This window comes from Apium graveolens, chromosome 10, assembly GCF_009905375.1.
Source record: "Apium graveolens cultivar Ventura chromosome 10, ASM990537v1, whole genome shotgun sequence".
Taxonomy (NCBI): domain Eukaryota; kingdom Viridiplantae; phylum Streptophyta; class Magnoliopsida; order Apiales; family Apiaceae; genus Apium; species Apium graveolens.
Genome location: NC_133656.1, coordinates 136,111,226 through 136,183,314, shown reverse-complemented (window position 1 = coordinate 136,183,314; position 72,089 = coordinate 136,111,226). Strand labels below are relative to the sequence as shown.

The 72,089-nt window shown below is 34.6% G+C and overlaps 4 protein-coding genes and 1 long non-coding RNA gene across 5 annotated transcripts; 3 read left to right on the top strand and 2 right to left on the bottom strand.

Annotated features, from left to right (window-relative positions):
• Positions 1–41,759: 41,759 nt before the first annotated feature.
• LOC141690238 (uncharacterized) lies at positions 41,760–42,203 on the bottom strand. Its single transcript, XR_012562696.1, has 3 exons — positions 42,115–42,203; positions 41,926–42,012; positions 41,760–41,834 (listed from the first exon to the last, which is right to left on the bottom strand). It is a non-coding gene; the product is annotated as an uncharacterized LOC141690238 (long non-coding RNA).
• A 3,768-nt stretch (positions 42,204–45,971) lies between these two features.
• Positions 45,972–52,981, bottom strand: LOC141692818 (E3 ubiquitin-protein ligase PRT1-like). The gene is made up of 7 exons (XM_074497762.1): positions 52,676–52,981; positions 48,937–48,965; positions 48,680–48,859; positions 48,185–48,580; positions 47,865–48,062; positions 47,085–47,206; positions 45,972–46,655 (listed from the first exon to the last, which is right to left on the bottom strand). The coding sequence occupies exons 1-7, from the start codon at positions 52,747–52,749 to the stop codon at positions 46,284–46,286; spliced, it is 1,371 nt and encodes a 456-aa protein (XP_074353863.1). The 5' UTR covers positions 52,750–52,981; the 3' UTR covers positions 45,972–46,283.
• Positions 52,982–53,415: 434 nt separating this feature from the next.
• On the top strand, positions 53,416–54,917 carry LOC141693643 (trans-anol O-methyltransferase 1-like). The gene is made up of 4 exons (XM_074498798.1): positions 53,416–53,810; positions 53,904–54,217; positions 54,311–54,375; positions 54,461–54,917. The coding sequence occupies exons 1-4, from the start codon at positions 53,416–53,418 to the stop codon at positions 54,761–54,763; spliced, it is 1,077 nt and encodes a 358-aa protein (XP_074354899.1). The 3' UTR covers positions 54,764–54,917.
• A 799-nt stretch (positions 54,918–55,716) lies between these two features.
• On the top strand, positions 55,717–57,306 carry LOC141693201 (trans-anol O-methyltransferase 1-like). The gene is made up of 4 exons (XM_074498223.1): positions 55,717–56,150; positions 56,250–56,563; positions 56,661–56,725; positions 56,809–57,306. The coding sequence occupies exons 1-4, from the start codon at positions 55,759–55,761 to the stop codon at positions 57,109–57,111; spliced, it is 1,074 nt and encodes a 357-aa protein (XP_074354324.1). The 5' UTR covers positions 55,717–55,758; the 3' UTR covers positions 57,112–57,306.
• Positions 57,307–59,053: 1,747 nt separating this feature from the next.
• On the top strand, positions 59,054–59,936 carry LOC141691039 (uncharacterized). The gene is made up of 2 exons (XM_074495785.1): positions 59,054–59,355; positions 59,471–59,936. Exons 1-2 carry the CDS (start codon positions 59,054–59,056, stop codon positions 59,934–59,936), a joined length of 768 nt encoding a protein of 255 aa, XP_074351886.1.
• Positions 59,937–72,089: the final 12,153 nt, after the last annotated feature.

Here is a 72,089-nt window from a genome sequence, read left to right as displayed (position 1 = left end):
GTTTCTGGGAAGAGGCTGTCAACACTGCATGTTATACTCAGAACAGATATCTCATTAACAAGGCACATGGCAAGTCACCCTACTCAATCATGTCCAAGAAAAAGCCTACTGTAAAGAATCTTCATATGTTTGGAAGCAAGTGTTACATTTTGAAAGATAATTCTGAATATGTGGGAAAATTTGACTCAAAGGTCTTTGAAGTAATTTTTCTGGGATATTCACTGGAAAGAACAGCCTACAAAGTGTATGTGACTAATCAAAAGAAGATTATGGAAAGCACATATGTGATCTTTGTTGCTGACAAGTGTTCATGCTTTAAATGCCTTGATAATAAAGAAGTTGAAGCCCTTATATTTGAAAACCTCAACATTGATAGTGATTCTGATGGAGAAGATGAAGTTAATGCACAACAAATAATGAATGAAGAGTCTACTGAACAGGAAAATCATGGTAATGGAAGCTCATCTCAAACACCTGATCTTGATGGCACAAACTCAGGGGGAGAAAGAGAAGAAGGATCTACCAGTCATACTAATAATGAAGAAAATAATGAAGACACAAGTCAACAAACTCACACTAGGAAATGGGATAGAAGTCACACCAGAGAAGAAATTATTGGTGATCCTACTACTGGTGTGAGGACTAGAAGTGCAACTGCTAATGAGTGCCTACATGCATGTTTTATGTCTCAAGCAAATCCTAAGAAAATTAATGAAGCTTTGCTGGATTCTGACTGGATATCTGCCATATAGGAAGAGCTGAATCAGTTTGAAAGAAGCAAAGTCTGGAAATTAGTTCCTGCACCAAAGTACAGAAGCATTATTGGAACAAAATGGGTGTTCAGGAACAAAATGGATGAAAATGGTATAGTCACCAAAAATAAAGCAAGGTTGGTTGTAAAAGGCTACTCACAAGAAGAAGGGATTGATTATGATGAAACTTTTGCTCGTGTTACAAGACTTGAAGCTATAAGAATATTTCTAGCATTTGCTGCACATTCAAATTTTAATGTGTATCAAATGGATGTCAAAAGTGCCTTTCTGAATGGTGAGCTAGAAGAAGAAGTTTATGTACAACAACCTCCTGGCTTTGAGGATCCGAAATTTCCGAACTTTGTGTATAAGTTACTCAAGGCTCAATATGGACTAAAACAGGCACCTAGAGCTTGGTATGACACATTATCATATTTTCTATTGAAGCATGGTTTTACTAGAGGAACCATAGACAAGACTCTCTTCTACAAGAAACATGATGAAGATATGATCCTAGTTAAGATCTATGTAGATGATATTATCTTTGGTTCTACTAATGAGAAGTTGTGCCAAAGATTCTCCAAGCTTATGAAAGTGAATATGAAATGAGTATGATGGGGGAACTGAGTTACTTCCTTGGACTTCAAGTCAGCCAAAGAAGTGATGGTATCTTCATCATCCAAACTAAATATGTCAAGGATCTTTTGAAAAAGTTTGGAATGGTTGATTGTTCACCTGCATCTACACTTATGTCTACTGTAACAAGGTTGGATGAAGATAAAAAGGGCAAGAGTGTAGATATCTCAAGCTACAGAGGGATGATTGGATCATTGCTTTACTTGACAATAAGTAGACCAGATATCATGTTTGTTGAATTTTTAACGCAGCGGGGGCATGGCAAAATACTTTTACACATTCAAAATCCAAATAAAAGCATACAGATCATGAATAAAAATTCGAGGGATCGAATCTAACCTTTTAAAATAATTCGAAGACAACGATCAGAGATCCTTAGCAGTTGCTCCTCAAGTGTGAAGCACTCCACCGGTATCCACCAAGAAAACGATGTTAAGGAGGAGGAAGGAGGTGGAGAGAATTGGGTTTTCCAAACTTTTTGGGTTTTCGGGTTCGATGGGGTTGGAATAAAATTAGGGTCTATAATAGTGTATTTATAGGCAAAATTTTCAGCTGAAATTTTCCCATAAATATTATTATTATTATCCCATTTATTATTCTTATTAATAATTAAAACACCTTTTAATTATTAATCCTTTTTCTAAACACTTTAGAAATAATTCTCTCTCTTGATTTAATTTCCAAAAATTAAATCCATTAATTAATAATATTAAGAACTTTTCTTAATTAATTTATAATCAATTAAATCTCATTTAATTAATTATTAAATGTGCCAATTAATTATTTATTTCATAAATAAATAATTATCAGCCATTATTAATTAATTCCTCCACCATTAAATCATTCTCTTTTTATGGTGTGACCCTGTAGGTTCAATATTAAGCCGGTAGTAGAAATAAATAATAATAAAACTATTTTATTATTATTTATATAAATTCTCTAATTTATTAAATATGATTAATTAATTAATCACATTTATTCTACATCGTGAGGGATGCTTCTCAACATATCGCGACTATCCGGATAATATGAATTCACTGCTTAGAATACCAAGAACCTGTCAGTGAATAGTTACCGTACAATAAACTCCTTCTACCCTATAATGTCCCGATTAAATACAAGGCATGGATCTCGTGTCAAGCCTATCTAATTCAATCACTTTGCTTACCATTTACTATGCGTAGTTCTATGCAAATTAAAAACTCCTTTCTAATTTCATTTACTCTAGCCAGAGATTCCTGAACTAGCATAAGTGGATCAGCCTTGAACATTCGCTTCCTTCACTGGAAGGGGTAGATCCTTTATTGATCATACACTATCTTCGTGTACAAATTCCTATACCCAGAAGAGCCCTAATAATTGTCCCTGGAGACTAAGAACTAAACCAAAGCATAGTTCAGTGTACACAAGATGACTATGATGACCTCAAGTCTAAGGATACTTGTACAACTATCACTATGTGAACAACTGCTGACACGTGAGTGAACTCCATCAGTTGTTCAGCTGTGCGAGTCATGTTCAGTGAACTTATTCCATAATAAGCACCTACATACTAGCTATAGTGTCACCACACAAATGTCTATGAGAACAGACATCCTTCATAATGAAGCAAGCATAGTATATACCGATCTTTGTGGATTATTAATTACCAGTTAGTAATCCTATGACCAGGAACTATTTAAGTTTAGAGTTATCATCTTTTTAGGTCTCACTATTATGATCTCATCATAATCCATAAAAAGCTTTACTCTAAACTATGGTATATCTTATTTAAACACTTAAATAGATAAAGCCCGTAATAAAAACAAAACAAGTCTTTATTAATATCAATGAAATCAAAACAAATTACATAAAAGTTATGCCTAAATCCTAATACATGATTGGACTTAGGACATATTCCTTTCAATCTCCCACTTGTACTAAAGCCAATCACTCTGGTATCTAATACCCATCTTGTCTTTATGACGATCAAAGTGACTTTCATAAAGTAGCTTTGTGAGTGGGTCTGCTATGTTGTTATGTGTGTCAACTGTATTTCAATACAATACAAGAAATGTTACCGCGCTCCCACTAACCCTTTTGTAGACGCATGGTTCATCTTCATTTTTGATAAAACCAAACTCTTTGATTGTCTCATCAAAATGCATGTTCTATCTTTCGAGAAGCTTGCTTTAAACCACATATGGTTCGCAGCAGCTTACACATTAGGTTTTCATTTCCCTTGGAAAGAAAACCATCTGGCCATCTGTCAGATTTCATAGTCGTAGTAAGCAGCATTCGCAAGCAAAATCCGAACTGATTTTAACAGGGCTACAGGTAAAAGGTTTCATCAAAGTCAATCCATTGCCTTTGTTTGAACCCTTTTCCCAAAAGCTTGGCCTTAAGGTCTCCACCTGGCCATCTGCTCTAATCAATCTTTCGTATACCGTATACATAGATTCCATTCCGGATTTCATGGCACTATGCCATTTCTCTGAGTCAACACTACTCATAGCCTCATTATAGGTCACAGGGTCGTCATCATCAATGATCGACAACTCATTGTCATTCTCAATGACAAGGTCATATTACCTCTCAGGTTGGCGAGACACTCTCCCTGATCTATGAATGGGCTGTTCCATAAAAAGTTGTTCAGTCAGAACAGGTGTTTCCACTTGATTCATAGCAGTTTGTGCTTCTTGAACTTCATCAAGTTCAATTTTGCTCCCACTGTTTCCTTCAAGGATAAACTCCTTTTCCAAGAGGGTAGCATGTCTGGATACAAACACCCGATGATCGGTGTAAAAGTAATACCCTAAAGTCTCTTTAGGATATCCCACAAAACTACATTTTACAGATCGATATTCCAGCTTATCTGGGTCAACTTACTTGACATAAGCTTGGACATCCCCAAATCTTAACGTGTTTAAGATTCGGTTTCCTTTCTTTCCATATCTCATACGAAGTTTGAGGAACAGATTTTGGAAGGCTCCATATCCAGTAAATATGCTGAGGTTTCCAATGCATAACCCCATAGGAATACTGGAAGATTTGCTTAGCTCATCATGGACCGAACTATGTCTAACAAAGTTCGATTTCTCCTTTCAGATACCAATCTGGAGGAGTCCACTGGGAGACTATACCATTTACTTTGAGATAATCTAGAAACACTCCATTAAAGTATTCACCACCTCGATCTGATCGAAGAGTTATAATACTATGTTTGGTTTGTTTCTCCACTTCATACTTATATTCTTTGAACTTTTCAAAGGCCTCAGACTTGTGTTTCATCAAACACATATCCGAATCTAGATCTATCATCTATGAAAGTAATGAAGTATGAAAATCCACCCATGGCTTGCTTAGACATTGGTCCACATACATCTGTGTGTACCATTCCTAGCAAATTTGCAGTCCTCTCTCCATGTCTACTAAATGGAGACTGCAGTGCCACAATGAAGTAAGATTTTCATCATCCCTTTTCTTTTATTAGTTTGTTCAATCTGAAGTAAATTATGTCACATTTATACAGACCATTATTTAAAGTACCACGTCCATAAAGAATATTATCTCTAAGAATAGAACATTCATTATTCTCAATAATAAATGAAAATCCAGCCAAGTCTAACATGGGAATAATATTCCTCACAATCGAGGGAACAAAATAACAATTATTTAAAACATTAGTCTAGCCTATAGGCATATGTAAATGAAATGATTCTACATCTTCAGCAGCAACTCTTGCTCCATTTCCCATCAGTAGAATCACCTCCTCTTCCTCAAGAGTCCTACTTCTCCTTGGTCCCTGCAACAAATTGCAGATTTGAGAACCACAGGCGGTATCTAATACCCAAGTAGAAATTTGATTTAATGACATATTCACTTCTACCATGAACATACCTGAATCAGAAGCGGTAGTCTCACTACCCTTCTTCTTCTTCAATTCTGCAAGGTAAACCTTGCAGTTCCTCTTCCAGTGCCCCATCTTGTTACATTGAAAGCAAACAACTTTGCTTTTAGGGTCTTCAGCTTTTGGTGGAACCGGCTTTTCTTCACCTATTTTCTTCTTCTTGGAAGAGTTCCTCTTCCTTTTCTTAGGATTGGAACCTTCACCAATTAGAAGAACAGAACTCTTCTTAGGGGAAAATTCGATTCCGCAGTCTTCAACATATTGTGGAGTTCAGGCAGGCTGACATCCAACTTATTCATGTGAAAGTTCACAACAAACTGCGAGAACGAACTCGGAAGCGATTGCAAGACCAAGTCTTGGCTCAGCTCCCCATCCATGGCAAAACCAAGTTGTCTAAGACGTTCAATCAAATTGATCATCTTAAGTACATGGTCATTCACAGATGATCCCTCAGACATCCTACAACCGAACAGCTCCTTCGATATCTCATATCGAGCTGTCCTCCCTGCCACATCATACAACTCTTGTAGATGCATGAGGATAGTGTGAGCATCCATATGCTCATGTTGCTTCTGTAGCTCAATGTTCATAGAAGCTAGCATGATGCATTGAGCAACATTTGCATCATCTATCCACTTACGATACACAACATGTTCATCATTATATGCATCACTAGCAGGTTCAGTAGGCTTAGGTGAGTCAATCACGTATTCCAGCTTCTCAATCCTGAGAATAATTCTCAAGTTTTGAAGCCAGTCAGCATAATTAGGACCAGTCAATTTGTGAGCATCTAGTATGCTCCTGAGTGATTATGCAGAAGACATAACGTACAAAGTAAATCTGTAAATGATAAACACATAACAACACTTAGCAAATATTCGATTTTATTTCAAAACACTATATGAATCGGGTCTTTATTCATAAGTGGCTCCCACCAGTTTACCTAATTTATTCAACCCCCTACGTGAAAAATTAAGCATTCATAATGCTAGTGGGAATAGGGATCCTACATTCCATTACACGACCCGGCTGTAGCACGAACCGCTATGTAATGTTCAATAGGCAGACAACTCTTGTCAATTACATCTCATGTTATTCCCTAATCAAACTTTAGCCTCTTGAATAATTGAGTCTCGGCTGTAGCACGACAAACTCAATATTCTAAGTCAAGTCTAACCCAACATTCCGTACAGTTGAATCAGTCCCCAAAGGCCCACGGCTGTAGCACGTACCGACCTTTAGATTCTTTTTCAATGTACACATCTCTATGTAATAGACAAGTATTTCTTATTTCGAAATCAAAGCCCTCGGCTGTAGCACGAACCGACAATGATTCAAAAATAAGAACTACTTTTCTATCATGTTGGAAGGCTATGACCGACACAAGCCCGTTGTGTCATTGGCCAATTACTACTTGATATTATTTAATTTTAGAGGGATTATATTACGTTACAATCATAATCATATTATAAAGAAATTCTTCCTATTAAATTAAATATTTCAAATCAATAATCAATAATCAGATGATTCCCAGATCGGGTGGAGCATTGTCAAGAGGCGTCACTTAATAACCCTTTCTTACATATAGAAATCTGTTGTTGACAGAATCATCCTTTCTCTCATATCGAAAATTCATATTCAACTACATGTTTCATAAACACAAGAATCTCATGATTGTATTCATAATATTATTATTAAGGTTATGAAATAATTTCATTATACTAGGTTGTCTAACAAACGCCTTATGTTCATTTAAGTTCACCTAAATCTATCATCGCATGATAAACTAAGCATATATCACATATATAAACGTTAATAAACATCAAGGTAGGCATGTTACATCATCTAGCATATTGGTCTAAGCATTATACATCTCTATGTATCACATGAAGCATTTAAAATCAATTCAAACGATCAAAAACAGCTTTAAAACACTTCATGGAATATAAACATTTCAAAACTTTTATATAAACTAAAATTGATCACTCCATTAGATCCATCTCGAAAAAATGAATCCAACGGTATATTGCACGCCTAAAACGGAGTTACGAAACTCCCAGAAAATCAATTTTAAAATCAACAGAGGGGCTGTAACGCATTACAGGAACGCGTTACAAGCCCTGTAACGCATTCCGATGATGTGTTACAGCCCTTTTAAGCCATTAAAAGGTGTAACGCATTACGTGAATGCACCACAGGTGTGTAACGCATTCCCGGAATGCGTTACACCCTTTTTTTTTCTTTTTTTTTTTGTTTTTTCAGCAGCCGACAGCTTTTGTCTCGGACTCCGCGCCTGACAGTGCCTGACTTTTTTCTCTTTCTATCCGTGCAATCGGTAACAGTAGAAGACAAGCAGCACAGCAGATACAGATATATACATACATACAATACATATATATATATATAAGATTTATTTAATTATGAATTTTAATTACAAGAACTTCAAAAATTCATAATAAAAAATCTATACATCTTAAAAATTATGAAAAATACCCAGACGATCTACAACACTTGTAGAACCCAGATCAACATTCAAAATTATTCTGAGAAACGATTTCTCTCAGACAAAATTAATCCATAATATAACTTGTAAAAATCATAATTAATTCATACAAGCACATAAAATTCTGAAATTTTTACCACAGATCTATATGCATACAACCTATGCTCTGATACCATTGTTGGATTTTTAACGCAGCGAGGGCATGGCAAAACACTTTTACACATACAAAATCTAAATAAAAGCATACAGATCATGAATAAAAATTCGAGGGATCGAATCTAACCTTTTAAAATAATTCGGAGACAACGATCAGAGATCCTTAGCAGTTGCTCCTCAAGTGTGAAGCACTCCACCGGTATTCACCAAGAAAACGATGTTAAGGAGGAGGAAGGAGGTGGAGAGAATTGAGTTTTCTAAACTTTTTGGGTTTTCGGGTTCGATGGGGTTGGAATAAAATTAGGGTCTATAATAGTGTATTTATAGGCAAAATTTTTAGCTGAAATTTTCCCATAAATATTATTATTATTATCCCATTTATTATTCTTATTAATAATTAAAACACCTTTTAATTATTAATCCTTTTTCTAAACACTTTAGAAATAATTCTCTCTCTTGATTTAATTTCCAAAAATTAAATCCTTTAATTAATAATATTAAGAACTTTTCTTAATTAATTTATAATCAATTAAATCTCATTTAATTAATTATTAAATTTGCCAATTAATTATTTATTTCATAAATAAATAATTATCAGCCATTATTAATTAATTCCTCCACCATTAAATCATTCTCTTTTTATGGTGTGACCCTGTAGGTTCAATATTAAGCCGGTAGTAGAAATATAATAATAAAACAATTTTATCATTATTTATATAAATTCTCTAATTTATTAAATATGATTAATTAATTAATCACATTTATTCTACATCGTGAGGGATGCTTCTCAACATATCGCGACTATCCGGATAATATGAATTCAGTGCTTAGAATACCAAGAACCTGTCAGTGAATAGTTACCGTACAATAAACTCCTTCTACCCTACAATGTCCCGATTAAATACAAGGCATGGATCTCGTGTCAAGCCTATCTAATTCAATCACTTTGCTTACCATTTACTATGCGTAGTTCTATACAAATTAGAAACTCCTTTCTAATTTCATTTACTCTGGCCAGAGATTCCTGAACTAGCATAAGTGGATCAGCCTTGAACATTCGCTTCCTTCACTGGAAGGGGTAGATCCTTTATTGATCATACACTATCTTCGTGTACAAATTCCTATACCCAGAAGAGCCCTAATAATTGTCCCTGGAGACTAAGAACTAAACCAAAGCATAGTTCAGTGTACACAAGATGACTATGATGACCTCAAGTCTAAGGATACTTGTACAACTATCACTATGTGAACAACTGCTGACACGTGAGTGAACTCCATCAGTTGTTCAGCTGTGCGAGTCATGTTCAGTGAACTTATTCCATAATAAGCACCTACATACTAGCTATAGTGTCACCACACAAATGTCTATGAGAACAGACATCCTTCATAATGAAGCAAGCATAGTATGTACCGATCTTTGCGGATTATTAATTACCAGTTAGTAATCCTATGACCAGGAACTATTTAAGTTTAGAGTTATCATCTTTTTAGGTCTCACTATTATGATCTCATCATAATCCATAAAAAGCTTTACTCTAAATTATGGTATATCTTATTTAAACACTTAAATAGATAAAGCCCGTAATAAAAACAAAACAAGTCTTTATTAATATCAATGAAATCAAAACAGATTACATAAAAGTTATTCCTAAATCCTAATACATGATTGGACTTAGGACATATTCCTTTCAATGTTTGCAACATGTCTATGTGCAAGATTTCAAGCCAATCCAAAAGAATCACATTTGATGGCCGTAAAGAGTATTTTTAGATATTTGAAGGGAACTCCTAACTTGGGATTATGGTATCCTAAGGGAACTGGTTTTGAAGCTGTTGGATACACAGATGCAGATTTTGCTGGATGCAGGGTTGACAGAAAGAGTACCAGTGGAAGCTGTCAATTTATTGGACAAAGACTTGTATCTTGGTACAGCAAGAAACAATAATCTGTATCAACTTCTACAGCTGAAGCTGAATACATAGCTGCAGGGAGTTGTTGTGCTCAAGTGCTTTGGATTAGAAATCAGCTAATGGATTATGGCCTATTGTTACACAAAATTCCTATCATGTGTGACAATACTAGTGCTATATCTATAGTAGCTAATCCAGTTAATTATTCTAGGACAAAGCACATTGATGTGAGGTACCATTTCATTAGAGAACATGCTACTAATGGTACCATTGAGCTTATTTTTGTACCAACAGAAAAATAACTAGCTGACATATTTACTAAACATTTGGATGAAGCAACTTTCACTAGACTTGTAGGTGAAATTAGAATGCTCAATTCTTCATCCTAAGGCAAGAACTCAGCAAATGTTGTGCAACAGATTAATCTCTAGTAAATTAAAATTAATTTGATTAAATTGGAAATTAACTGAAATATGAATTATAAATATTTCAGAAATCTCTGTATATTTGTATTTCAAATTTAATTTACTTGGAATCTTTCAAATTCTGATTGAACTGCTTAGTTGTTAATTTGCATCCTTAATATGTAAAATTAACTTAAGGCAGAATTACAACAACCAAAAGTATCTAGAGAACTGAGTTCTCGATAAGTATAAAGTGACTTCTCGACAAGTCATTTTAGGACTTCTCGAGTGAGTCTTCGATAAGTCAACTTACTGACTTCTCGAGTGACTTCTCGATAGGTTCAAAATGACTTATCGATAAGTCCTTATAGAGTTCTCTAGTAGTATTCATTCACAGAGTTCTCTATAAGTACAAACTTTAACTCATCACTAACTCAGAACTGAGATAATTTAAATTTATTAAATTATTTTAGTAAAATACTTTTGGAAAATGCATTCTAATGTTATTTTGAATTTATTCAAGTAAAAGTTAGAATTAATTCAGTCCACTTTTGGGGACAAACTGGGTATTTATTTGACATTTCGATAAGTAAAGTTTAAGTTCTCTATAAGAGTGATTTAAAATGACTTCTCAATATGTACTTCACTTCTCTAAATGACTTCTCGATAAACAAACTCCAAATGTCTATTTTTGAGTTCTCGAGAAGTCATCTTCTTTCACTATAAATACCCAGACTTCTCGATTAATTTGAACTTGGAATTTTTTTTAATTTTAAGAAAACTGAATATTTATTACTTCATATCCTCAGTATATGAAGTTAATAAATAACATATCAAAAGAAGCAAAAAGTATGAAAAACTGAACAAATTTAATTCATAAATTATGTTCAGAAAAATACTTTTGACATACTTTGTCTCAATTTTTTCTGACTTATTGACACATTTACATACTCTTGTGATTTCTTGTTTATGTGAAAATAGGTTAGTCTAATGTTGGTAGACTAGTACATTATTTATGTTATTTTGAGTATGCTGATAGTGGTTAAAATATTTGACTATATGCTGATAGGAGTAGTTATTTTTTTTATAGGGAGTACTTGTTTATTTGCATGGGGAACATTTATTCTAAATAGTGAACTAATATTCTTGAGTACTTGCATGGGGAATAGTAACTAGCCACTTCTAACTGTCAAATGTGCTTATGTGATTATTACTCTTATTATCCGGGCAACTCAATAGTCTATTGGTTTCAAACTCACCTCATGTTCATCTCTCTCTCTCTCTCTCTCTCTCTCTCTCTCTTTCTCTAATGGATGTTTCGGTCTTTTAAAGACTTAATCATGGAGCTTATCATCATGTTCATCATTTAGATGAAGATCAAATTTACTTTAATCCCTTCGGACTCCGTGTCCGTCTCAGGGGGTTGTTTGTAGCCCCTTTGATATTCCAAGAGAGATCATTGATGAACTCTCATGGGATGATCAACTCAGCATCATTTTCTTTGAGATGTAAGTCTCTCTCGAGCAGGAGAGACATGCAAGAGTAGCTGAGCAGCAATGCCTTGCTGCTCTGGAGTTGCAGGAGAGAATTATTTCTCTTGCACACTCCATGTCCAGAGCTTATCAGCACAGAGCAACACTCTATCAATTGGAGGTTCCCACTACAAGTGGAGGACAACACTCTATCATAACCACAGAGCAATCTGTGAGTCAAACTGTGACCCCAGTCACAGATGCTTATGCACTCACTATTCTGGTGAAATGAGTATAATTAGCCCTATATGGTTTTCCCCTAATCATATGATCACAAATTAACTCTTCTCAGTCACCTCTTATTTCTGTAGGACAAACAACAATTGAGCCTATCCTGTGAGAATGTGAGAAAAGATTGAGAGAATCACAGAAAATAAGAGAGGCAAGATCCTTCCTGGCACAAGGAGAGGTAGATGAGTGTCTGGATTTAGAAATCCTTGTGAGGTTACTCTGACTCTTAAAAGTCATGAGGATAGTGCAGTGAGAAGTAGTGAGGCTACTTATTCAAAAGAACAGAGAGCTTAGGATTTTCCTATTATATTCTACTTGATAAACTCATCACTACAGACTTCACTAAAACTTGAAGCTGTTGATAGTGTTCTAAATGAACATTAACAAATGCTTGAACAATGTGCATCTAGCTGGATCTTTCTTCCTGAAGATAATGTCAAAAAGGGGGAGAATATATCTAAATGCCAAAACAGCTAATGGATGTTGCCAGATAATAATATTCTTTTCTTGATAGGGGAGAAGGAAGAATAAATCTAAATGCAACTCACAAAAGAAGATCAGATGGGAAAATTGGGTTCTTGGGTTCTGCATTTAGATAAATTTTTGACATCATCAATCAGAACTTGTGCATAATTTCATAATGAACAAGTTGGGGGAGATTGTAATATATAATAGATGATGTCAAAGATTACTGGAGCTAACAATGTCATTAGCATATATGATATGAGTGGAAGATTAATGAATAGTTATTTTCAGTAATCAGTTAAGCTTGGGGCCAACCCTAAGTTAGTTGTATTGTTATCTAAATTTGTATACTGTACTTGTAACACTTAAAGTCTGTAAAAATGCAAAGGAGCAGATTGGAGTCTTTTTCCCTAAAACAGTATCAAGCCTAAGGATTCTATCTGGAAGAAGATCAAGAAGATCATGCCTCAGAAAAATTTTGAAGAAGCTTGGAGTTGAATAAATTTGTTTGGAGAAAAATGTTCTAAGTCAAGATCTCTACAAGTCACAGATTTAATGTTATAGAGAAGTCATTCGAGAACTCCGGAATGACTTATCGAGAAGTCATTCAAACTCTAGAGAGTACCGACCGATAAGTAGTATCTACTCGACGGATGAGCTATATATCCACTCGATGGATGAATAACATATAATCGACCGATGAGCAATATCTACTCGACGGATAAGCTATACATCTACTCGACGGATGAGCAATATCTACTCAACGGATAAGCAATATCCACCGGGAGTAGAGAAGTCAGGAAAGCTACTCGAGAACTCAAAAAGATATCGACAAGTCATTTTTTCACTAGAGAACTCAGAGTTATCGACAAGTCTATATCCATTCGAGAACTCAGAGATATCTACAAGTCAAGTGAAGTTATGAAGACTAGAGATCTCTGTGGCGCCCTCCAAACCCGGGTCAGAAGTTTGGGGTCCACACACACACATTATTCATAACCTGCTTATAACAATACTAAAGATAATAATAATATGCAATGACCCTACTTACCAACTACCAGGGATCGCAACAGGTTAAAGTATGCACACAAGCCAAACACACTAATATATTACATACCGATTAAATCCCAACCATTCAAACTCGAACTGAGTATTAAACATATTACAAACTTTTACAATTTACATTATTCCAAAAGAAGTCTACTAGCTCCGCTTCAACAGCCTAAATCCCTAGCTCTCGCACTGGACTGGGGATCTTTGCAACCAACTGGTTCCTTCTTAACTGGAAAGAGTATAAACAACATCGCACAAATGAGCTAACTAGCTCAGCAAGTCACAATGACAAAACCGAGAATAATGATCATCAAGTGAATATGGTTATGATATCAAGTGAACAATGCATTATGATTTAGAATTGGATACTATATTTTTATTTTAAAATCAAGGTTAGGCTGCTGATCAGTCACGCACTAACCCCGAGCAAAGCACACAGCATTGCTCTAACTACTGGATTAAAGGCACACATTGGCCTAACTTGACCATTATATGGTCTGACCACGAATCTGGTCCACAATTTTATAAAAATAATCCAATTCTAACATAATAACAAGATTAAACAATAATAAACAATAATCAGAATCATTAATAACAGTGAGTGTTTAACAATGAAAGGGTTTCAACCCTTGTGAATCAACAAGGTATTTTCAAGGCTTGGATGTTGGGTAATGAAAGAATTGGATAACAAAGGAACCAATATTTCATGGTTTCAAGAATTTGGTCTTTCAAAGCATAAGATACCATGGGTTGAGTATATAATAATTCAATTCAGTGTCTGGTATTTAGTTTGTACGTATTTGTGGAGTAGTATCGTAGATTTGTGGTTCGTGTTTGGGTATACAATAATCAATGGCTTAGAAAGAATATGGTTCATGGCTCAAGAACAATAACTGAAATCAGGGTTTAGGTTCCTGTGCTTCAAAGCACTTGCAATGTCAACAAGACTATCAAGTACTATAATATCTCGAGAAAGATCAGAACACTTGCCTGGTATTAGCTTACTATCCTGCACTCGCTTCCAATCACAATCGTTTTACTCCTCAACTACCTGTTTCCCTTTCCTATATCTTGCCTCTTCTGCTCACATAATATAAGCATCTATCAATCATTAACTCATAGGATTCTATTCAACACATACTTCTATCTACACTTCGTTTCACCCAAATCCGATTAACGGATTGAAAGTTATGCAATAACCAAGTAAACACCTAATATATAGACCGATAGTCAATCAACAAGTCACGTATAACACATAATACATCACGTAATCAATGACATATCATTTATAAAGAAGTCTCGGGTCATAAATATGCTTTCGGGTATTTAAAAATGATTTTTAAAGTATTTTTCAGAATTAATACGGGTCGTTGGATAAATTTTGGGTTAATAAACAGGGTTCGGTTGGCCAATTCTGGCTTCGAAACAATTTTATAATAATTATCGAGCCTTGAAAATAATTTAGAATAATATTTTAAAGCTCGAAACTATTTTTCAGAATTTTTAAATCATTTTTAAATAATTAAATCTAATTAAATAATTAATTAAAATCAATTAATAATTAATTAAATCAATTAATCAATTAATTTCCAAATTAATTTACCAATTAATTAATTAAAAATTAACTGAAATTAATTAACTAATTAATTCAGATTTATTTTTGAATTAAAAATAATTTTCGGAATTAAAATAATAATTTTTAGAATTTTCAGAAATTAACTGCTGATTTTGTAATTCTTGATTTCGAGGAGGATAAGAAGATTCCCATAATCTTGGGAAGGCCTTTCTTGGCAACTGGCCGAATCTTGATCGATGTGCAGAAGGGTGAGCTTACAATGCGAGTGCTGGATCAGGATGTTACTTTTAATGTGTTCAATGCTATGAAATTTCCTACTGATAATGAGGAGTGTTTAAAAGTGGAGTTGGTCGATTCGGTGGTCACATCGGAACTTGATCAATTGCTAAGGTCTGATGCCTTAGAAAAAGCCTTATTGGGGAATTCAGACAGTGAAGATGACGAAGATGAAGAGCAATTGCAGTATTTGAATGCTTCTCCCTGGAAAAGGAGTATATTTTCTTCCCAATGTCCACCATGTTGCACAATAATAGGTATATTTTCCATTCCTACAAACAAAATATAAATGTGCACATTTAGATTGCAAACAGAAAGTACTAATTATAAAAACAGAGTAAATTTAACAAGGCCATGTTACACAACTACATTCGCTAACGATTACTCAAAATTGTACAACCTACCAAGTTAATATACGATTCTTTTACAACTTTTTACTTGTTGACTATTTTTAAAGCACATCCTACGCAACTGTTTTCGCTCGTGATTACTCAAAATTCCGCAACCAACCAAACTAATATACAATTCTTTTACAACTGTTTACGCAACATCAACGTAACCAAATAAAATAAGCTTTTGTTGACTCCTTTTTAAAGCACATCATACGCAACTGCTTTCGCTCGTGATTACTCAAAATTCCAAAACCTACCAAACTAATATACGATTCTTTTGCAATAATTTACGCAAAGTCAACGTAACCAAATAAAATAAGCTTTTGTTGACTCCTTTTTAAAGCATATCATATGTAACTGCTATCGCTCCTGATTACACAAAATTTCGCAACCTATCAAACTAATATACGATTCAATTGCAACAGTTTACGCAACATCAATGTAACCAAATAGAATCAGCTTTTGTTGACTCCTTTTTCAAGCACAGGATACGCAACCGCTTTCGCTCATGATTACTCAAAATTCCGCAACCTACTAAGCTACTCTACCATTCATTTGCAACAGTTTATGCAACCTCAACGTAACAAAATACAATCAGCTTTTGTTGACTTCTTTTTTAAGCACACACTACGCAACTCTTTTCGCTTATTATTACTCATAATTCTGCAACCTACGAAGCTAGTATACCATTCATTTGCTACATTTTACGCAACCTCAACGTAATCAAATAGAACCAGTTATTGTTGATTTTTTTTTTCAAGCACATTCTGCGCAACTGCTTTTGCTTTTTTTTACTACAAATTTTGTAAGCTATCAATCTAAAATACCATTATTTTACAACAGTTTACGGAACCTCAACGTTATACAATAGAATCAGTTATTGTTTACATCTTTTTCAAGCATAAACTAAGCAACTATTGTGTTTAATTTTTTACTCAAACTAACACTGTAATATAGCTTTATTTGCCACAATATATGCAACCTCTACTTTTCCAAATTGAATTAGTTCTAAGTGATTGTTTTCAAATCATATCAATTTGAATTCAGATTGGAAAATATCATTATGTTTATATATATGTACATAATTCCAGTAACTTGCAATTCAACTAATTAAGCAACATACTTTAAAATTCGTAATTAAACTTTAATAAGACAAATCTAATAGATCTAGTGAATTATATGTAGTTACCTGAAATTTGATCTGAACCAAACTTGTAGCAGTACTTTAATCTTCGTGATTTGGATTGAAGAACAGATTAATCACGAATTATCAATTGATGTGTGAGTATTGAGTTTTGCGATGAAAGGAATTGAAGTTATGTAATCGATTTCGTTGATTTCGTTTGTTGCCGTTGTAGTTGTTGTTTTATGTGTTTCAGTTGTTGTAATTAATACCCAACTAAAACCGGTTTTGTAACAGTTAAACATAATTACGAAGGTATATTTGCAATTAATATGTCTGAGGTAGGTATAAATGCAATTAGTTTTAAAAACTACAATTAATTTTACAAAACTTGTCTTTTTTTGGTATATTTATGCAAAAACCCCTAAAATTAATTAGTCTCTATCTTTTTTATGTTTTAAAAAGTGACATTGTAATAAAACGTTAATAGTTTATTGATATACTGTATTGGATTCAAATTTAAATAAAAATTGGAAAATAAAATATTGCATCTGATCTATTAGTATGACGCTTGTTTATTTTCATGTATTTTGAAGATCTTTTTATTACATATTACAAGATAATTCTTTTAAAAGAAATATTAGAAAGCTAGCTGTTGGAGACAATTAGATATGATTAGCAAATAATTTTAATGAAAGTTCTTACATTTTCAAAAAGAACAAATATAATTATATATTCAAAATTATTGAAAACAAGGGAGAAAAATCAAATATCCTTGCAAAATAAGGGAGTCTAATTAGGGTGCATGTCATGACATCAATTAGCTACGCATACCTTTTCATGATTTGACATGCCTTTTTACTATTTTTTTATTTTTTAATAATTATTTTAATATTAGAAATATCCAAAAATAACAAATATAATTATAAAATATTTACATATATTTGAGTATCTAAAAAATTACTAATGTAAATAAGTATTATGATGGTATTCAGTTGTTACTATCAACTAACTTTAATTTTACATTCAAATTCACTGTATATTAGTATAATAAATATGTTTTAAATTTTATTATATTTAATTAATAAATAACATGTCATTTGTACATGCCTTTTGGCAAAAAACATGTCTATATACCAATAGGCGTGCCTTCGCCTAATCTAGGTACCCTAAATCTGATGGACCAACTCAACTATGGAGCTTGTGTCTGGGAACTCTGCTAAATCGATTAGGAGCTAAAAATAGCATCATTTCGTAAAAATTAACTCTTCAAACAGTGTAAAAATTAAAAACTCACCAATAAATTTGAATGAATTTTTGCAACAAAAGTGAAATTTGACAAATAAAAATACTATTCAGAAAATAAGTGTCGGAGATGGTTAGGCTAGAATTTTTGTTCTTTTAAATGTTTAAAGCTTAAAAGCCTCAAACTCTTTGGTCTACAATCTTTATCTACGTATGTATTATATAATATAAAATGTTACATGTATAATTTTTTTAATAAATGTTTTAAAAATATATAACTTGAATTATTTATACTTTTAATATATGTTTATGTTTATATATATCGTGATTCTAGTTCAATTTTTGCGGTTATTTAAAATGAAACCAATAGTTAATCCGTGAATATGTAATTTTTGTAAATTCAATTAGAAATGAACCGACATTTTGAAATTATGCGCAAAGAACGATTCGATTGAAAGAAGTGCGATCGACTAATGTGATTGAAAATATTTATGTAAATTAAGTAAGAAGAACTCTAAATTAACAAGCATGACCTTCTAAATTTGTGCGAAAAATAATATATTTTCAAGAAGAATTCCCACTGAAAAATATAATTAGGCAACATATAAAAAAATGTAAAACAATATATATCCCTTCCGTCTCATTAGTTTTCATACGAATGATTTGGACAACGAATTTAAGAAAAAAATGTAATTTAGTATGTCAAAATAAGGAAAGTGGGTAATGCGTCAGGACCAATTAATATTTAACGTATAAAATAAGTAAAATAAATGAGTGAATGTTAGTGAATATAATTAATTTTTATATTATAATATTTAATTATATTTAGTTAATTATAAAATGTAGAAAATTAAATGGGTAACAAAAAAATTGAATGGGAAATTTAAAAAAATAAAGTATATATAACTAAATTGGGCAGAGGTTAGGTATTAAAAAAAAGAAATTAGTGATTAAGAAATAAAAAAATCTTGTCATACGTAAATGTACAATTAAAATTTAACTTAACCGTTAGCGGTTGATGTTTACATAACGATAATTACGGTTCCTCAGATGTGAGAATAAAGTGACCAAAGTACAGACAAATCTAGAGCCTAGAGATGTATGACAACCATCAAAAGTAACAAAAATGACAAGATAAATTCTCTTTACCTGTACCAACACTAGTGCAAAATTGGAACAGATTAAGGATAAAATAAATTAACCAATGATATTGAGAAGCTGTGGCAAAGCACAAATGTAAATCATAGATTAAAGTGTTAATTGTACGGAAAGCCAGAAATTGAGGGGGACATTAGATTACAAAAAGGACGACGAGCATTCCAATGGGGTGAGCAGCAGCATAATTTACTGTTAGTAGCGATTATCATCATTAAATAACAAGTTTCAGTCTCAAAATCCCATGCAGTTTCACCTTTTCATCTCTCAGAAATGAGCATGCATGTGTGCAGTATATCCACCCTTCCCATCATTTCATGTTTTTCTTCCATATATGGGAATGTATATTTTTCATGTTTTTACCCTTAGATTCTCCCTATTCATTATAGCCGTTGTTCAACTAAACTCTCTAATCTAACTTTTACTTACGAAGAGTTACATACAAAAACACAAAAATATGGTATTGTATTTTTTATGCCATATGCTAAATTATCATACAATTATAAGGTTACAAGCAAGGGGACTGTATCATGGTACCTAACTGTTATCAACAATGTGTGTAAAAACAAATATACGTATAGGTGTGTGCGTGTAAAAGAGATAATCGAATAGGAAGTGTATGGTAAGGGATAGAAAAAACCGAGTCCAGTGCGGAACTGTCTTCTTAAAACTTATTAGCCCTCACCGTATTGTGCGAGCGAAAAACCTCTCAGGATAAAACAAATTACAGTGACGACGCCGAAGGTCGGCACTATGAGCGAGTTTGAAAGCGAGCAAGAAACTATCACGGGTTAGAGGGTAGGTGTTTAGGAACGGCCATGTATTTGTGTGTTTAACCGTAACGCCTTAAAGGTGTTTATATTGGGAGGAAAAACTTGTGCGGTACACAATTACCATAATTAATTAAAACACGTTAATTAATTAGGTCGGTAGGTCGGTGGTCAATCAATTATAATTAATTAATTAATTCGACCGACACAAAAATAAAAACGTAAGTCAATTTATTTGAGCTCAGACCCAGCAGAAAAATAAAAATCAGCAAAACTAGTCTGCCGTTATTCGGGCCAATTTTCTGCTACATTCGTGTCCGTGTTGGGGTTAAACCCAATAGGTAGTATGAGCTTGGTGATATAAATCATAATTGAGTTGGGTAATAATTGTATGTGTTGATAATTATTATTATAATGGGAATGGGTAATAATTATATGGGTAGACAATTATAATTGTAATCAGATTAGGTATGTCTTGTTGGCTAAGTTTGTGATGGCTTTATATACATGGTCATGTTATTGTTTTGATGTATGCTTGCGTATTGTTTGACTTAAGTATCGCTTGAGTGAATACCGTTTGGTGAGATTGATTGTATTATTGATAATTGTTTTGATTAATAATACAAGTTGGGAAATGGATTTTTCTGCTTCATATATTGAGTGTGTGTTTTGTATTGTTTATTTGGTTCTATACTTGTGTGTGTTCCCCCTAACAATTGGTATCAAGAGCCAATGTTCATGATGGAGAAGGTTGGGGGATTTGAGATTGAATTGTTTAATGGAAGAAACAATTTTACCTTGTGGCAAAGCACGGTAAAAGATCTGTTAATTCAACGAGGGTTATATGCGACTCTCGGAGGGAAGAAGCCTATTGAAGTTGATGATACAAAGTGGGGAGACATGAAGTTACGTGCGGATCAACGATCCAGTTGGCCCTTGCACCGAAAATCAAGTATGATGTTCTTGAAGATGACAATCCCAAGAATTTGTGGGAGAAGTTAATGAAGACTTATCACTCAAAGTCTTTGGCCAACAAGCTGTTTCTCAAGAAAGATTTGTTCGGGCTCAAGATGGAAGAAGACGGAGATTTAAGAGATCATCTAAATCGTTTTAATGGCTTAACCAACCAGCTGAATAATTTGGATGAAAAATTGAAGGATGAAGATAAAGTTGTTCTACTACTAGTGTCTCTACCGAAGAAGTATAATACTGTGATGACTTCTTTATTGGTTGGAAAAATGAAGTTAGATTTGGATGAGACTGTTGTTGTTCTTCTGGAGACCGAAAGATTGATGAAACAAGAATTGAGTGACACATCTGATGGAAGTGCATTTGTGGTACGTGCGCATGACACGGAAAAGAAGTATGTCAAGAAACATAACCCTAATATCAGGTGTTTTTATTGTGAGAAATTGGGTCATATACAATTTATGTGTCCAAAGGCAAGAGAAGACTTGAGAGAGTTGAAGAAAAATCGAGGGAGTAGTGTTTCGCTTGTAGAAACTGATGAAGATGTTCTTTTGGTTCAAGAAGAGAAGGGATCAAAAGAAGAATGGGTGCTTGACTCAGGATGTTCTCATCACATATGTGGTAGGAGGGAGTGGTTCTCGTCCTACAAAAAGTGTGAGGGAAAGATTGTAACTTTACCGAACGATAAAACGGTAAAGGTTGCTGGCATTGGTGAGGTAACAATGAAACGTCACAACGGTCGTGTTCAGAAGTTAACTCAAGTAAGATACATACCGGAGTTAAATCGAAATCTAATTTTGTTGGGTAAATTAGTTGATTTGGGATATACTGTTATGATGAAGAACAATATGTTGAAAGTCACTAAAGGAGATTTAGAGATACTCAAAGGTCGAAAAGATAAGAGAAATCTTTTTGTACTAGAAGGAGGGGTTATTGTTCAAGGGGAGGTATCGGCGGATCGACGTCGATGGCTCGACGGTGACCGTTAATTCGGTTGTGCATGAAATCATATTGGGTTGAAGGGGAGGATTGTTAGGGTTAAACCCAATAGGTAGTATGGGCTTGGTGATATAAATCATAATTGAGTTGGGTAATAATTGTATGTGTTGACAATTATTATTACAATGGGAATGGGTAATAATTGTATGGGTAGACAATTATAATTGTAATCAGAATAGGTATGTCTTGTTGGCTAAGTTTGTGATGGCTATATATACATAGTCATGCTATTGTTTTGATGTATGCTTGAGTATTGTTTGACTTAAGTATCGCTTGAGTGAGTACCGTTTGGTGAGATTGATTGTATTATTGATAATTGTTTTGATTAATAATACAAGTTGAGACGTGGGTTTTTCCGCGTCATATATTGAGTGTATATTTTATATTGTTTTTTTGGTTCTATACTTATGTGTGTTCCCCCTAACAGTCCGCATGTCGCACACTTAGAAAAGCTCGAAGGCTTCGCAAGCCTCGGATTGCCCCTCGAAAGCCCACAATTTGCACCCCCTGCGCACCCACGTAGGTGATGGAGCAACACATAGACAACATAAGTGAACACTACATATGTGTGTTGTTATATAAAGCTAAAGTAAATCTCTTTTCCTTTCCAATGTGGGACTTAAGGTTTTATAATATATTTTCCACTCTTAAGGGACCATCTTTGGATAATCATATCTCACTTATCCCTTAATCATTTTCAATGATTCAAAGTGCCTCGAAAAGCTCTCATGAAGCAGAACACATTCCAAGCGTCACTCATTGCACACACACAACAACCAACCACTCAAGCACGACTCAAAATGACTCGACAATGTGGGGTGTAATACCCACATTTTCTAACAATCCCCCACATGAGTGAGATTGATATTTTAGTAGCACACATCAGACAGACAGACACAGATTTTGACTTGGTGATAGTTTCTTCGATCAGATATAGCATATGATAGGTAAAGAATGGTCCTTGAACCTTCGCTAGAGTAAGCATACAGGCTTTACTGATAGACAGTAGACGTGCTTGTCCTTGAACTGTTCGACCGTTTGTGTAAACGATGATATACTTATCACTATATCTTTTCTGACTCGTCCAGCTCTCATGGGTATGTCCATTTTGGCCATGCAACATCGTCCTGGTTCTGCAGGAATTTTTAAAGAATTTTGCCTCGCAATTCTCCTTTGAAGCGGCTCCACTTCTCTCCCACATAAGTGATCTTTATCTTATATAGTAACCCGCGTTTACTCAACTGAATTCCATGTGTTCACTTTTGAACTTCATGTATTCATCAAAGATCATTAAAAGCTCAAAAACTTAACCTCGTACCTTACGGGTCTCACTGTTTCTCATCATAGGAACAGGCCAGGGGTTACCCCCATAGTGATTTGGTCATCATGATTTAGTTGTCCCATTGAACCAAGTTCTCGGGATCTCCAGTCAACAATGGTTGGGTGTCCACCATGACGCCGTTAAGCAATAGGCTTAAGGCCCATCCCTCTCGATGATTTCTCAACCATTTCTCTTGATAACCTTTTGGTTAGCGGATCCGTGATATTATCCTTTGACGATATATAGTCATTGGTGATAATTCTGATTGAGATTAATTTTCTAATGGAACTATATCATTGTCGTATATGACGGGACTTTCCCTTATACATCGTGCTATGTGCTTTGCCAATAGCGGATTGAGTATCACAATGTATCCCTATTGCAGTCACAGGCTTTGGCCATCTTGGAATATCCTCCAAAAATTGGCGTAGATATTCAGCCTCTTCAGCGTATTTATCTAGTGACACGAACTCAGCTTCCATCGTGGAATGAGTTATCACTGTTTGCTTGGAGGATTTCCATGATACTGCCGCTCCGGCTAGTGTAAATACATAGCCACTCGTAGAGTTTAGTGCCTTCTTGCTAGCTATCCAGTTTGCGTCAGTGTATCCCTCTAATATTGTTGGATATCTGCCATAGTGTAGTCCATAGTCTCGAGTTCCCCTCAAATACCTCAGTACTCTTATGATTGTTTTCCAGTGATCAGCTCCCAGATTACTCGTAAATCTACTCAACATGCTAATTGAGTATGCAATGTTTGATCTTGTACAACTCATAAGGTACATCAGACTTCCGATCATTCTCGAGTATTCCACTTGGGAGACTCCTACACCTTTATTCTTGGATAGATGTAAAGTCATATCCACAGGTGTCCTAGCTTTCTCAAAGTCATCCTTAAGAAACTTTTCTAGGACCTTGTCAACGTAATGAGGTTGACTTAGTGCGAGACCTTCTGATGTTCTAGAAATTTGAATTCCTAGAATAACATTGATAGTCCCATGTCTTTCATGTCGAATCTTGATTTCAACATGTCCTTAGTAGATTTGATCACTTTATCATTGCTTCCGGAAATAAGTAGATCATCTACATACAATATCATCATGACATAACCGCTGTCATTTTCCTTGACATAGCTTTTCTCGTTTTCCTTGTAATAGACACAACTATCACATTCATTGATTTTGAAGCCATTTGCCAGCACGATCTCATCAAATTTTTCATGCCAATTCATAGGCGCTTGCTTTAGACCATATAGTGATTTCAGTAATTTACATCTTTTCCTCTCTTGTCCAGGGACAACAAACCCTTTAGGTTGTTCCATATAGATTTCCTCATCTATATCCCCATTTAGAAAAGCTTTTTTCACATCCATTTGATGTATTGTTAGATTCCACATTACAGCGATAGAAAACATCATCCTTATGGATGTTATTCTCGTTACAGGAGAATATATATCGAAGTAATTAAGGCATTTTTGTTGCTTGTATCTTTTGATTACAAGTCTGGCCTTATACTTATCGATAGTGCCACCGGTTTTCAACTTTTTCTTGAACACCCACTTGCTACCTAATGGTTTACAACCGGTTGGAAAATCTACTAATTTCCGATTATGATTCTGCATAATCGAATCAACTTCGTTTTTGATGGCCTCTTTCCACATAGGCCCATCCGGTGAGGTAACCGCTTCCTTATAGGTTTTCAGATCACCTTCTTCGAGCAAATAGGTTATAAATCAGACCCATAGGTTTTTTTCCGTATGTTGTCTTTTGCTCCTTCTCACAACCCCCACATTTTCATCTTCACTTTATTCACTCTCATTATTATCATCTATAGACTCATGAGTTCGTTTAGACATTGTAGGTTGTTCGTTTCCTGAATTACATGGAAACGTTGTCTCAAAGAATGAGGCGTTCCTTGATTCTATAATGGTATTCTTTTGAATATCAAGAATCTTAGATTCATGAACAAGAAACCGATATGCAGTGCTATATGGAGGATATCCGATGAAGATACAATCCACAGTCTTTGGACCAATCTTCACCTTTTTAGGTGTAGGGATTAGTACCTTTGCAAGGCACCCCCAAACTTTCAAGTGTTGATAACTTGGTTTCTTTTTCTTCCATAATTCATAAGGACTTACATCCTTATTCTTGCGCATCATAATATTTAAGATATTATTTACGCTTAAGAAGGCTTCCCCCCACATCGACTGCGGAAGTCCAGAGATTAGCAACATCGCATTCATCATCTCTTTGAGAGTTTGATTCTTCCTCTTAGCCACTCTATTTGACTGAGGGGAGTATGGTGCAGTGACCTCATGGATTATACCATGTCGTGAACAGAATTCCCTAAAGGGTTCAACATATTCACCTCCACGATCACTTCGTATCATTTTTATTTTCTCATATTGTTGTGTCTCAACTTCTTCCTTATAGATTTTAAATTTATCTATAGCTTCATCTTTACTTTTCAGCTAATATACATAGCAATATTTTGTACAGTCATCTATGAATGTAATAAAATACTTGTTTCCTCCTCTTGTTGGAGCGAATTTTAAATCACATATATCGCTATATATTAGGTCTAGCACTTTGGTGTTTCTTTCCACACGTTTAAATGATGATCTCGTTAATTTTGCCTCAACACAAGTATGACACTTATGTCTTATATCAATCGTTAATTTTGGTATGTATTCTTTTACACTTAACCTTCGTAAAGTGTCATAATTAACATGTCCTAATCTTGCATGCCATAAATTAAAAGACTCAAGCAAGTAAGCAGAAGAATTCTTCATTTCATTATCGTCCCTAATGGACATAACATTGAGCTTAAAAAGCCCATCGGTTACATAACCCTTACCTACAAACATACCACTCTTAGATAAAACAAATTTATCTGACTCCATTACAATGCGAAAGCCATGCTTATTAACATAGAACCAGACACCAGGTTCTTGCGAATATCAGGCACAAAAAGTACATTCTTCAAAGTTGGCTTATTTCTAGAGGTCATCTTCAGAATCACCGTGCTTTCTCCTTCAATCGCAGAAGTTGCAGAGTTCCCCATGTAGAGCTTCTCACCAGCATTAGAAACTTTGAGGCTAGAGAAAATCGCCTTGTCCGAGCAAACATGCCTTGTAGCTCCAGTATCAATCCACCATTCCCTTGGATTTGAGCCAACTAGGTTTACTTTAGAGATTGTAGCATATAGGTCTATGTCACTCATCTCCTTGGACACATCATTAATCATGTTTACTTCTATCTTTTTGTTGGGCTTTTTGGGCTTCTTGCAATCTGTTAGGTCACACACACTGTAGAAGGGGGTTGAATAGAGTGTTTATCACAATCAAATCGAATTAAAGAACTCAAACAACAGAAAACAGACTTTATTCAATATAATAAACTCTGTTACAATATAGAACTGTCCTCTCTCAGTGATGAACAAATATCACGAGAGCTGTTAGGGTTACAATGAATATTATTCTCGATAATGATAACACTTATAGTGTAAACCCTACGTTTGTGTTTATATACTACACAGTTACAAGATAATCGCTAATTGATATGGAATATAATTCTGCTTCCTAAAATATATCAATCAAATATCTTTTCTTCCAAGTATTCTATTCTTCATAGAATTCCTTCTTCATGCATATCTCTTCTTGCGTTTGTCTTGATCTTCTTTCCTTTCAATCAGCCGTCTTCCTTATCTGAAAGTCTCCTTAAGTCCTGATATTATCTCATGATAAATATCTCCTGATAACTTAAGTTCCGACCACTTAAGTTCTGACTTCAGTATAAGTGCTGATTTCCAGTTAAGTACTGAATTGTCCTGTTCAAGTAAGATCTGAAAACTAAACATAAATCATATTAGACATGACATTATCAAATATATCTAACAATCTCCCCCAACTTGTAAATTACTTAGTCGGAATGGTATACAATCAGTTGAAGTTGAATTCAGAAGCAACTTCAATAATAATTCATTATCAAGCTAAAGATGGATATCCTCCATTCTCAATTGTTGATGATACGCAGCTGCTATTTTATAAAGAGCTAAAGAAAAGAGAAATTGACTTCAGCAAATACCCTTTGTGTATCACAACTGAATCATCAGATGTTCAAGTTTCATCTACATTCAATAATCGTAGTGAAACGACAGTTGAAATTGGACAAGTTGGGTTTCAAATTACAAAAGCTGAATCATCAAACAAGGAAAAAGATATCACAGCTGGATTAAATATTAATATTGTTGCGGATTATGTGGATTATGAGGAGCTAATTTCAGAACAAATGGTAGACATACCAATCGAAACAGAATTTGATCAAGAGATTATACATGAAAGGAAAGATGAGGTGATCACAGACAAACACCATCCCCAAATATTAGAGTTTCAGATTTATAAAGATAAGGAAACCTTCAACCTAGTCCTCAACCACTACGCAATCAATAATAATTTCCAGTTCAAAGTGAAAAAGTCTTGCAAAAGAGTATTTTTAGTTGAATGTATTGACAACAATTGCAAATGGATGTTGCGTGCTTCAAGGAATGGAAACACAAATCAGTTCATAATTCGGAGATTTGTCAACAACCACAGTTATGCTCTTGATGTGAGGTTTAAAGGACAGCGACAAGCAACCGCATCAATTATTGCAGATACAATAAAATCAATGTTTACAAATATCAAAATAACTTATACAGTTGCAGATATTATACGTGATATGAGGAATGATCATAATATAAGCGTTAACTACAACAAAGCATGGAGATCAAAGGAAAAAGCTCTGGAAAATATGAGAGGAAATGCAACTGCTTCATATGCTGAATTATATACTTATTTATTCATGTTGCATAACACAAATGCTGGATCAATAATTGAACTACAATTGACAGCAAATAGTTGTTTCATGTATGTGCTCATTGCGTTGCACGCATCAATAAAAGGTTGGAATTATTGCTTACCAGTTGTCGTGGTTGATGGCACCTTTCTTAAATCAGCATATAGAGGAACTTTATTGGTGGCTGCAACTCAAGACGCAGGAGGCAGAATAGTACCACTTGCTTTTGCAGTGGTGGATTCGAAGAATGATTTGTCATGGGAATGGTTCTTCACCAAATTTAGAAAAGCTTATGGAGGAAGGAAAGACATGTTATTCGTATCGGACAGACATGAAAGTATTATTAAAGGAGCCAGTAAGGTGTACCCTGAAGTACCAAATGTCTTTTGCATCTTTCATCTACTGGGGAACATTAAAACAAAATTCAAGAAAAATTTGAAAAGGATAAAGGAAGAATTTCTATCTGCTGCTAATGCCTATAGTGTCAAAAAATTCAACTATCACATGAAAGAACTTGAGAAAGTCGACAAAAGAGTGCAACTCTATTTGCAAGAAATTGGCTATGAAAAATGGGCAAAGGTCTACTCCACAAATAATAGATATTCAAACATGACATCAAATGTTGTAGAATCTCTAAATTCCGCTTTAATAAGAGAGCTACCAATCTGCACAATGTTGGAAAGTTTGTGAGGTTTAATACAAAAATGGAGTTGGAAAAATCGCCATGAAGCAACTTCAACAGCAATACATTTGACTAGGAAGTATGAAAAACTGTTGAAAACAAATTACAACTACTTTATGGATTTAACGGTAAACTATATGAACCTATGCTTTTTAGTTAAATAAATTAGTACAATTAATATATTTTTTTAAATAACTTACTAGGTGCATCCAACAAATGAAATATTCTTTGAAGTGCATAATAAGGAGAAAAAGTATGTGGTTGACCTTAGTAAAAGAACTTGCAGATGTAACAGGTAGGTGCAAACTCAAAGCTTTTTTTGAAGCATGAAATTATAATATAGATGTTGATTTTTCTTTTACTTACTTTTTCAGATTCCAAATGGATAATATGCCATGTTTTCATGCAATTGCTATTTTAAAACAAGCAAACATGGATCCTTATGAGTATTGTTCCCCGTATTATAAAAAGGAAACAATGATTACAACCTATAAAGAAACTGTTTACCCTGTTGGGAATAAGGACTGTTGGAAAGTACTAGAAGAAATTAAATCAGTTGAAGTTTATGAAAGGAATATGCCCTAAGTCCAATCATGAATTAGGATTTAGGAATAACTTTTATGTAATCTGTTTTGATTTCATTGATATTAATAAAGACTTGTTTTATTTTTATTACGGGCTTTATCTATTTAAGTGTTTAAATAAGATATACCATAGTTTAGAGTAAAGCTTTTTATGGATTATGATGAGATCATAATAGTGAGACCTAAAAAGATGATAACTCTAAACTTAAATAGTTCCTGGTCATAGGATTACTAACTGGTAATTAATAATTCGCAAAGATCGGTACATACTATGCTTGCTTCATTATGAAGGATGTCTGTTCTCATAGACATTTGTGTGGTGACATTATAGCTAGTATGTAGATGCTTATTATGGAATAAGTTCACTGAACATGACTCGCCCAGCTGAACAACTGATGGAGTTCACTCATGTGTCAGCAGTTGTTCGCTTAGTGATAGTTGTACAAGTATCCTTAGACTTGAGGTCATCATAGTCATCTTGTGTACACTGAACTATGCTTTGGTTTAGTTCTTAGTCTCCAGGGACAATTATTAGGGCTCTTCTGGGTATAGGAATTTGTACACGAAGATAGTGTATGATCAATAAAGGATCTACCCCTTCCAGTGAAGGAAGCGAATGTTCAAGGCTGATCCACTTATGCTAGTTCAGGAATCTCTGGCCAGAGTAAATGAAATTAGAAAGGAGTTTCTAATTTGCATAGAACTACGCATAGTAAATGGTAAGCAAAGTGATTGAATTAGATAGGCTTGACACGAGATTCATGCCTTGTATTTAATCGGGACATTGTAGGGTAGAAGGAGTTTATTGTACGGTAACTATTCACTGACAGGTTCTTGGTATTCTAAGCAGTGAATTCATATTATCCGGATAGTCGCGATATGTTGAGAAGCATCACTCATGATGTAGAATAAATGTGATTAATTAATTAATCATATTTAATAAATTAGAGAATTTATATAAATAATGATAAAATAGTTTTATTATTATTTATTTCTACTACCGGCTTAATATTGAACCTACAGGGTCACACCATAAAAAGAGAATGATTTAATGGTGGAGGAATTAATTAATAATGACTAATAATTATTTATTTATGAAATAAATAATTAATTGGCAAATTTAATAATTGATTAAATGAGATTTAATTGATTATAAATTAATTAAGAAAAGTTCTTAATATTATTAATTAAGGATTTAATTTTTGGAAATTAAATCAAGAGAGAGAATTATTTCTAAAGTGTTTAGAAAAAAAGATTAATAATTAAAAGGTGTTTTAATTATTAATGAGAATAATAAATGGGATAATAATAATATTATTTATGGGAAAATTTTAGCTGAAAATTTTGCCTATAAATACACTATTATAGACCCTATTTTATTCTAACCCACATCTAACCCGAAAACCCAAAAAGTTTGGAAAACCCAATTCTCTCCACCTCCTTCCTCCTCCTTAACATCGTTTTTTTGGTGGATACCGGTGGAGTGCTTCACACTTGAGGAGCAACTGCTAAGGATCTCTGATCGTTGTCTCCGATTTATTTTTAAAGGTTAGATTCGATCCCTCGAATTTTTATTCACGATTTATATGCTTTTATTTGGATTTTGTATGTGTAAAAGTATTTTTCCATGACCCCGCTGCGTTATAAATCCAACAATGGTATCAGAGCATAGGTTGTATGCATATAGATCTGTGGTAAAAATTTCAGAATTTTATGTGCTTGTATGAATTAATTATGATTTTTACAAGTTATATCATGAATTAATTTTGTCTAATGAGAAATCGTTTCTCAGAATAATTTTGAATGTTGATCTGGGTTCTACAAGTGTTGTAGATCGTCTGGGTATTTTTTTCATAATTTTATGATGTATAGATTTTTTATTATGAATTTTTGAAGTTCTTACAATTAAATTCGTAATAAAATATAGATATATATATATATATAATATTCTGTTGTATATAATATGTGGCTGTAAGTATATATTCGTACATGCTGTGTTGTTATGTGTGATGCACAGTAGAAGACAGAACAGTCAGGCACGCTAACCGAGAAAAGAATCTGTCAGGCGGCTGTGAAATTAAAAAAAATAAATAAATAAAAAATAGGGGTGTAACGCATTCCGGGAATGCGTTACACACCTGTGGCGCATTCACGGAATGCGTTACACCCTTTAATGGCTTAAAAAGGGTGTAACGCATCACCAGATTGCGTTACAGGGCTTGTAACGCGTTCCTGTAATGCGTTACAGCCCTTCTGTTGATTTTAAAATTGATTTTCTGGGAGTTTCGTAACTCCGTTTTAGGCGTGCAATATACCGTTGGATTCGTTTTTTCGAGACGGATCTAATGGAGTGATCAATTTTAGTTTATATAAAAGTTTTGAACTGTTTATATTTCCATGAAGTGTTTTAAAGCTGTTTTTGATTGTTTTAATTGATTTTAAATGCTTCATGTGATACATAGAGATGTATAATGCTTAGACTAATGTGCTAGATGATGTAACATGCCTACCTTGATGTTTATTCATGTTGATATATGTGATATATGCTTAGTTTATCATGCGATGATAGATTTAGGTGAACTTAAATAAACATAAAGCGTTTGTTAGACAACCGAGTATAGTGAAATTGTTTCATAACCTTAATAATAATATTATGAATACAATCATGAGATTCTTGTATTTATGAAACACGTAATTGAATATGAATTTTCGATATGAGAGAAAGGATGATTCTGTCAACAACAGATTTCTATCTGTAAGAAAGGGTTATTAAGTGACGCCTCTTGACAATGCTCCACCCGATCTGGGAATCATCTGATTATTGATTATTGATTTGAAATATTTAATTTAAAAGGAAGAATTTCTTTATAATATGATTATGATTGTAACGTAATATAATCCCTCTAAAATTAAATAATATCAAGTAGTAATTGGCCAATGACACAACGGGCATGTGTCGGTCATAGCCTTCCACCATGATAGAAAAGTAGTTCTTATTTTTGAATCATTGTCGGTTCATGCTACAGTCGAGGGCTTTAATTTTGAAATAAAAAATACTTGTCTATTACATAGAGATGTGTACATTGAATAAGAATCTAAAGGTCGGTACGTGCTACAGCCGTGGGCCTTTGGGGACTGATTCAACTGTACGGAATGTTGGGTTAGACTTGACTTAGAATATTGAGTTTGTCGTGCTACAGCCGAGACTCAATTATTCAAGAGGCTAAAGTTTGATTAGGGAATAACATGAGATGTAATGGACAAGAGTTGTCTGCCTATTGAACATTGCATGGCGGTTCGTGCTACAGCCGGGGTCGTGTAATGGAATGTAGGATCCCTATTCCCACTAGCATTATGAATGCTTAATTTTTTTCACGTAGGGGGTTGAATAAATTAGGAAAACTAGTGGGAGCCACTTATGAATAAAGACCCGATTCATATAGTGTTTTGAAATGAAATCGAATATTTGCTAAGTGTTGTTATGTGTTTATCATTTACAGATTTACTTTGTACGTTATGTCTTCTGCACTATCACTTAGGAGCATACTGGATGCTCACAAATTGACTGGTCCTAATTATGCTGATTGGCTTCGAAACTTGAGAATTGTTCTCAGGATTGAGAAGCTGGAATATGTGATTGACTCACCTAAGCCTACAGAACCTGCTAGTGATGCACATAATGATGAACATGTTGTGTATCGTAAGTGGATAGATGATGCAAATGTTGCTCAATGCATCATGCTAGCTTCCATGAACATTGAGCTACAGAAGCAACATGAGCATATGGATGCTCACACTATCCTCATGCATCTACAAGAGTTGTATGATGTGGCGGGGAGGACAGCTCGATATGATATATCGAAGGAGTTGTTCGGTTGTAGGATGTCTGAGGGATCATCTGTGAATGACCATGTACTTAAGATGATCAATTTGATTGAACGTCTTGGACAACTTGGTTTTGCCATGGATGGGGAGCTGAGCCAAGACTTGGTCTTGCAATCGCTTCCGAGTTCGTTCTCGCAGTTTGTTGTGAACTTTCACATGAATAAGTTGGATGTCAGCCTGCCTGAACTCCACAACATGTTGAAGACTGCGGAATCGAATTTTCCCCCTAAGAAGAGTTCCGTTCTTCTAATTGGTGAAGGTTCCAATCCTAAGAAAAGGAAGAGGAACCCTTCCAAGAAGAAGATAGTATGTGAGAAAACGCCGGTTCCACCAAAAGCTGAAGACCCCAAGAGCAAAGTTGTTTGCTTTCACTGTAACAAGGTGGGGCACTGGAAGAGGAACTGCAAGGTTTACCTTGCAGAATTGAAGAAGAAGAAGGGTAGTGAGACTACCGCTTCTGATTCAGGTATGTTCATGATAGAAATGAATATGTCATTAAATCAAATTTCTACTTGGGTATTAGATACCGCCTGTGGTTCTCAAATCTGCAATTTGTTGCAGGGACCAAGGAGAAGTAGGACTCTTGAGGAAGAGGAGGTGATTCTACTGATGGAAATGGAGCAAGAGTTGCTGCTGAAGATGTAGAATCATTTCATTTACATAGGCCTACGGGTAAGACTATTGTTTGAAATAATTGTTATTTTGTTCCCTCAATTGTGAGGAATATTATTCCCATGTTAGACTTTGCTGGATTTTTATTTATTATTGAGAATAATGAATGTTCTATTCTTAGAGATAATATTCTTTATGGACGTGGTGCTTTAAATAATGGTCTGTATAAATGTGACATAATTTACTTCAGATTGAACAAACTAATAAAAGAAAAGGGATGATGAAAATCTCACTTTATAGTGGCACTGCAGTCTCCATTTAGTAGACATGGAGAGAGGGCTGCAAATTTGCTAGGAATGGTACACACAGATGTATGTGGACCAATGTCTACGCAAGCCATGGGTGGATTTTCATACTTCATTACTTTCATAGATGATAGATCTGGATTCGGATATGTGTTTGATAAAACACAAGTCTGAGGCCTTTGAAAAGTTCAAAGAATATAAGTATGAAGTGGAGAAACAAACCAAACATAGTATTATAATTCTTCGATTAGATCAAGGTGGTGAATACTTTAATGGAGTGTTTCTAGATTATCTCAAAGTAAATGGTATAGTCTCCTAATGGACTCCTCCAGATTGGTATCTGAAAGGAGAAATTGAACTTTGTTAGACATAGTTCGGTCCATGATGAGCTATGCAAATCTTCCAGTATTCCTATGGGGTTATGCATTGGAAACCTCAGCATATTTACTGAATAAGGTGCTTTCCAAATCTGTTTCTCAAACTCCGTATGAGATATGGAAAGAAAGGAAACCGAGTCTTAAACACGTTAAGATTTGGGGATGTCCAGCTTATGTCAAGTAAGTTGACCCAGATAAGCTGGAATATCGATCCGTAAAATGTAGTTTTGTGGGATATCCTAAAGAGACTTTAGGGTATTACTTTTACACCGATCATCGGGTGTTTGTATCCAGACATGCTACCTTCTTGGAAAAGAGTTTATTCTTGAAGGAAACAGTGGGAGCAAAATTGGACTTGATGAAGTTCAAGAAGCACAAACTACTACGGATCAAGTGGAAACACCTGTTCTGACTGAACAACCTTTTGTGGAACAGCCCATTCATAGGTCAGGGAGAGTGTCTCACCAACCTGAGAGGTAATATGGCCTTGTCATTGAGAATGACAATGAGTTGTCGATCATTGATGATGACGACCCTGTGACCTATAATGAGGCTATGAGTAGTGTTGACTCAGAGAAATGGCATAGTGCCATGAAATCCGGAAAGAAATCTATGTATACGGGATACAAAAGAATGATTAGAGCAGATGGTCAGGTGGAGACCTTTAAGGCCAGGCTTGTGGCAAAAGAATTCAAACAAAGGCAATGGATTGACTTTGATGAAACCTTTTACATGTAGCCCTGTTAAAATCAGTTCGGATTTTGCTTGCGAATGCTGCTTACTACGACTATGAGATCTGGCAATTAGCCAGATGGTTTTCTTTCCAAGAGAAATGAAAACCTAGTGTGTAAGCTGCTGCGAACCATATGTGGTTTTAAGCAGACTTCTCGAAAGATGGAACATTCATTTTGATGAGACAATCAAAGAGTTTGATTTTATCAAAAACGAAGATGAACCATGCGTCTGCAAAAGGGTTAGTGGGAGCGCGGTAACATTTCTTGTATTGTATTGAAATAGAGTTGACACACATAACAACATAGCAGACCCACTCACAAAGCTACTTTATGAAAGTCACTTTGATCGTTATGAAGACAAGATGGGTATTAGATACCAGAGTGATTGGCTTTAGTACAAGTGGGAGATTGAAAGGAATATGTCCTAAGTCCAATCATGAATTAGGATTTAGGAATAACTTTTATGTAAGCTGTTTTTATTTCATAGATATTAATAAAGACTTATTTTGTTTTTATTACGGGCTTTATCTATTTAAGTGTTTAAATAAGATATACCATAGTTTAGAGTAAAGCTTTTTATGGATTATGATGAGATCATAATAGTGAGACCTAAAAAGATGATAACTCTAAACTTAAATAGTTCCTGGTCATAGGATTACTAACTGGTAATTAATAATCCGCAAAGATCGGTACATACTATGCTTGCTTCATTATGAAGGATGTCTGTTCTCATAGACATTTGTATGGTGACACTATAGCTAGTATGTAGGTGCTTATTATGGAATAAGTTCACTGAACATGACTCGCCCAGCTGAACAACTGATGGAGTTCACTCACGTGTCAGCAGTTGTTCGCTTAGTGATAGTTGTACAAGTATCCTTAGACTTGAGGTCATCATAGTCATCTTGTGTACACTGAACTATGCTTTGGTTTAGTTCTTAGTCTCCAGGGACAATTATTAGGGCTCTTCTGGGTATAGGAATTTGTACACGAAGATAGTGTATGATCAATAAAGGATCTACCCCTTCCAGTGAAGGAAGCGAATGTTCAAGGCTGATCCACTTATGCTAGTTCAGGAATCTCTGGCCAGAGTAAATGAAATTAAAAAGGAGTTTCTAATTTACATAGAACTACGCATAGTAAATGGTAAGCAAAGTGATTGAATTAGATAGGCTTGACACGAGATCCATGCCTTGTATTTAATCGAGACATTGTAGGGTAGAAGGAGTTTATTGTACGGTAACTATTCACTGACAGGTTCTTGGTATTCTAAGTAGTAAATTCATATTATCCGGATAGTCGTGATATGTTGAGAAGCATCACTCACGATGTAGAATAAATGTGATTAATTAATTAATCATATTTAATAAATTAGAGAATTTATATAAATAATGATAAAATAGTTTTATTATTATTTATTTCTACTACCGGCTTAATATTGAACCTACAGGGTCACACCATAAAAAGAGAATGATTTAATGGTGGAGGAATTAATTAATAATGGCTAATAATTATTTATTTATGAAATAAATAATTAATTGGCAAATTTAATAATTGATTAAATGAGATTTAATTGATTATAAATTAATTAAGAAAAGTTCTTAATATTATTAATTAAGGATTTAATTTTTGGAAATTAAATCAAGAGAGAGAATTATTTTTAAAGTGTTTAGAAAAAGGATTAATAATTAAAAGGTGTTTTAATTATTAATGAGAATAATAAATGGGATAATAATAATATTATTTATGGGAAAATTTCAGCTGAAAATTTTGCCTATAAATACACTATTATAGACCCTATTTTATTCTAACCCACATCTAACCCGAAAACCCAAAAAGTTTGGAAAACCCAATTCTCTCCACCTCCTTCCTCCTCCTTAACATCGTTTTCTTGGTGGATACCGGTGGAGTGCTTCACACTTGAGGAGCAACTGCTAAGGATTTCTGATCGTTGTCTCCGAATTATTTTTAAATGTTAGATTCGATCCCTCGAATTTTTATTCACAATTTATATGCTTTTATTTGGATTTTGTATGTGTAAAAGTGTTTTTCCATGACCCCGCTGCGTTATAAATCCAACAGTTTATCCTCCAGAAGGTAGAATTAAAGTCGGTAGACCAAAGAAGAGAAGATGTAAAGCTCATTGGGAGAAGAATGGAAAAGCACGAGTGCAATGTGGGAAATGCAACCAAATAGGACATAATCGGAGGACTTGTAGAAATCCGATGAACAACAATTAGTTCACTTTTAAAAATTTGTTTGGACATAAGAATTGACATAAGCCTGGACTATCATTTATACATGTATTAAAAGCGCAATAACTTTAGTTATGTGAATTTATATTTTTTAAAGCATAAGTCATGATTAAAATATAGTTCAATATAGACTTGTGATATATGTTTACATTTACAATCTTTTACAACCTTACATGCATAAATATGTACCTCTTAAAGCAACTGTTAAAACAACTCTTATAGAAACTGCTTATGCAACCTATTCTAAAAAAAACCTTTTATGAAACCTTTAATGTAACTAATAATAAATTTTGCAACTACTTTTGAAACAACATATTTAACATTAACAATGATTTGAGGAAAAAATATTATAGTAAATGTGAAAATGGAACAAAATACAACTCAAACACTTTATCACAAACTACTTGGTTTAAGTTTTGCAACTTATAAAGAAACTAATTATGCAACCAAAGATATTAGTTTTATATTGTAAAAGATAAATTAATATTTTGGTACTTGTTAATTTAAAGTTGATCATCTCTTTCTAAAACCCAATTAGGGGATTAATGAACCCTAAATGGTTAAAACAATAAATTTTTTGGTCAAATATTCAGATAAAACTACCGGTTCCTAGGGTTTAGGGCCTAGCGGCCCTAAATCCTAGCTTTAATTAGGGTTTAGGCTCTTGAGTTTAGGCCTAAAGGCCCTAAACTCTAAAACCTAAACCCTAAACCGTTACAAAGTTTATTAAAGGTCATCGTATCTTTCTAAAACCCAATTCGGGGATTAATGAACTCTAAATGGTTAAAAAATTATTTTTTTGGTCAAATTTTCGGATAAAATTACCGGTTCCTAGGATTTAGGGCCTAGCGGCCCTAAACCCTAGCTTTAATTAGGGTTTACGCTATAGAGTTTAGGGCCTAAAGGCCCTAAACTCTAAAACCTAAACCCTAAACCGTTACGAAGTTTATTAAAGGTCATCGTATATTTTTAAAACCCATTTAAGGGATTAATGAACCCTTAATGGTTAAAACAATTAAAATTTGGTTCAACTACATATATGACACTAAAATCATCTACAAAACAACTAGAAAGAGCTACTTCAACCATATATGTAACTTCTAGCAACCATATATGCAACCACAAATGCAAATTTGAAAAAATATGTTGGAAATTATATTTAGTTGCAAAATAAGTTGCAAGTGAGGATAAAAATGAGTACCCCTGCGGGGCCAATTTTAATATCACAAAAATAACCATGAAATTAACTAAAAAACAAAAATAAAATTACGGGTTGTTGCGGCCATTGATGCGTTCAAGATTGATAACAGAAATATTGTTACTAGCTTGTGCATTAAACAATTTCTTCACATCGATAAAAACCTTGATCAAATGTTACTAACATGGTCTGATGTATCTGATCTAAACCTTATATCCTAAATTTAACAATTGTTTTGATAATGTTAGATTTAAAAGCATTATTTTGATAATGTATGGTTCATACAAAAGTTCATATGTTCTGGGTCCATTTCAAACATATTATACTCTGCATAAGGGGTTTCATATGCAATTTGAAAATTATTATAAACCCATTATAAAACTTAATATGCAACCAGAACATCAAAATATAAGTTACAGAACACTATTTAAAACATATTATGCATCCAGATATGCAACCCCATAAGCAACATAAAATTCAAAAATTTTGTTTTATAACATCTTGCAACCTGTTATGAAACCTTTTTGTTACTTATAGATTAACTTTTCTAAAATTATACAACAAATTTTAAAGAAAATAAACTAGTTAAACACAATCTAGAGTGCAAGAAATGTAACATAATACTGATACTTCAAATGTAACATTGATTAAATCGATCAATATACAAAACGAACATTTCGCCAAGTTTGTTGGTCACCAGTTCAGAATCGACAATCTCAAAATAAACAGAGTACTAATATTAAATGTTAAATTACAAGATATCAATATAGTCTTTCGTTTCCTTGGTTTTCTTCTCACGCCTATCCACCTTTTTCTTCCCTAACGCCTTTCTTTTCTTCGGTTTCACATTTTGAACATAATCCTCAGCATCTTCATTAACATCAGCCATATATTCAGTGTCACTGCCATATTTATAAACCTATTTTCCAATGGCATACGAGTACAATGAAAAACCAATTCTAGATCGATGAGTTTAAACATCAAAACTATCTTTAGGAAAATCCATTTGCATAGCCAAGTACTCTGCAATACATATCATATACATTCCGCTTTCACTGCAAAAAACAAAAAAAAAGTTATATAGAAAACAATAAAACAAAGAAGTTAAAAATATTCAAACAAATATACAATATAATTTAGGTATTCAGTAAAAATTCACATTTCTGTGCACTGAGGATAAGCAAGACGTGTATACATTGATGTCAAACAATCAGTTCTTCCATTAACTGAATACGGATTAGCAGAAAAATCAATGTCACTCCTTGAGTCGAAATCAGTAAGGAGAAGAAAGTGAGGAAGCAACTTAGAGAAAGGGAGCATAGTTTGCTTGTAGAAATCTTTAGCTGAATCTTTCTCAAAAGTATTGCACACATGAAATTCACGTGTGACGAGGTTCAAAACAGCAACAACCCAATGATTATGCTCATGCAACCATAGTGGTATCAATACAGACTCCACAGATGACCAAAAAGTACCTTACAGCAGCGAAGATCCATTAATAACATCTAGAATATCCTTTGTAGAATATCCTTTCTCGAACGGATTTTTGACTCATCAATATTGTCACAATCAGGAATATCAGAATAAAGTGATAGAATTATTTTCTGAAACTTGGTGTCTGTAGTAGTCATCATCTTCGTAGAATTTGCATTATACTTGAATTTCTTCCTCAGATAGTAAATAAAAACATCAACATGTTATAAAACACAGAATTAAAATAATCATTAAAATGCACATTGACGATACAACATTAATAAACTTAAAAAATGGTAAAACTTACAGAATTTGAAAGATTGAAACTGCCATACTCAATGGCGTGAAACCAAATCTTCTTACCAATAAACTTCCCTCCCAACTTAAAAGGAGGAGTAATCTCATTATCTTTTTTGCGATAAAAACTTACACTTCAAAAAAAGAAAAACAAATATATAAGTACTAAATACACAATAAAAAATACAAAAATAAATATGTAAATAGAATTCAAACCTATTCTTCGCAAGCAGTCCAGTATCCAGCCACTCATAATACTCTGCACTTAACTCTAACTCAGGAAGCTTCCCAATATCTTGATCAAATGGAAAAATTGAAACCTTGTTTTCAACTTTCAAATTACAAGCCATTTTCTTTGAGCTTGATCTAAAATGTTGCAAAAATGGAGATCTCAGAAAGGCAGGAAGCCTAATGTATCTTTTAGGCAGAGGAGTGGTAAAACTAGGATTCCGCAACATAACAACTTTAGATGCAACCTACAAACAGAACAATAAATCACAAAATATACAAAAGTTCATTAAAACAGAATAACATAAAAAAATCCAAGCCAAAATAAAAACATTCTAAGAAAAACTTTGAAAATATATAAATTTACCACTCCTGCATCTTTCATATCATCATGACTAGATTTATTGAAACAACTTGCCAAATCATCCATCCCCTCATCACATATGGCATTATCCAAAGACTCTCTTGCAACTTCAAGAATTTTATCATCAACATTGTCATGTTCTACTACTGACAATTCTGAACGCGACAGAATATTACATAATGTTGCAGTTTCAACTTCAGCTCCCGGCACATGTGAAATAACTGAAACAACATCTTCTTTAACTTCATCTGCAACTACTGACAACTCTGCAACAATATAATCAACATTTTTCGCAACTTGTTCAGATTTGCTTCCTTTTTTATCAACAGCCTCCACATCATTTGAAACTTCCCCTGCAACATTAACTCCATCTACATAGCTAATAGGAGCACCCGGATTAACTTTTGCTTCTGAGAACCTATTATCAAACTTTTTCATCTCCAATTCAATTTCATTCAACGTATTGGGAGATATTTCATCCACAACACCACCTTCAACCCCAACACCAATGGAAATGTCAGCACTTTTATCGTCACGTGAAACTTCATTTCTGTCATTCGTTATATGTTCGACCTTATCACATTTCTCAAAAAAGAACCATCAATTCTTCCACTACTTGCTCGAACAACTTCATTATCTGAAACCTAGTTTTTAAATTTTAAATGCAAATTAAAATTTATTCCAATCTACAAATAACAAAAAAATAAAATAAAAATTAATAAATAAAGTGTCAACCTCATTCTGAGCATTAACTCCATCTACAGGGATATCAATTTTTTCAGCTGGAGTATCTTTAACACTAGCATCATTATCAACAGGAACCTGTAGGAAAAAGAGAAAATACAATAAAAAATAAATTTAAAATAAGCGAACTATAAGTAACAATTAATCTACAATAACAACTTAAAACTAATAAATAACAACCTCATTCCGAATATTAACTTCTGATATAAAAGGATCATTATCTTCATCAATAGAATCTTGATCACAGTCATCATCATCTACCCAAACCTGTAAATTATAAGTATATATATAGTCACATATTAAATTAAATATGCACCTATATTACAATAATTGAACAGTAAAATGCAACTAAATATGCAAATAAAAAATGTCTACATACCTTACTTAATAAAAGAGCACGGAGCTTTAAAATTTGAGAATCAAAGTACAAGCGTTGTTCAGCAACAATAACTTTAACTTGATCAACTTCATAATACAATTTCTTATGACTAGCCTCAAGTCTTTTTAGCTGCTTTTGCATTTTCTTCACGGATTTGTCTGATGAAGAAGAAACAGGATTCACAGGTCTTGCAACAGGTTGTACAAAATCATCATCAGAAATGTTAGCAGCAGTTGCATTCAAGGTAACATGAACATCAGTTTGCACAACCAAATTATGCAAATGCAACTCTTCAGTCTCTCTTGAACTTGGAGACAAATGTCTAAGTTGCAACTGTGAATGAAGAAAAAAATTAATTATATCACAAAAAAGAATAAATAAAGGAGAAAGATAAGTATATAAAGAAATATATATATACCTCATATGATCCAAATGACAATAGTCTGGAACATTCTTCAAAATTCCCCAAGTAATCATTACTCCAATTAAGGCAACGTGGAATGCTAGCACCACTATTAGTACAATACTTTCCGTTGAGATAAGGAAAACACTCATAACCATAGCTACAAAGCATATGGGAAACCACAGAGCCTATAGTAATTGTCTTTCGAATTTGTATTTGGAGCATTTTTAAGGGACTCTAAAGTTATAATAAAAACCTCATTTCCCCAAGGAAACTCATCAAACTTATTAGCATCCAGTAAATCTAAATCACCTTTAGAAATTTGGGTATTTGTCGTAGAAGTCAAAAGAAAATGATGCAACAAATACAGCTTAACCATTTTTACAGCATCTCCATTACACGTCCATTTTTTAGCAAAAAATGATTCCTTAACAGAACTTTTAAAAATTGGATTCACTCCATCAAAGAAACTACTTATGAGACTGTTATCCACATTAACACAACTTTTTTTATCCGAATTCCCAAAGCACTTAAGCCCAGTAACAGTAGCAAATTCTAAAATCCCAAATTTCAACGTAACACCAGCTACACCTATCCAAATCTCATCACTGTTTGGTTGAACCAATTGCCTAACTAACAAATGATGAATAAGCTGATTCTGAAGTCTAAAGTTAGGCAAATTCAAGAAATACCCAAAGCAGGAACCATTAAAATCAACAAGTTGATCATCAGAAAGAAAAGTACGCAACTCAGTCATAGGATCGTATTTGTTAGCAGTAACAAGTTTCACGCCCTTATACTCAACATTTAACTCATACTGCATACCCTACAAATTAAACAAAAAATTGGAAAATAACACAAAAAGTTGCACAAAAATTAACAAATAAAATACATACACATAGAATGAAAATATGACAATCACAAAATAATAATAAAATGTACCTTAGGTGGTGGAATAAGACCTTTTGCAGCAAGGATTTTACATTTTTTCTTCTTAACAGGGGCTGAAACCCTTTTTCCCCTTATTTTTTTCTGCCCTCAATTTAAATTTTGACCTCAATTGCGAAGGAAATGCTTCAGAGGCAGCAAGAGACAACCTAGTTTTTACCATGGTTACAAAGAATGCTAAAAAAACCTAATTATGAACTTTAAAAACACAATGAACAATGATTCATAAAGTTAAACACATCATATAGTATGTTATGTCAAAAATAACAAGTAAAACAACAAAATTACAAAATCAGAGAAAGATCATATAAACATGCAATTAAAAATACATAATCAAAAGCAACCAAACATACGAAGCTTGAACAACAACTAAAACCGGATCTAAAACAAAAAAGAGGTAAAATATATGTTACAATGAAAGGGATAAAGAGAGAGGGAGAGAGAGAGGAGAGAGAGAGACTTACAAATCCAACAGAGCGAGTAATAAAAACGGAGAGAGATCAAAAATTGAAGAGAAAAATGAGAAAGAGATGACGAAAATGGAGAAGAAACAACAGAGATACAAAACTGGGTGTAAAAGAAGTGATCTGGGTTATTGCAAGGTACAGTTACAAATTAAATGCTCAACTTTTTAAAATAACAGTAATTTTACAATAACTAAGACAGGGGGTATTTTTGCAAATAAATACCTATTTTTTGATATTTTTGATAAATTCCCTTAATTTTATTGTGTCCTACTCTCTAGGTTAATACGGTACATTGAAGAGGCCAAATCTCGATAAGGAAATTATATAATCTGACTAATTTGATAATGTTTAATAAAAATACTCGCATATAAGTGTACAATTACAGTTAAATATGAATTAATTAAAAACTGCCCTTTATGACTTTTTTGTCAATATCCTATGTATATCCATGACAGGAGTCATTTTTAAAAAATCACAAATATTAAAAAAGTGAACGCTGATAAAAAAAAGTGTATTAATTATATTAAATGAATGTAATATGTGATATATTATTAATCTTGCAAATATAAATTTGAGATATATGGATTATAGTTAATTTTGAAATAAAAAATTTACCTTAAAAATTAAAGTGGATAAATAATTTAAAATACTTTTTTTCAAAATGAATATATAATTTGAAACGAAGAGAGTGGGTGATATTTTTTCATTGGTCATCCAATCCTAATCTTAATACACAAAAATACCTGCATTAAAAAAATATACATGTCTCAAGAACAGGGGGGATATACGAGATTTCTCACTAAAACTTACCTGCATTAAAAAAGATTAATTCGGTTTAAATTATTTACAAGAATTTAATTCTCGGATACCAAATTTTACAAAGAAAAGCATCTAGAAGAGTAGAACACAAAACGAGTTAGAGACTCCTAGTTGATTTTACTCGTATATGTAATGTCCTACTACTATCCTCGTAGAAGGAATCTTTGTTAACACTTCCAATGAAAACGTTTCCCGCCAAGTCTCTGTCGACTCGATTACTACTACAAAAACTGATTGATAAATTGGCTGAATTAGAATAATCAACCACCCCACTTGCAACCGCAAACACATGATTATTTTATACGTTTAATATTACTCTCATCCCCCTACCCTACAACTACAAGTCTGCGTCATTACATTACAAAAGATAATGCCGCATTATAATCTACATTAACTTTCATCATATTATGTCTCTTTTCTCAAAGTTAAAGAATCTTTGTGTACCAACATTTTCAATTTATTACTTTCACATTGTTGATTTTTAGATTTTGTTAGAGTATAATGTGGTTCGCTCCTAAAACCATGTTCCTATCTCCTCAACGGACGATCAATTTTGCTAATAAGAGTGATGCGGATTAGATAAAAACTTAAAGACTTGGACAACCGTACATATTGGTTGCTGAGAAAATATGACTTTTTGGGTCTGGGTTCAGGTTAAGCCCACAATAGCCTGACCCAACAACAATGGATTGCATGCCTTGTATGCAATGCTTGCTTCAAACCCTACAACTTACTGAACCAACCCCCACTAATCCCAGTCATTCATTGAACATCCAAATGAATGATACAAGTGATGATAACATGTGTTCCTGGGATTATACAAATAATCAATCCCTCATAATAATGAGAGTCATTACGAGTGCCAAATATTAGTAACGTGATAACATGTTTAATTAAGAACAGAGAATCTCTTAGATGAGCAACATCCCCACATAATGCCGAGTCATTAGAGTGCATAATACTCGCGATATTATGTCAGATTTTAAGAACATTGCATGCTTATGCTAATTATACTTCATGATAACAAAAATAGAAGTTATGATAGATGCACTCTAGAACGTACCATAATTGTTTCTTTAAACTCTTTATAGTAATGCATATATTGCAAGACATAGCACTCATCTTACAAGTGACTTCATAATACATACCAAGGAAAGAAAGTAACCTTAAGTACTGATACTGACTGATATATACATCGACAAAATTCAGGCTAGAACATGCAACAAACATGAGTTGCTGGATTGAAACCCGCTAATTAGAACTTGAACAGTTTCGATAGTTGTAATCCAACAAGTCTCGGTCATGACAGGTTCAAAGTTTTACCTGCTAAATTTCACATGGTAGGTGACTGCTCGCCACTTTGTTCCTCTGAGTTACTGGCTGACGTCTGGAGGGATACCAACTCATTTTCAACAATTTCCTCAACAGCAACAGCGGGAGCAATCACATTTTCAGGATTTTCTACATCAGTTCCGGGAATAACAGGAGCTCCCGTGATATTGACTGCATCTCCCCTTATCATCCTCGAGATTATGCGACGTATGGGATCAGATCCAATAATGTCAAACCTGTGTTCTGGGGTATGCTGCTGATTAAACTTGCCAGGTAGCTCTGATCTCGTGGTGTAACAGTCAGCACAAAGGTCGAACCCAATAACTTCCACACAGTCTTTGCATCTGTATCTAGTTCCAAGTATTGGATACATCTGCAACCATGAGTCAGAACTCAGAAATGCAAAGGTATATATACCAACAGTTATAGGTAACTTGCTGTGCAATTTGTGAAGCTTGTTTCTCTACTTAGAATGACCAACCATCTTGTGTACAAATAATGAGGATGTTCATTAAAGAAAGAAAACTAAAAAACTACGACAGAAGCATGCTTTCAATATCATTCCGCATACAGAACTATTGACAAGATATGAGACACTTGTCAAACACATAGTCTCTATTAGTGATAGACATTTGGCGTATGAGGCAGTTGCTTAAGAAGAGTGCACACGTGCTGAAGCAAGTAAACAACGTAGGAGTCATCATTTAAATATTGGATGTGTACTCGGAGTGACAGCTAAACATACTGTAAATTTAACTACTTGGACAGACCGGCATTAAAAACCTTAACAATTAAATCTTACCCCACAAAAATCACAACCAACTCCAAAATGTAAATGCACGGTGCGGTCAGCCCAAGATGGGTACAAATTTTCATCTGATGAAAGTGAAAAATGGCCACTTTGCTTACTACCTTCTGCTGAGACTGCAACAACATACAAAAGTACAACACTACTTATTAAAATGTCAAAGTGCTTAAATCAATTGAGCATGATACTTGCATTCTTGGTGGTAGTGCTTCTAAAACGGAGTCTTTACATCTTGTAACGTTCTTGTATGGTTCAGATGGAGATTGTAATGAAAGTATTGTATATGACAGTATATGGACTAATAAATAGTAGAGAGCATAGAAAGTAGATACTGGATTGACCTCTGGCATACACAGTATATGGGAAGACGGCAATACAAAGTTCCCAAAACTAAGGGAGCGGAATTGTGTTGAAGTTGAAGAGATAGAAAAGCTATAATGAGGCTAGTTATATTCATGAAAGAAGATTTGTCAAAGGTACCAGTACTATTTAGTATAGGAGATGCAGAGAGAAGTATACTCAGTACGCGATAAATTCTGAGATATGCATATCGTTGTAGTTCTAGTAAAGTTTTATGTAGTTTAACAATTTAAGATAAACGAATAAAGAAAAGATAGTAATATCCTGTGATTACATGAGCTACACGAATAATTCTAAATACATGCATACAATTACCTTGCAGCATACTAGTAGGCAGTAGCACTTTTGCAGATGGCACTCTAAGAAATCAAAAATCTGAAAGCAAGAAGTGCTGAGAAAACTATAGATACTTACGAATAGTTGGAAGCTCTTGCTGAGAATCGATATGCTTTATTTTATATTTTTGAAGTTCATACTCTGTAGGGAACTGGGTCCCCAGAAGATGATGAAGCTCGAGACAGACCTTCGGGATCCCCTTTGGATGTAAACTTTGACATAATTGGCACCGAAGTTTTTCGTCAGCTGGGATGCTTATGCAAGTCTCACAGTATACTGAACCACATTCCCCAAAAGATTTTAATATTGCATGAACTCGGTCCATTTTAGAGATGAAGAGTTGCTAAAAAAATGATAAAGGCAACAAAACATTGCAGGAAGCATAAGCAGAAGCGTACCATGCCCACAATTAAGAACAATTGGTCGAAACAGAAGTTCATTGCATGCTACACAGAGCATATCAGTGATTGACACCCGCACATGAGTTCCATTATCTCCCTTGGACATCACATTTTTTTCAACAGCTTGATTTTGAGTTACTCCAAAGCCTCCAGAAGAGTTTTCCTCTGGCTGGTTCTTGCAAAACCCTTTAACTGATGATGAAAATACCAGTTCCTTCAAGTCTGAGGCAGCTGGTCCATCTCCTGATGAGCCCTTTAAAGATGAACATTCTGTAGTATTTGTGAGATATGATTGACCCGCATCACCCAGATGACACAGTTTCTCACTATTACGTGATGCACATACAGGATCTTTAAGCTCGGGTGAGAAGCAGTCCCTTGCCTTCTCAAACTCTTAAGTATGTGAAAACAGCAATTGAGATCAAAATATTGTATTTATGCAAAATTTGGTGAATGCCAATGACATTAGAAAACTCAGACACAGTGAATTACCTAGTATTTGAGTTTCTCTCATTTTATAGGTGATGGGATACATCTTACGGAGAAGAAAATGAAACATCTGACATATATTAGGAAAATGATGATATGGATGCCTACAAGTTGGACAATGAGACTCCTTAACACCATTCATGCACCTATGAACACACCAGAAACAGGAAACATGGCCACAAGCTGCAAAAAGGATAATTTGTTAGACTGTACAAAATGAAAACAGGTTCTAGTCAATTGTCACTGGAGTAACATTTTACGCAGAACAATAGGCTTGTACAGGAGATCACTGCAATAAGAATAAAACTTGATTAGAACAGAATATGCAATATACTATCATGAAGCAGTTATTGGGTAATAAAACAATCGTGGAACTAGTTATACCTCTATTGAGACAAACGTAGTGTCCATATGCAAAAGCAAAAACATAAAAAACCAAACCAACACAACGAAAACAATATAAAATTTTAACATAATTGGCTCATCCCCTAGTAAGCGGGGCGGGGCAGGATGAGATTTGTACAGACCTTACCCTTAGAGTAAGGAGTAGAGATATGTTTAGGTAAAAAATCTTTTTAAAATTAATTTAAAACGTTACTGAAGAGGTTGAAAATCATTATATTCCTTGGATTTTTTTAGAAGAAAATCTATGAATTTTTCTGGAAGAAATTTTGAGGCTGCAAAAAAAAGAAGAGATTATCTAAAAGCGCAGAAAAGTATAAGCAAAAGCATAAGAATCTGATTTAACGACTAAAGCTGTCTAAAGGCATGTGTAAAAGAGGGATAATGTACAAAAAAGACAAGAAGTAACAGGAAGGAAGCGAAGTACTAGCTACTGGTAATTTTTTAAGAAACACCGAGACACACCCTATATCCCATGCCCAACCATTATTACATGAAATCTGCTACCATAATCAGGTGTCTCCAACAAGTCCTATGACAGGGAATGTCATTAAAGAAGTTGGCCATCACGTCTACTCACACTTCTTCAATCCATGTCCTCTGTGATCAACTTTCCTTGATTAAAATGCTCTCACAATCTTCTTCTCTTACTTAACCTGTAACAAATGCAGTTACAAGTTCACACGCCAACCACAATGTCATCATCTTCGCAACATCCAAATTCAGCTAATTCTGCCCAATGGTCACGCATAAATCATGGCTATTCTTTATCTTTTGGTGACACTGGGACCTTCTTGACATAGAACACTCTTGGAGTAACCCTCAACTTTAGACACTATGCCTCGTGCACCATAGGTCTCCACTAATCAGTTTTAAAGTGGCTCACACGGCTAAGATGCAGGCCATGTGCTTCAAATACCGCCCTGCACTGTTATAATTTCACATTCCTGTTTTAGTTACTAGATCAATGTTGGGGGTAAATGACATTGGGATACTCACCTTGATACTTTGATCTATAATTTAACCAACTTCTAGTGAATAAAATTTTGTTTCACCCCATCAAGGTTCCTAACACAAAAGTCATTGCACTCACATATCCTGGAATACCCTAATCTACCTTCCAGGCACCCCCGCTAACCCCACATTGCTCCAAATTATTTTTCACAAGATACACTAATATATGGCTTCTCAAGGTCAACAGATACCATGTACGAGTCTTTAATACACTCTTTATAGTTCTCAAGCATGTAAGAAAATGGACTGCTTCACTTTCTAAACCCCGTTACATGAAACTAAATGTTAATTGGTTTTCTAAACCTCTACTTCTTGTCACAACCTGGCCTCATTAACTATTTCCATAGATCTATGGTGTGTCCGAGTAGTTTTATCTTATAAAGCTATAGTTACCACAACTTTAGATGGCACCACCATACCGAGTCTCGAAACTTCAGTTTAATGTTAGATTATATGTGTCGATAAGGTCTGCAATCAAATACAACAGATAAACTGGTGCTATAGCTAAATTACGAAAGCAGATTTAAATTGAGAAATACTTGACATTCCTAAATACAAATAATATGTAACAAAAACGGGTACATGGTTCTATATCTGAAGATAGATGATCCAGTTCCTGAACATAAGAGGTAAAGGCTCAGTTACCCGGACTCGGGTACGGGCGTCGGACACGGGTGTGGATCCAGGTGTCGGACTCTTTGGTTTTAAAAAATTAGGATTCGTGGATATGGATATGAAATTGAATATAACCTTCACATAAGTGAAATCATACCTACTTCTTATACTTCACATTGTAAATCAGTGTCCTCTACCAAATGAAAAAACACATACATAATTGTTTATGTCATATTTCTAGCATAAATTAAAAAGAAAACATGAAAATAATAATCTATTGACATTCCTGTCCATAATTAAGTACTAGGTTTCTTGAAGTCAAAGTGTCCGGTTTTTATATGAAGGATCCAACTCAGATCCCATACCCACACCCATGTCAACTCCGATCGACACGGGTATGAGGGAAAAATTGAAGAGTCCGGGTAACTTAGGGTAAAGGAGTTTAGGACCTATTTTAGCAACAAAAACCAGAGTTTAATGAAGTGGCCGTGCATTAGAGTCCTGATTCTATTTTTATTAAAAACCAGTATTAAGTGCCAAAAAAGAAAATTTCAAAACCTATTCAGCAGGAAATCAGAATATTTAATAAATCAATCATATATTTATAAGCAAATATAAATATATGGCAATCAAATATTACTATATAATCACTATTATACATTACAAGGATTTTTAAAAAAAATTAAGATAAAAATAGAGAATAAAAGATAAAAACTATAAAAGTTTACAGGAGATTACGATCAAAAGTTATTAAGATTGGGATTAGACTACACTTAACAGATGCTGGCATGTATATATTATACATAAATAAATTTTAAAATAAAAATTATTAATATTATAAAGTATCCTTTATTACTATGTATTGAAAAAAAATGTTGTGATCTAAAGGGTAAAATATGAAATGTTTCATAAATTGTAATTTTAAAACTTTTACTATCACTTCCCTCCGTCCTTGCAATCCTTCGTGAACCCTCTCTTTAAACACCATTGCTACCACTGTACCACTCCACTCCATTCAAGCTTATTATTTGATAATAATCAAATCTTGATTCTCTGGTCTTAAAATCAACTATTAATAGTTATCTGGTAATAATCACCGAAACATGCAAGGAGCATGCAAACTAACGCTAAAAGTAAACGCCAATTTGCTTCACAAACAAAATCAAGCATACCTCCAAGGGAACTCTAATCATATAAACTGGTCCCTAAGTCGACCATTGCCTGATATATATCAACACCATGATTCCATGTATGCTTTTAGCCCTCTATCTGTCCAGGATTGTTCCGGCCACCACATCTACTACACTCATTATTATCTACTTATATATCTTACTATTATTCATAATGATCAAATCGTAATTGTCCAATCTTAAAATCTGTCCAAATATAATACATGATCCCGGTAAGGCCTTCGTCTAAAACCTTAAACAATAGACAAAGCATTTTGCTTCACGAACACCATCAAGCACACCTCCAAGGTCACTCCAACAAAAAAACTCGTTCCTAAGTTGACCTACAATTGCAATATGTCCACAACCACGAAGTGGTATATGTTCAAACTTCATACACTTAACAGCTAATTCAAACACTGATACGTACCTACTTTTTTATGCACACAAGACTTCCGATCCTCGTAAAAAATTTGAATAACCTAAACCGTGAAATATATCAACATAAATCATCATCCCCGGAAAAATTTATTGCATCGAGATTCAAGTAGCTAAAATTAATTAAGAAAAATTTAAATCAGCTTTGTTCTTCACTTACAACCTTTTTTGACCTTAAATTTACTGTTCACACACAATTTTTTTTTAAACCTCAACATTTGCAAATTTCACTTATAACCCAGATATCAAACATAACCAGTACAATAAAAATCAGTTCAAATCAACAAAAACATTGCATACACATATACATACATATATTTATTAATATGATTGTGTGTATAAAAAGGAGAAGAAAGTTTACAGGCAAACGCAGCAAAGAAAGGAATCGGAGATGAGCTCCTCAGGTTCAGTTTTCATTGCATCAGCAGCTTCCATTATATTTGATTTATTATTTTCTTTTTTAATTTATTGTAATTTGTTTCCTACAGAACATAGAACTGATGAGGAAATTGAAGATGTTTCATGTAAACCGATTGGCTTGTTTTTCATGGGCTTCTTGATTGTGGGCCTTTTCTGTAAACCGATTGGCTTGTTGATTGTGGGCCTTTTCCGTTATGGTAAATGTAGTTGTGAGACCCGTCATACTAGTTGTGACGCAGCTGTTGGAACCTCGAGGCCCTTCGATTAATATTACTACAATTGCCTTTGTTAACATGTGCTATATACAAGAAGGAAATGAAATTAGTGTTTTGCCTTTGTCAGCAAAGTTTTGGGGGCCTAAAGTTGCATATGTTTGGCAAGAAATTATACCACTGTAAATTAGAACACGAGTCCTATTAAGTAATTTTTTCAAATTTACCTAGACAGCCTGCAGGGCGACACTGAACCAAATCTCCAATTATTTCTGCTTTGCAGATTCGACCATTATCTACATCTTCTGCAATTTTTTGGTTTTTGTGGTGGCTGAAGATTGATTAAATAACTATATATCCTTGTAATTATAAGGTCTCCCAGAGTAATGCAGCATGGGAACTAATAAATATGCTAGTCTATAAATAAATGGACAAGTTTAAGCAATTTTAGAGACAAGAAAATCAGAAAATGGCATCACATGATCAAGAAGCCTTCTTAACTGCTATGCAGATTGTGAATTCTTCGACTGTTCATGGAGTTTTAAGTGCCCTTTTCGACCTTAATGTCTTTGACATTATAGCGGAAAAGGCTGGCTATGATGGCTACCTTCATCCTGATGAAATTGTGTCAGACCTTCCTACAAACAATCCCGAAGCCTCGGACATGCTTGATCGTATGCTTCGACTACTTGCTAGCCACTCCATTATCAAATGCAAGCTTGTCAAGAATATTAGTGGCAATGCTCTGCTCACTAGATCTTACGGCTTAACTTCGGTTTCTCAGTATTTTGTTCAAGGTCAAGATGGACCTTGTCTTGTTCCTTATCATCACCTCAATCATCAAAAAGGAGTGCAAAAATATTGGTACGTTAAACTATTGCCCTGCTTTTCCCATAATACATAGATAAATACTTGTAAATATTACGAACTTGATATATTAACATTCACACATTGCAGGTACAAACTGAAAGATGCAATTCTTGAGGGAGGTATTCCTTTCAACATGGCTCATAATGGAGGAAATGTGTTTGATATTTTAGAACAAAATAAACATCTTGCAAGTCTTTTCAGCGAATCAATGTCTAAGACTAGTGCTACGTCAATGCACGTACTTTTAAAGATTTACAAAGGATTTGAGGGAGTAACACAGGTGGTGGATGTAGGCGGTGCATATGGTGCCACTTTAGGCTGCATTGTGTCTTTGAACCCTCATGTCAAGGGAATCAACTTTGACTTGCCTCATGTAGTTAAGAATGCCCCTCAATTGACAGGTATTCACGATAGTCCTACTTCCGAGTGTGATATACTAGATATATAATTCAGTTTACGTGCACAATCATTTCTTTCGTATACAATGTTATCAGGTATTGATCATGTCGGGGGAGATATGTTTGTATCTGTGCCTAAAGGAGAAGTTATAGTGCTCCAGGTAAGTTCAAAGTGCAAAGAAATAGCCTAGTTTTTTACTTGTTATATTATTATACTTCCCAGATCTCAGTTAATGAATTAAACAGAGGGTACTTCATGACTGGAATGACGAAGCGAGTGTGAAGATTTTAAAGAAATGTTACGAAGCATTGCCAGATTCAGGAAAGGTGGTAATTATAGAGATGATACATTCAGAGCTACCAGAAGAGGATGTCATCGCCAAGAACACATCGCAGGTGGATATATACATGATGCTTGTAACCCATGGGGGCAGAGAGAGGAATGCAGAAGAATTTCAAATGCTGGGAAAAGAAGCTGGATTTGCAAGCTCCAAGTACATATGTGCGGCGGATTTATACGGTGTTGTTGAGTTGTATAAGAAATTGTGAATTTCTTGTGCTTCACATTGAAGTATTGATTCTGCATGACATGTATGCTTTCATCAATTATGCAACAGAAACCTGGAATTTCTTGAGTAACGTTGCTCACAATAATTCGTTAATATGTTTCACTTTCTTCTGTAGCAGGGTAGAAAGATGCAGTTCTTTGGGCTCTCTTGCTTGCAATAGTTTCATGATAACCTTCTTTTACTGCTTGATCAATAATTTGTACTGATTCTGGGAATTGAGTAATAAACTTCCAATTTTAGCAATGATTTCTGTAAAATGCCTTTCTCCTTTTCACAACAGAAAAACATTTTATCACAATTGAGTAATATTTTTATTCTGATCATTTTTCTCTGAATAACTTTTCCAGTTATCTACCAGCCGAGCTCGAGCTTCAAATTACTCGTCTCGTAAGGTTCACGAGCCTAATACAATCTATATTATTTTAATTTTTTTGTTATAAGTTTATTTCTATACAAATATTTAGTATTTTATTTATATTTTATATATGTAATTGAATTGAACTCGAGCAGAACCTATCAAATTTCTAGTTTTTGTCAATATTTGGTGAAATTTATTCGAGATTTCGAGTTGAACTCGACCCTATTAAACATTTTACGAGCCGAGCTTCGAGCTTCAAATTAAAGGCCCCGTCGAGCTCGAGCTTGAGCCTGAACTTTGTTAATCGAGCCTGGCTCGAGCTTGACACTGTTCGAATCGGCTCGATTCGATTACACCCTAGCAGTAAAGCCAACTGACCGAAATCTTTAAATGCTTTTGCCTCCATCTCTCGCCTAGCCGCCTTGCAAATTCAACCACACACAGTGTTCAAAACTACTGTATTTTTTTGTTTTTGTGATAGGTAAAGATTGATAAAATAACTATATATCTTTGTTATTATAAGGTCTCCCATACAATACGCTAACTTATAAAAGTAATAAGTAGTCTATAATTGAATGGACAAGTTCAAGCAATTTTAGAGACAAGGAAATTAAACCATGGCATCACATGATCAAGAAGGTTTCTTAACTGCTATGCAGATTGTGAATTCTTCGACTGTTCATGGAGTTTTAAGTGCCCTTTTCGATCTTAATGTCTTTGACATTATAGCGGAAAAAGCTGGCTATGATGGCTACCTTCATCCTGATGAAATTGTATCAAACCTTCCTACCAAGAATCCCGAAGCCTCAGACATGCTTGATCGTATGCTTCGACTACTTGCTAGCCACTCCATCATCAAATGCAAGCTTGTAAAGAATAGTGGCAATGCTCTGCTCACTAGATCATATGGCTTAACATTGATTTCTCAGTATTTTGTTCAAGGTCAGGATGGGCCTTGTCTTGTTCCTTATCACCGCTTTTGTCATCACAAAGAAATGCAAAATAGTTGGTACGTTTAGTTTTTTGGCCTGCTTTCTTTTATAATAGGTATATAAATACTTGCAGCGATTAACGACTGTTTGTACAACAAATCATTCACAAATTGCAGGTATAAACTTAAAGATGCAGTTCTTGAAGGAGGGATTCCCTTTAATCTGGCTCATGATGGAGCGAATGTGTTTGAGTATTTAGAAAAAGATAAACATCTCGCTAGTCTTTTGAGTCAAGCAATGGATAAGTCTATTGCTACTTCTATGGACATTCTTCTGAAGATGTACAAAGGATTTGAGGGAGTAACACAAGTGGTGGATGTAGGTGGCGCACATGGTGCAACTTTAAGATGTATTGTGTCTTTAAACCCTCATGTCAAGGGAATTAACTTTGACTTGCCTCATATAGTTAAGGATGCACCTCAATTGCCAGGTATTCACAATATTTTTACTTCTGAGTGTGAAATAATAGAATAAATAGTTTAGTTTACCTGCATGTGCCATCATTTCTTACATATAAATTTTGTAAGGTATTGATCACGTCGGTGGAGATATGTTTGTATCTGTACCTAAAGGAGAAGTTGTAGTGCTCCAGGTAAGTGCAAACTGCAAAACAATAGATTAGATTTTTCACTTGTTATGTTATACTTCCTAGCTCTGAGTTGATGAATTACACAGAGGGTACTTCATGACTGGAACGATGAAGAAAGTGTGAAGATTTTAAAGAAATGTCACGAAGCATTGCCAGATTCTGGTAAGGTGGTAATTATAGACATGATACATTCAGAGCTACCAGCAAAAGATGTTATTGCGAAGAACACATCACAGGTGGATATACGCATGATGGTTGTAACCCATGGGGGCAGAGAGAGGACTACCAAAGAATTCCAAATGTTGGGAAAAGAAGCTGGATTTGCAAGCTGCAAGCATATATGTGGGGCGGATTTATACGGTGTTGTTGAGTTGTATAAGAAACTGTGAATTTCTTGTTGACATTGGGCAAATGATTCTGCATGACATGCATCAATTATGCCACAGAAACCTGGAATTTCTTGTGTATCGTTGCTTACATTAATTAATTTGATAGAGTAGGAAGATGCCATTGTTTAGGCTTTCTTGCTTGTGATAATATTATGACAGGCTTTCTTTTGTCATTAAACTTTGTTGTATCATATATAACAGTTACTGCTTGAGCAATCATTTGTACTGTTTCTGGGAAATGGGTAATAAACCATATGCACATTGCAACACTGGTACATCTCAGCTCTAAAGTAAGCGTTTAAGATGATTGATGGTTATTATCATCAACACTTTCCTCTCCAATCTGCCATCTTCGAACCAAAATATTGTTGCAAGTAGAATATCAATAATAAACACAATGATCTCATATAATTGAGATAAACACTTGATTGGGATTTGTACACAACGTCCTGGTAGTGCTTCTGATTTTGAAGGGTCGATGCTGTAGCTTTACATGGTGTTATCTCAAAGAGTGGATGCCCTGCTGCAGGTTCAGATTGTTATCCTGCTACCATGTGGTGGCACTGTCATTCTCTTATTCTCGGCCCATATTCCATAATTTCAAAGATTGCAGATAATGTTTTAAAACAAAATTCTAGCAACTTACCGGCACTTCTATTCATGTAGCCATGTAAAAAAACGCAGTCCAGCAAATACCCTTTGTCCTTAATTATATTGAGGGTTCGAGTCTAAGTTGAGGCAAATGCGTGCATGAGTATTTAAATATGTTGTATTGGAAATAAAAGGGGTTTTATATCAATGTGCGCACTGTTCTTGTCAAAAAATATTAAGTGGCTACCCGATTTTCACGCAGACTCATTTTGGCCTCTAAATCAAAATATATATCACGCGGTTAAATCTTGAAAAAAAATTATATGAAAATTAACGGAATCGTAATCGGTAAATGACGTGTACCCACATGAATTGCAAAAAGGACCGTTATGCGTTTTTGTTATTAATTATTCTAACAAAACCATCATCGGTTCAATAAATTTTAGGTCTATTTTTTTCAAAATTTATCAAAGTGATATATATATTGATTATAATGGTCAAAACGAGTTCACGTGGAAGCCGGGTAGCCACTTGATAGTTTATGACAAGAATGATGGGCACTTTGATATAAAACCCGAAATAAAAGTAATATATGTGAGTTGGGCTCACAAGTCTATTAGTGTAACTAGTCCAGTATATATATAATTAGCAAAGTCGAGTCCATAGAATAGAGTCCGTATAGTTTTGTCGTTTAGCATAACCAATTTTCCCGCCATAGCATTCTGTATATACTCAGTAGTCACATTGTAAAACATTTCAATTCAATACAATCATTCTCTCTTTCATTTTATCTTTACAAAATAACATGGTATCGGAGCTTAATGATTCTTTAACGGCGATCTCATCATTTTCGCTCATTTCTTATAATTTCACATTGATCGATTTTTACCAGGTTCTATAAATCAGATCAATATATAGTCTTGTTAATTGTTTACGCAAGCATTTGTGTGTATATGCATGGATTTGTTGTGAAAATGTTGATTAATTCGATTGATCGATAAAGATGTATACTGATTTATTTCTTGATTGAACTTCTATGCATCAGATTGATAGTTTTATGTTTCTTTAGATATGTGTTAGTATCGTTGTGATTTTCCCCCAATTTTAAGCTGAATCTTCATCATAAACCTAATTTTTGACTTAATCTTGCTAAAATCCTTGTGTTCATCTTGATTTCTGATTCAATTTCTACTTATTTCTCTTAAAGAACAATCAGAATGACAACACAAAACACAAACACAGACAATATACCAACTCAAACCTGTAATGATACTTTAAGTATCTATTACATTCATCCTTCTGACACATCATCAAATCAGTTAGTTTCTGTGAAGTTTAATGGAAGAGATCTATGACGTTCACTTTATCTGCTAAGAATAAATTGGAATTTGTTAATGGTAGTATTGTTGAGCCTGGAAAGAATGCTGCTGAATATAAATTTTGGGAGAGATGCAATGATCTGGTTATTTCGTGGATTTTATTCAATCTTGATGAATATATTGCTAAAAGTGTACTGTTTATGAGAACTGCAATGACACAGATATACTCACTTGAACAACAGATGTTTGAGATAAATCAAGGACATGATTCAATTTCAGAGTTCTTCACAAAGATGAAAACTATCTGGGATGGCATAAATGATGTTAATCTATTGTCAGTCTGTACTTGTAAATTGTGTACTTGCAATTTAACTCAAAGGATTGTACAAAAATAACAGGAGCATATTACAGTTTATGATGAAGTTTGATGATCAATGTACTGCTGTCAGGGCAAATATTTTAATGATGCATCTTATGCCAAATGTATCTCAAGCTTATAGATTGTTTGTTCAAGAGGAAAGACATAAAGAGATATCAAATTTGTCTACTCAAACTGAAGCAATGGCTTTTTATTCTGATAGGAGAAGGATTGGAGATCAGAAATTTATCAACAATGGTTACACAAACAGAAATCGGTCAAATCATGTTACTCGACCATATGGTACTTTTAATGATATGAAGAATCATTTTGGGATGAAAGCAAAGCCTTACTATTTTTGCAGTCACTGTAAGATACCGAGTCACAGTTATGAGAGGTGCTTCAAAGTGCATGGTTTTCCACCAGGTTTTAAACCTAGACATAACTCAATTGTTGCTGCTTTTTCTTATGGAAATCAAGAAGATGAGAATCAAACTGAGCAGAATGGTCCTAATAAGTCATCTGATAAGTCTACCATCTCAATGGGGCAATACTAACAATTCATAACAATGATGAGAAATCAGCAAAATGATGCTTCAAAATAGGCAGATGATAGTCAAACTGAATCTTCTAAATTTGCTGTGTTAGCAGGTATTGCATGTCTTATATCTCATTCTTCATCTGATTGGCTTATTGACAGTGGGGCAACATACCACATTTATCCAACCTTGATAGATTTAAGGAACTTAAGCAAGTGACAACAAATGACAATTATATCATTATTCTAGATGGAAGCCAAGTAAAAGTAATGAATGTAGGAACAGTGAAACTAAATGATTCTGTTAGGTCACACACACACTGTAGAGGGGGTGAATACAGTGTATAGTACACTCAAATCGAACTTAAAGAACTTAAGTAACAGAAAACAAACTTTATTGAAATAATAAACTCTGTTACAATATGGAACTGTTACCTCTCAGTGATGAACAAATATCACGAGAGCTGCTAGGGTTATATAGAATAATAACTTCGATAATGATAACACTTATAGTGTAAACCCTATGCCTGTGTTTATATACTACACAGTTACAAGATAATCGCTAATTGATATGAAATATAATTCTGCTTCCTAAAATATATCAATCAGATATCTTCTATTCCAAGTATTCCATTCTTCACGGAATTCCTTCTTCATGCATATCTCTTCTTATGTTTATCTCGATCTTCTTTCCTTTAATCAGCTACTGTCCTTATCTGATTGTCCTTCAGCACTTAAGTTCTGATATCTATCTTCTCATGATTATCTCCTGATAATACAAGTACTGATATCCTTAAGTCCTGACTTCCAGTATAAGTACTGATCAACAGTTAAGTACTGATCTATTCTGTTCACACAAGATCTGAAAGCTAAACATAAAACATATTAGCCATGACATTATCAAATATATCTAACAATCTCCCCCAACTTATAAATTAACAAAATATACAAGTTAAACAGATATTTGATGATGTCAAAAACATTAAGTACAAATGCATGAGAAATAGACTAGATAACTACAACTTACAGTCCTTAAAGTTTTACCAATTTTAACTTCTGATAACAACTTCAATCTGTATAAATATCAGAATTTAAGCAGTTGTAGATCTTCGACTTGGCTTCATCATCTTCTGATCTCTCTGATGTCAGGAGTTGTTCTGAGATAGTTCTTCAACAAACATTTCTCAGCATATCTTAGTTCATCAATCATTCTCCTTTTAACACCTTTAAGCTCTACAGTATCTTCACCAGTTTGAAAGATTGCAGCTCTGAGATCATTAATCTTTGCTTTCCTTAACTCCTGATCTAGTCTTATAACATAAGCTTTGTCAGATTCAAGATTGAATTCAAGTCCCTTAATACCAAGATACGTTCTGATCTGTGCAGTATTAGGCTTCATATCAACAATATCACCATTGTGATCTCTGTACTTTGGAACATATCTGCTGTCAGACTTAACAGAATAAAGCCTTTTCTGTCTCTGAATCTGTTCTTTTAAGTAGTTTGCAGCAGTCTCTGTTATTCTGTCATCCACTTGAAGTAAAAAAAGTACATGCTCCAATTCTTCAAAATACTTCAAAGGAATGGCATTTTATCTTATATGATAAACCCTACCATCTGTCATGAAATACAACATGATGTATTCTTTCAAGTAGGTATGGTAAACCATCTGTACAGATTCCAGTTGATTCAATCTCTCAGGAGTTGCTCCAATACCTGGTTCACTCAAGGAAGTTGGATCATCGGTAGTGTTGTGTACTCTTCTTTCATCAGCACTTCCCAATCCAGTTTTATCTCTAGCTTCCTTTCCAGTAACTACTCTTGCTTCAAAACCACTTGAAGTAGTATTCAACGATTGAGTCTGTTTTGCTTTAGTGAATCCTGGTAGGAGTGTTTTAGATCTATTTTCTGATATCAAGTTAACTTGAGCACTGTCAGAGGTTACTTGCTTCTTCTGAATATCAGAACTTACAATTTCTTGACTCTGAACAACTTGAGCCATGTCAGAGGTTGTTTTAAAAACTTTTCTTGAAGTCAGAGCAAGATCATCTTTTCCATCAGTAATTTCTTCTTCCTCTGGAGGTACATAAAGCTTGATAGGTTCACCAACCTTTTCTTTACCCTTGGATCTTGGATCTATCTGTGGTTGTGATATAGCCAAAGTTTCTTCAGTATGTATCCTTTCTTTGATCACAATGCCTTTAGGTTTTGGAAGTAACTTTTTACCAGAAGCTTCAGATTTAGATGTGACTTTCTCTGATTTAAGTCTGGCTTCTTCTTCCTTTAAACTTTCCAAGTCCATCCCTGGATTTTCTTGAAGAAATAACTGTCTTGACATTTCCTCATCAAGATCTAGAAGTTCATCAGAACTTATCCTTTTACCAGCAGTAGAACTTATTCTTTTCCCAGTATCAGAACTTGTTCTGTGACTAGCTTGTCTTGATGTAAACCTTCTACCTTGACTATGACCACTACCCATTCCAGAGTTTCCTTGGTCATCTTTTCCATCATCCTTTCCTTGCAGTGTCTTGCTGGTTTTGCATTTGGACTTAATTACCTTCTCCCCCTTTTTGGCATCAGCAGGTAATAAAAGAGAGATAAGTAGTTCCACTGAGGTTTGGATTTCAGTAAGTTGCGATTGCTGAGAAGCTTGATTTGTCAGAATTTGATCAATCTGAGCTTGTTGCTTCTCTTGAGTTTTCTCAATATAAGCAACCCTGTCAATGGTAGGTTGGAAGAACTTTTTCTTATAAATTTTCCAAACTTGTTCCTGTTTGATAAAGTTCTCCTGAATCTTGTGTAGCTCTGCATGAGTGTTGGAATGAAGACCTTGTAGATGTTTAGTACTCAATGCAGTGACTCTAAGCTGGGTTTTAAAATCATCAGAATGTAACATTTCATCAGCTTTAGTCAAGTGCTCAGCAAGATGTAAAGCATTTGGAACACATAAAACTGAGTTCCATTCCTTAGTCCACTCCTGACCTGCAGGAGTTTCACTCCAAGGTACTGGTGCATCCCGGATAACAAACTCCTTTACCAGTTCAGACTTAAGAAGAGTCAGTGGAGGAGTATGTCCTGAAGGACCTGCTTCATCAACATCTACAGTTGTAGCAGCCTCACCAGTATCTCCAACATTTGCAGCATCAGAACTTAGAGAATCAGTATCTTCTGATAAGACAACAGTGTGAGTAGCAATGGAGGCTTCAGCATCCTCTAATTGCTGATCTGATACTAAGTTCTGATCAACAGCCATATCCTGATGCTTACCTAAAATCTGATCATCAGCATCTTGATGCAGAGAAGGTGTTGGTGATAACTCAGGAGTTTGAACAGCATCAGTAACAGGTGTTGTGGAAGGATTATTTGATGTTGGAGCTTCTAAGAAAAGTATTTCAGGCACAACCAGGTTCTGAATATCAATTTCAGCACTTGTGCCTGGATCAACAAGAGACACAGAAGGTGAATTAGCCTTGTCAGATACAGCTTCCTGAGATGGAGTTGATGGAGAAGAAGTGACTGGAGCAAATTCCTTGTCTTGTGAGATCAGAGATTCCTGATCCCCTTCCTTAGCTGCTTCCTCCTCATCATCTGAAACTGGCCTTTGTGCCCTCTGTTTCTTGTACTTCCTTGTTGATTTGGATTCCTTGGGAGTTTCAGGAACTGTCATACGTCTAAGCCTCTTGAGAAGCCTAGAACCCCCAATTGCAGAATCCTTCTGAGAAGTTGCCTTCTCAGCTTCATCTACCACAGGTTCTGAAGAAGGAATCTGATCCTCAGAATCTGATTCATCTCTCAAAGTAATTCTCCTCCTCTTTTGAGGTGTTTGAGGAACAGTCTGTGTTCTCTTTGGCTTAGAGGATGTAGGTGTTAGTGTAGGTGCCCTAGAGGCAATACATTATTCTTTTATCTTTATGTCAGTTGATCATTCAATAAATTTATTTATTATGACCTTAATTACTGCGATATTTTGTTAGCATAATAAATGTCCTTAGAATCATGATACAAATTGTATAGTTTAAGTACATGACTTGAACTTGAGATTATATAATATATCATATTCTTAAAGGTCCCTAGTCGAGTATTATTATATAGGACAATAATAATACATAGATAGACTAGTATGTTGTTTGACAAGATAACCACATCTCATTGGTTATAAGTATGGGGATACTGAAGTCAATACATAGGTACATGTGAGAGTACATGGTACTGGACAGACCCACAGTGAGATTCTTCATGTTTAATAAAGTCATAAGAAAGACTCACAGTGATAATGGTGTAACGATCCTTTGACTTGAAATCATTATATTTCTATACGAGGATTAATATACTTTGACTACATTAAAAGTTACTTTTGATCGGGTGATGATAAAAGTGGACATCGGGTATATCATGAGTCGTATGAGAAATATGAATGATAGATAAAGGATTTAACCCTCCTATAATTAGGAGAGATATTATTGGCCTCTTGATTGAGTGAGATTATAAAAGCATGGCCATGCTCAAATAATGATTTGTTTCAATAATCTACTCATGCATCAAGTAAACCCAGATTAAATGTTGAAGAGGATGACTAAATACATGCCTCGAGTTTAATCTATAATATGTATGGTTAAAGGGATTATATTACACGAAAAAACATTAATCACGAAAGGTTTTATCTAATCACGATTTAATTATTGTTTAATTGGGTAACAATGATGTATTACTAGATACCGCTCATTGTTTATAATTTTATTAGAGAATAAAATTATTGCCAATTAAATAATAGCCTATAGGGTCGCACAAATAGAGCACTTAATGGAATAGTTAATTTAAATTATGGATTTAAATTAATTGATGATTATTTGAATTTTATTATAATTAAGTAAGACTTAATTGAGATAATATAAATTCGAATTAAAAGGAATGTTTTTGCCCATAATAATTAAGTATGACTTAGTTATTAATTAAATAATAGAAATTCGTTTTTATTATTTAATCCAATACCTACTAGGGTTGGGCTTTGCTATTATGGGCCTTTTTAATCAGTCATTATAAATAGATAATGAGAGGTTAAAGAGGCTTGAACGTTTTTTAAGAAAACCCTAGCAGCAAAGAGAGGCAGAGGCAATTCAGATCGTCAAGAAGGAGGCTAGTACATCCATTCCGTAGTCAAGTTCGTGAGACGTTCTTGAAGGTGCTCGTGTGGATACCATAGAGGTGTTTCTCCGAGAGGTAGACACAAAGCGTGATAGCTAGGATCTCCGTTGAGTTCGTAAAAGTTAATCTCTTGAAAGGTATGATTCGTTATCTCCATAATCTGCCCATAATTATACATGGATCCTGTTTTTGGGTTTCGAATTTTTGTTTTATTTACGTTTATCCGCTGCGTTTTATGCCTTCGGAACCCAACAATGGCATCAGAGCTACGTGTATAAGGGGCTGATTTGGTTACGTGTTTACTGTATTTTTACAAGTATGCATGTGTGATGAGTCTGCCATGATAACAGTTATGTTATATGAGTCTGCCATGATAACAGTTATGTTATATGAATGATATGATGAATCTGTTAATGATCTATATGATGATACTAGTATGTTTAAGATCTGCCATAACTCATATGTATGCGATCTCTTAAAATATGTATACTGATACACGTTTTTGGTAACTGGGATATGGATCGTGTGTATACTGATACATGCTTCTGGAATAGTATTCTGATACATGTTTTTCTAGTATTCTGATACTTGATTTTGCAAAAATTTCCGCCATCGGGGGGCTCGCTGCCCCCCCGAACCCCCCCAGCGACCTCACCGCGGAGGTCGAACCGCGTGGTTAGGGTTTCGTTTTTAATTTGTGCTTATGACATATGCTTTACTTATTTATTATTCTTGATTGGATCATGATAAGTGATAAATAGTATGTCATCTTTATATGATCTATCATGTTCTTTAATGGTTACTGAGCATGGTGCATAGTTATGGCCTTAAGACCTTAGTTGTAATGGTTTATTCTTTTGGTTTGTAATAAATACGACTTGCATGTCGTTTTCTATTTGTAGTTGTTTTATCTCGAATGTAACTCGAGTTCTTTTGTAAGTTCATTAGTATAATTCTTAATGTAACATCCTAGAAGGACAAGGGAAAGAGGAGGCATCCTATGGAGGCCAAGGAGACAATGGAAGCAATAGAGAAGACATATGTAATAGTTATTTTTACACCATAGATTGACCTTGATCTTTTCATTAGCCTGAAAAGATCACATAGGATTGGGCCATAACTATTGCACGTTTACTTTACGTACTTTTCATATGATGTATAAATAGTATGTGTAGAGTAGAAAAATGCATGTTTTAATTAGATTAATGATGTATGTATGTATTAGATACATCACCCATGCCATGCCTTTAAACAAGATAAAATCTGTAACGACTCAAGATTTAAAATTAACAAACGATCATGAGATTCTCGTGTTTATGAAGCACGGAATAAAATACGAATTTTCTTTATTTCTGACATGGGGCGATTTTGTCAACAACGGGTTCATAGAACTTGTAAGGCTGTGGGTTTTAAGCGAGACCGATGTGACTCCTCCACTACCTGGAAATCAAACCATTGACGAGTATTGATTTGAAGTATTTTATTCAAGGAAAAATTGGGAATCTCTTTATGATGGGATCATGATCGTTCTAAATTAAAATCCCTAAGTAAAAATATTAAGTTTTAATCAGATGCTTTCCAATGAATGAACACTCATTAAATCCTAGATCGATAAGGGGAAGGGCTGTCAGTGGCAGGGGACTCCTATCTATCATGGTGAAATGCGACGAATATAAACGGTTATATTCGGACGTTGTATCATTGGGTCTAACTTAACTGAGTCATCATAATAAGGTGAATATAAACGGTTATATTCAACTATTATGAACTTAGAAGCATAGAGTTTGGTTAAAAATCTATTAGATAGATAAGATCAATTGTTGTTCACCAAATTATCCAAGAATTATATATGATATAATTGACAACTGTTGTCTACCTAAATAATCATGTTTTAAGGATACCAGTGGTTGACTTAGAACATGACGAAATATGGATCTTGGCTCACTAGAAAGATTTATGGGATATACTTTCCGAATTAATAGTTAGGGCTATTAATTTGATAAAAAAAAAAAATAGTGGGAGATATATTACGAATATATCATAATCATATGAACATAAAATTTTAACTCAGACAATCTAATGTTTATTTTGCGCTTTTATTATTGTAGATACTGAGTAATGGCAAACAACACAAACACACTATCCGTACGTTCAGTCCTTGAGAAGGACAAGCTGACAGGAGGAAACAACTTCCTAGACTGGCAGAGGAATTTGAGGATTGTCCTCAGGCAGGAGCGCAAGCTTCATGTCATTGATATCCCTCCTCCAGGCCCCCTTCCTGAGGGTGCTACTGCTGATGAACGAGCAGCACGCACAAAGGATGAGAATGATGCAAATGATGTTGCATGTCTTATGTTGGCAACTATGAGTGCTGAGCTTCAAAGACAACATGTGCATATGGATGCATATACTATCAATGAGCACTTGCAAAGCATGTTTGCAAGCCAAACTCATCAAGAAAGGTTCAACACGAGTAAGTCACTTTTTAATTGCAAACAAGGGGCGAGTGAACCAGTTGGCCCACATGTTCTGAAGATGATTGGTTACATTGAGTACCTTGAAACTTTGGGTTTCCCGATTGGTCCGGAAACTGGTATTGACCTAATCATGAATTCTTTGAACAACAAATTCACTCAGTTTGTTGTGAACTACAATATGAATGAATTTGACAAAACACCTACTGAATTGTTGCATATGTTGAGAACATATGAGACCAACATGAAGACAGCTGAACCTGCTCCCATACTGATGGTGGGAAATAAAGGTAAGGCCAAAGGGAAGGGAAAATGGAAGGGTAAGAAGAAGATTGGATCTGATTCTACAACCAAGCCAAAGTCAGGTCCCAAACAGGCTTTAAAGCCTAAAGGTGGTGTGGCCAAGGGTGAATGTCACTACTGTAAGAAAGATGGTCACTGGAAGAGAAACTGTCCAATTTACTTGGAGGATCTGAAGAAAAAGAAAGCAGTTCAGATTTCTGGATCAGGTATTTATGTTATAGAAGTCAATTTGTCTATTTCTACATCCTGGGTATTTGATACTGGATGTGCTTCTCACATTTGTATAAATGTGCAGGGCCTGCAGAGAAGTAGAACTCTGGCTAAGGGAGAAGTGGACCTAAGAGTAGGCAATGGAGCAAAAGTTGCTGCTTTAGCTGTAGGGACTTATTATTTATCTATGCCCTCTGGGCTTGTTTTAGAACTAGAAGACTGTTTTTACGTGCCTGCGATTCGCAGAAACATTATTTCTGTTTCTTGTTTGGACAAGAAAGGTTTTTCGTTTACAATAAAGAACAACAGTTGCTCTTTTGCTTTGAATGATTTAACCTATGGTGTTGCGCGTTTATTTAATGGTTTATATGTTCTTGATTTAGATAACCCTGTCTGTAATATAGAAAACAAACGACTTAAAATAAATGACTCAAATCAAACATACCTCTGGCATTGTCGTCTAGGCCACATAAATGAGAAACGCATATCCAAATTACATAAGGATGGATACTTGGATAAGTTTGATTTTGAATCATACCAAGAATGCGAATCTTGTTTGCTTGGTAAGATGACTAAAGCCCCTTTCACTGGTAAGGGTCAAAGGGCCACTAAACGTCTGGAGCTAATACATAGTGATGTATGTGGCCCAATGCGTGTAATGGCTAGAGGAGGCTACTACTACTTCATAACATTTACTGATGATTTCAGTAGATATGGATATGTATATCTTATGAAGAACAAATCCGATTCTTTTGAAAAATTTAAAGAATACAAGGTTGAAGTAGAGAAGCAAATTGGCGGAGATGCAAGTATTAAGATCTTACGATCCGATCGTGGGGGTGAATACTTAAGCACCGAATTTAGAGAGTATTTGAAAGAGTGTGGTATTGTATCGCAACTCACTCCGCCAGGAACACCTCAATGGAATGGAGTTTCAGAGAGGAGAAATCGCACCTTGTTGGACATGGTGCGATCGATGATGAGTCATGCAGATCTTCCAATTAGTTTCTGGGGTTACGCTCTAGAAACAGCGGCTTTCACACTTAACCGTGTTCCTACTAAGAAGGTTCAAAAGACTCCATATGAGATATGGAAAGAGAAACGGTCAGGCATGAACTTTATGAAAGTTTGGGGATGTAAGGCATTTGTGAAACGTCAAGAATCTGACAAGCTTGGACCTAAATCCGAAGAGTGCATTTTTGTAGGATACCCTAATGAAACAAAGGCGTATTATTTTTATAGTCCTTCTGAGCAGAAAGTGTTTATTGCTCGAGATGCTGTCTTCATGGAAAGAGATTTTGTTTCCAAAAGAAACAGTGGGAGAACTATAGATCTCGATGAAGATCGAGAACCGCAAAATAGCATTGAACCTGAAGTGGAACAAGAGCAGAATAATGATAATGCTCAACAAACACAGGTTGTTCGTAGATCTGGTAGATTTCGCCATGAGCCAGAGAGATATGGATTTCTCATGACTCAGTGTGGTGATTTGATGCTCATAGATGAAGATGAGCCTCTCACATACCAAGATGCTATGAACAGTCCAGACTCTAAGAGATGGCTTGAAGCCATGAAATCCGAGATAGATTCCATGTACGAAAACCAAGTATGGACTTTGGTTGATCCACCTGAAGGGGTAAAACCCATAGGGTGCAAATGGGTTTTTAAGAAGAAAAAGGGCATGGATGGAAATGTTCAGACCTATAAAGCTAGGCTGGTTGCAAAAGGTTTCAAACAAATTCATGGTATTGACTATGATGAAACTTTCTCACCAGTGGCTATGGTCAAGTCTATAAGGATTTTACTTGCCATTGCAGCATTCCATGATTATGAAATCTGGCAAATGGATGTCAAAACAGCCTTCCTTAATGGAAGCCTTGAAGAGGATGTGTACATGACACAACCTGAGGGTTTTGTCGATCCAAGGAATGCTGGCAAGGTATGTAAATTGCGTCGATCCATTTATGGATTGAAGCAATCCTCTAGGAGATGGAATATCCGTTTTGATGAAATAGTCATAGAGTATGGCTTTGTTCAAAACGAAGATGAACCGTGTGTTTACAAGAAGGTTAATGGGAGCTATGTGGCATTCATAGTACTATATGTTGATGATATACTACTAATGGGGAATGACATACCTTCTCTAAAGGCTGTTAAGACGTGGTTAGGGAGCAATTTCTCCATTAAAGACTTAGGAGAGGCATCCTACATTCTAGGAATGAGGATCTATAGAGAAAGATCTAGAAGGATGATCGGTCTAAGTCAGAGCACATACATTGATAAGGTTTTGCATCATTTTGGAATGCAAAATGCAAAAAGGGGATATGTCCCTGTGTCTCAAGGGATAACGATCTCTAAGGACCAATGTCCGAAATCATTGGATGAGAAGGACCACATGAATAAAGTTCCATATGCTTCAGTAATTGGATCTATCATGTATGCAATGGTATGTACTCGCCCAGATGTCTCGTATGCTTTGAGCATGACGAGCAGATACCAGTCTAATCCGGGTGAAGGTCACTGGACGGCAGTTAAGAATATTCTTAAGTACCTGAAAAGAACTAAAGATTCATTCTTGGTGTATGGAGGAGAAGAGAAACTCGTTGTAAAAGGTTACACCGATGCAAGTTTCCAAACAGACAGAGATGATACTGTATCACAGTCTGGTTTTGTGTTTTGTCTAAACGGAGGTGCTGTAAGCTGGAAGAGTTCAAAGCAAGAAACAGTAGCTGATTCTACAATGGAGGCTGAGTACATTGCAGCTTGTGAAGCAGCTAAGGAGGCCGTTTGGATTCGAAAGTTCATTTCTGTTTTGGGAGTGGTTCCATCGATCGCAGATCCCATTGATCTATACTGCGATAATAATGGAGCCATTGCACAGGCTAAAGAACCTAGATCACACTCCCGGGCTAAACATATACTCAGGAGATTTCACCTTATTCGAGAGATTAATGAAAGGGGTGATATACACATATGTAAAGTGCACACAAATGATAACATTGCAGACCCACTGACCAAAGGCTTGTCGCAGCAGAAGCACGATGGTCACACTAGTTCCATGGGTATTAGATATATGGGTGATTGGCTCTAGTGCAAGTGGGAGATTGTTAGTGTAGGTGCCCTAGAGGCAATACATTATTCTTTTATCTTTATGTCAGTTGATCATTCAATAAATTTATTTATTATGACCTTAATTACTGCGATATTTTGTTAGCATAATAAATGTCCTTAGAATCATGATACAAATTGTATAGTTTAAGTACATGACTTGAACTTGAGATTATATAATATATCATATTCTTAAAGGTCCCTAGTCGAGTATTATTATATAGGACAATAATAATACATAGATAGACTAGTATGTTGTTTGACAAGATAACCACATCTCATTGGTTATAAGTATGGGGATACTGAAGTCAATACATAGGTACATGTGAGAGTACATGGTACTGGACAGACCCACAGTGAGATTCTTCATGTTTAATAAAGTCATAAGAAAGACTCACAGTGATAATGGTGTAACGATCCTTTGACTTGAAATCATTATATTTCTATACGAGGATTAATATACTTTGACTACATTAAAAGTTACTTTTGATCGGGTGATGATAAAAGTGGACATCGGGTATATCATGAGTCGTATGAGAAATATGAATGATAGATAAAGGATTTAACCCTCCTATAATTAGGAGAGATATTATTGGCCTCTTGATTGAGTGAGATTATAAAAGCATGGCCATGCTCAAATAATGATTTGTTTCAATAATCTACTCATGCATCAAGTAAACCCAGATTAAATGTTGAAGAGGATGACTAAATACATGCCTCGAGTTTAATCTATAATATGTATGGTTAAAGGGATTATATTACACGAAAAAACATTAATCACGAAAGGTTTTATCTAATCACGATTTAATTATTGTTTAATTGGGTAACAATGATGTATTACTAGATACCGCTCATTGTTTATAATTTTATTAGAGAATAAAATTATTGCCAATTAAATAATAGCCTATAGGGTCGCACAAATAGAGCACTTAATG

Excerpts from the sequence above, each read along its gene's own strand:
- LOC141691039 (XM_074495785.1), top strand. The coding sequence starts at position 59,054 with ATGACGTTCACTTTATCTGCTAAGAATAAATTGGAATTTGTTAATGGT. Across the intron at positions 59,356-59,470 it reads ATAAATGATGTTAATCTATT|GGCAAATATTTTAATGATGC; the intron begins GTCAGTCTGTAC and ends TACTGCTGTCAG.
- LOC141692818 (XM_074497762.1), bottom strand. The coding sequence starts at position 52,749 with ATGGAAGCTGCTGATGCAATGAAAACTGAACCTGAGGAGCTCATCTCC. Across the intron at positions 47,207-47,864 it reads GCAAGAGCTTCCAACTATTC|TCTCAGCAGAAGGTAGTAAG; the intron begins GTAAGTATCTAT and ends ATGTTGTTGCAG. Across the intron at positions 46,656-47,084 it reads TTGGTTGTGATTTTTGTGGG|ATGTATCCAATACTTGGAAC; the intron begins GTAAGATTTAAT and ends TCATGGTTGCAG.
- LOC141693201 (XM_074498223.1), top strand. The coding sequence starts at position 55,759 with ATGGCATCACATGATCAAGAAGGTTTCTTAACTGCTATGCAGATTGTG. Across the intron at positions 56,151-56,249 it reads AAAGAAATGCAAAATAGTTG|GTATAAACTTAAAGATGCAG; the intron begins GTACGTTTAGTT and ends CACAAATTGCAG. Across the intron at positions 56,726-56,808 it reads GAGAAGTTGTAGTGCTCCAG|AGGGTACTTCATGACTGGAA; the intron begins GTAAGTGCAAAC and ends TGAATTACACAG.
- LOC141693643 (XM_074498798.1), top strand. The coding sequence starts at position 53,416 with ATGGCATCACATGATCAAGAAGCCTTCTTAACTGCTATGCAGATTGTG. Across the intron at positions 53,811-53,903 it reads AAAGGAGTGCAAAAATATTG|GTACAAACTGAAAGATGCAA; the intron begins GTACGTTAAACT and ends CACACATTGCAG. Across the intron at positions 54,218-54,310 it reads GAATGCCCCTCAATTGACAG|GTATTGATCATGTCGGGGGA; the intron begins GTATTCACGATA and ends CAATGTTATCAG.